This window comes from Phyllobates terribilis, unplaced genomic scaffold (assembly GCF_046119375.1).
Source record: "Phyllobates terribilis strain yellow unplaced genomic scaffold, ASM4611937v1 Scaffold_3__8_contigs__length_932513732, whole genome shotgun sequence".
Lineage (NCBI taxonomy): Eukaryota > Metazoa > Chordata > Amphibia > Anura > Dendrobatidae > Phyllobates > Phyllobates terribilis.
The window spans coordinates 641,105,074-641,177,162 of NW_027362763.1; positions in this window are offsets into that span (position 1 = coordinate 641,105,074).

The window sequence follows — 72,089 nt, forward strand, 5'->3', positions numbered from 1 at the left end:
GGTTTTTCTGGGCCCCGGGCGAAAGAGTCTCAGTGGCCCCTTTAACACATACCACGATTCATGATGCAGAGATACGGCGGAGAAATATATATATATATAATTACAATGCAAATATTTCACTTCTTACATTACATGAGTGATATCTATTGTAAATTCTACAATAGCTCAGAAACCGGTGAATCGCTCCACACAGAATACTGGCCCCCATATAAGGCTCCATTCGGAATACTGGCCCCCATATAACACCCCATACGGAATACTGGCCCCCATATAAGGCTCCATATGGAATACTGGCCCCCATATAAGGCCCCATACGGAATACTGGCCCCCATATAAGGCTCCATACGGAATACTGGCCCCCATACGGAATACTGGCCCCCATATAAGGCTCCATACGGAATACTGGCCCCCATATAAGGCTCCATGCGGAATACTGGCCCCCATACGGAATACTGGCCCCCATATAAGGCCCCATACGGAATACTGGCCCCCATATAAGGCCCCATACGGAATACTGGCCCCCATATAAGGCCCCATACGGAATACTGGCCCCCATATAAGGCTCCATACGGAATACTGGCCCCCATATAAGGCTCCATACGGAATACTGGCCCCCATATAAGGCTCCATACGGAATACTGGCCCCCATATAAGGCTCCATACGGAATACTGGCCCCCATATAAGGCTCCATACGGAATACTGGCCCCCATATAAGGCTCCATACGGAATACTGGCCCCCATATAAGGTTCCATACGGAATACTGGCCCCCATATAAGGCTCCATACGGAATACTGGCCTCCATATAAGGCTCCATACGGAATACTGGCCCCCATATAACGCTCCATACAGGATACTGGTCCCCTTATAAAGCTCCATACAGGATACTGGCCCCCATATAACGCTCCATACAGGATACTGGTCCCCTTATAAAACTCCATACAGGATACTGGCCCCCATATAACGCTCCATACAGGATACTGGTCCCCTTATAAAACTCCATACAGGATACTGGCCCCCATATAACGCTCCATACAGGATACCGGTCCCCTATATAACGCTCCATACAGGATACCGGTCCCCTTATAATGCTCCATACAGGATACTGGCCCCCATATAATGCTGCATGCAGGCTGTTACCCCCCACATAATGCCCCATACAGGCTGTCCCCCCCCTTATAATGCTCCATGCAGGCTGTTACCCCCCACATAATGCCCCATACAGCCCCCCCCCCTTTTAATGCTCCATGCAGGCTGTTCCCCCCCACATAATGCACTATGCAGGCTGCCCCCCCTCTTTATAATGCCCCATGCAGGCTGTTCCCCACCTTATAATGCCCCATGCAGGATGTCACCCCCCCTCTTTATAATGCCCCATGCAGGATGCCCCCCCTCTTTATAATGCCCCATGCAGGATGTCCCCCCCTCTCTTTATAATGCCCCATGCAGAATGTCCCCCCCTCTCTTTATAATGCCCCATGCAGGATGTCCCCCCTCTCTTTATAATGCCCCATGCAGGATGTCACCATCCCCCTCTTTATAATGCCCCATGCAGGATGCCCCCCCCTCTTTATAATGCCCCATGCAGGATGCCCCCCCCCTCTCTTTATAATGCCCCATGCAGGATGCCCCCCCCCTCTCTTTATAATGCCCCATGCAGGATGTCCCCACCTCTCTTTATAATGCTCCATGCAGGATGTCACCATCCCCCTCTTTATAATGCCCCATGCAGAATGTCCCCCCCTCTCTTTATAATGCCCCATGCAGGATGCCCCCCCCTCTCTTTATAATGCCCCATGCAGGATGTCCCCCCCTCTCTTTATAATGCCCCATGCAGGATACCCCCCCCTCTCTTTATAATGCCCCATGCAGGATGTCCCCCCCTCTCTTTATAATGCCCCATGCAGGATGCCCCCCCCCCTCTCTTTATAATGCCCCATGCAGGATGTCCCCCCTCTCTTTATAATGCCCCATGCAGGATGCCCCCCCCCTCTTTATAATGCCCCATGCAGGATGCCTCCCCCTCTCTTTATAATGCCCCATGCAGGATGCCTCCCCCTCTCTTTATAATGCCCCATGCAGGATGCCCCCCCCCTCTCTTTATAATGCCCCATGCAGGATGTCCCCCCCTCTCTTTATAATGCCCCATGCAGGATGCCCCCCCCTCTCTTTATAATGCCCCATGCAGGATGCCCCCCCTCTCTTTATAATGCCCCATGCAGGATGTCCCCCCCTCTCTTTATAATGCCCCATGCAGGATGCCCCCCCCTCTTTATAATGCCCCATGCAGGATGTCCCCCCCTCTCTTTATAATGCCCCATGCAGGATGCCCCCCCCTCTTTATAATGCCCCATGCAGGATGTCCCCCCCTCTCTTTATACTGCCCCATGCAGGATGTCCCCCCCTCTCTTTATAATGCCCCATGCAGGATGTCACCCCCCCTCTTTATAATGCCCCATGCAGGATGTCACCCCCCCTCTCTTTATAATGCCCCATGCATGATGCCCCCCCTCTTTATAATGCCCCATGCAGGATGTCCCCCCCTCTCTTTATAATGCCCCATGCAGGATGTCCCCCCCTCTCTTTATAATGCCCCATGCAGGATGTCACCCCCCCTCTTTATAATGCCCCATGCAGGATGTCACCCCCCCTCTCTTTATAATGCCCCATGCAGGATGCCCCCCCCTCTCTTTATAATGCCCCATGCAGGATGCCCCCCCCTCTTTATAATACCCCATGCAGGATGTCCCCCCCCTCTCTTTATAATGCCCCATGCAGGATGTCACCCCCCCTCTTTATAATACCCCATGCAGGATGTCACCCCCCCTCTTTATAATGCCCCATGCAGGATGTCCCCCCCTTTTTATAATGCCCCATGCAGGATGTCCCCCCCTCTCTTTATAATACCCCATGCAGGATGTCACCCCCCCTCTTTATAATGCCCCATGCAGGATGTCCCCCCCTCTTTATAATGCCCCATGCAGGATGTCACCCCCTCTCTCTATAATGCCCCTGCAGGATGTCACCCCCCCTCTCTTTATAATGCCCCATGCAGGATGTCACCCCCCCTCTTTATAATGCCCCATGCAGGATGTCACCCCCCCTCTTTATAATGCCCCATGCAGGATGTCACCCCCCCTCTTTATAATACCCCATGCAGGATGTCACCCCCCCTCTTTATAATGCCCCATGCAGGATGTCCCCCCCTTTTTATAATGCCCCATGCAGGATGTCCCCCCCTCTCTTTATAATACCCCATGCAGGATGTCACCCCCCCTCTTTATAATGCCCCATGCAGGATGTCCCCCCCTCTTTATAATGCCCCATGCAGGATGTCACCCCCTCTCTCTATAATGCCCCTGCAGGATGTCACCCCCCCTCTCTTTATAATGCCCCATGCAGGATGTCACCCCCTCTCTCTATAATGCCCCTGCAGGATGTCACCCCCCCTCTCTTTATACTGCCCCTGCAGGATGTCCCCCCCTCTCTTTATACTGCCCCATGCAGGATGTCACCCCCTCTCTCTATAATGCCCCTGCAGGATGTCCCCCCCCTCTCTTTATAATGCCCCTGCAGGATGTCACCCCCCCTCTCTTTATAATGCCCCATGCAGGATGTCACCCCCTCTCTCTATAATGCCCCTGCAGGATGTCACCCCCCCTCTCTTTATACTGCCCCTGCAGGATGTCACCCCCCCTCTCTTTATAATGCCCCATGCAGGATGTCACCCCCTCTCTCTATAATGCCCCTGCAGGATGTCACCCCCCCTCTCTTTATACTGCCCCTGCAGGATGTCCCCCCCTCTCTTTATACTGCCCCATGCAGGATGTCACCCCCTCTCTCTATAATGCCCCTGCAGGATGTCCCCCCCCTCTCTTTATACTGCCCCATGCCTCCATACATTAAAAAAAAAAAAAATCAAATACTCACCTCCCTTCTCCTCACCTGCTGCCCGCTACCCGCTGCTCGGGTCCGAACTCCAGCGTTGTCGGCGTTGTCCCGCTCAGCGCTCCCTGTGACGGCTCAGGGGAGGGCGCGGTGTAAAGACGTCACCGCACCCTCTGACCTAAGACGTCACAGGGAGCGCAGAGCAGGAAGACAGCGGATCTGCGGAGGCACGGGGAGAGGTAAGTATCCAGCTGCCGGGGCCCTGAGCAAGCGGCGGAGAAGGGCGGGCGCTGACACCGCTCTCCTCCGCCCATAGCCCAGCGGGGTGCGCGACCGCTAGTGGGCCCCTCTGCCTGCTCAGGGCCTCGGCATTTGCCCGGGTGCGCCGGGTGCTGACGCCGGCCCTGCATACTGCACTGTTGGTTTGGTATGAGTCGGACATATTTCTGTGTATAATACATGAACCATGAGACTGTTGTCTTTGTGGCAGCTCTAGCGTGATCTATATATACTAGTGTCTATCAATTATTTTTACAGATGGTTGTTGTGGAGGTCCTGCTATGTGGGATGTGCTCTTCTTTCTCTGACTGTTTTACATCTGCCACTATTGGTCATTTCTCTCACCTTAGCCACTTAGTGGACCGTATATATCTTTCTATTTTGTGGATAATAAATATATATTTTTATTAATAGCTCTATCTCTGGCAGTTGTTTTTTAGATCAGTGCCATTTACAAATATTGTTTATATATTGGCTACAATTCTCTCTCCTTCGGTATTATATTCTGATAAGAGATAACTGTAATAGGTGTAAATGAGCCGGGAGAAGAGCCGAGTCGAGACGGGACGCAGGACAGTCCCGCCGAATACGGGACGGTTGGGAGCTATGGCTCCTGTCAGTCAGCTTTCCCACACTCTGTAATATGAAATCTACCCAACTAAGCAGGTAATGTGAGGGGACGTGTCATTACACCATGTACTATTCAGGATGTATGAGAGCTTAGTGATGCCCCCTGTAAGAGCAGTAATGGCAGCCATATTGGTTGTCATCCTGCATTCCCAGATAGAGATACCTAGGGAATGAAACAATAACTGCTGCTATCATGTACCTCGCTGTGGACGCCTCTCTACAGGGGATTCTCCTTCTTCATGAATGTTCTCTGGAGGATCTGATCATGTGGCGTCCATGATATGTGGGGTCCTGACTGCAGGGGGCAACATTGTTGCAGATCCACCATCTCCCACTGAGCCACATCCAGCGTATCCAGTCCAGGCAATGCTCTGTGAGTTTCATAGTTCCCAGCTGCACTGACACATTGTAACAAACCCTCTCCCCTATTATATGAGCAGTGCAATTACTGTCTGGTTTAGAAAACCCATTCTTTCCAATGTCCTTTGAGGAACATCTGGGTAATTAATGGAGGAACCCAGCTCAGTGTTCTCATTTATTAGCCAAAATGGAGAAAGGTAACAGCATCTCCTGCTCCGGACCCAACACTCCCAGGAATCACAGCAATTAGCTGATTTATCACCATAGGATAGTAACGATATCAGGGGCGTTCGAGCAAATTTATTCTAATGTGTATTGGGCCTTAAGACATAAGGGGCAGCATAATAATGACTACATGGACGTCCAATGAAATAAAGACAAGCACAAAGATATAAGGGAGGTAAAAAGAAGATTTTATTTATAGATTGAATTATTTTATATTTTAGTATTATGTATATGTGAAAATTATTCATCTATCAGACTTAACCTATTTATGGGCCGTGTTGATCCAGAGGAAGGCGAAAACCCCCTGTGAGGAATAAGCCAATTGTCCTCATATCAGGGGGGAAAATTCCTTCCTGACCCCAAATAAAGTATGGCGGTCAGAATATATCCCAGGATCAAAGGCTGATACCTAATGTAATGTAAATACAAATGAAAAAAATATATAAATTATTTTTGGAGGTTTGGATTTGATTATTTCAATGTCTGAAATTACATATCTTTTCAACAAAAATTATTGTAATTTTATACCTTTTTTGTTCTGCTACTATAGTGTGAGTCTCCTTACTAACCTACCATACTAAATGTATTATTATTTATTGTATTTATTTATTATTATTTATTACTTTTTGTATTTATTTATCAGACTTAACCTATTTATGGGCCGTGTTGATCCAGAGGAAGGCGAAAACCCCCTGTGAGGAATAAGCCAATTGTCCTCGTATCAGGGGGGAAAATTCCTTCCTGACCCCAAATATGGCGATCAGAATGAATCCCAAGATCAAAGGCTGATACCTAACCTGTGTAATGTACCTAACCTGTGTAATGTACCTAACCTGTGTAATGTACCCAACCTGTGTAATGTACCTAACCTGTGTAATGTACCCAACCTGTGTAATGTACCTAACCTGTGTAATGTACCTAACCTGTGTAATGTACCTAACCTGTGTAATGTACCCAACCTGTGTAATGTACCTAACCTGTGTAATGTACCTAACCTGTGTAATGTAAGTGTGATATATAAAAATCATTTTAGTTACTTAGACTAATTATCCTTTTTATTTTTGAGAACTAATTTTAATGGTCAACAAAGAAAATTTAAATTTTTCTAAAATTTCTCTTTTGCTACTAGTGTGTCAATCTACTTATTAATTTATGATACCAAACCTATTTAAGGCCGTGTAGATCCAGAGGAAGGCGAAAAACCCCTATGAGGAATGGGCCAATTGTCCTCATATTAAGGGGAAAAATTCCTTCCTGACCCCAAATATGGCGATCAGATTAAATCCCAGGATCAAAAGCCGATCTATGTCCTATATCTATGTGCGGAAATGTACGGTGTGCTATATGTATGCCTATAGTAGTGTGGGTGATGTGATGGGTGATGGGTGCGGTACTTACCAGGCCTGTGCTAAGGTGATAATGGCCGCTCTATACATTCTTCTGCTCAGCTGCCCAGGACTATTGTTTTTGAACACATCAGATGGAAACTTAGCACAGGCCATTCCTGGGGTAGAAGATCTTCTGGATGGAGGGATGTCAGTTGCCAGCCCAGTATTAGAGGAGGCCAAGTCAAGGGTCTGGGGCAGCAAAACAACGGCAGTGGTCCGGCATGAAGATGTTTTGGAGAGGTATGATGTTGAAGGGCAGCCGAGGTGAAGTACACCAGCAGAGACGAGGTACGGGTCAGGAGGCATGAAGTTCTGGGCAGTTGGCACGAGCTCATCCTGCAAGACATAAAAGAAAGACATTGATTATTCTCTCTGCCAGATCTTCTGTTATATTAGGGGAATGGTCTTTATAATGAACCATTCCCCTATGTAACATCAGATACAATGTACTGATATCATAGGTGTCCTGTGTGAACAGAGGTCACTCACCAGATGGTCGTGGATTCTTTTACAGTCCAGATCTTTTCATCCACCTAAGAGAAACAGAGACATAAAGTCATTGTTAGAAAATGTGAAAAAAGACAAGATGAATGATGATGATTACCACAATGTGAGAACACCTGATGGGAGTTATCCCCAGATGAAGAGATCCTTACCGGGCCCAGCTTGGTGACATGTACGTAAATCTGTCCACGGGGTGAAGGACTGTATGCTCCGGCCACTGCAGATGATGGTTCTCCAGAACTTGCCTGAATGGTGAAAATGGTGGCTCTGCTCTCCTTTCCTCCAATTCCTCCCAGCCGATGGTGGTAAAGAATGGATGCTCCCGGATGTTCCCGCTCACACCCAGGCGTGTCTGAGGGTCTTTGCGCAGCAGCTTCTTAATGAGATGTTTCACATGAGCATCAAGCCAAGATGGAAATTTTGGCTTTTCATTGATGATAGCTTTGAAAGCCATTTGCTTGATGGGGCCGTTGTAAAATGGGAATCGTCCTGCTGCCATCCTGGAAACGACAATCCCCAGGCTCCACCAGTCCACTGCTGCGCCGTATCGTTTTCTACGAAACACCTCAGGGGCCATGTAGTGGAAAGTGCCCGTCACTCCAGAGATGTTTTTGGAGGAGGTAACGCCATCTTGGGCGAGCCCAAGGTCGATTATACGGATGTGGCCATCTGCATCCAACATGATGTTATCTGGCTTTATGTCTCTGTAATGAAAAAAAAAAAAAGAGAAATCTGTCCAGTGATAAAAGAGATGGAAATTGAGTCATTGCAAGATCAGATAGAATAAGTGGCAGGACACAAGGAAAGCTGGGGGTCATATCTCTAGAATGTAAAGGGGACAGAGAGAAGGAGGAACGTCCTGCTTACCGGTGGACGATGTTGTGTCCATGGAGGAACTGGAGGCCACATACGATCTCTGCTGTGTAGAATCTGATGGAGAGAACAGAGTGTAGTATCAATGTCATCAAATCCTTCTCTAGCAATCCCCAAATACCATGGCACCCCACCTGCTGCATCCAGCACACTAAATACTGTATATGACCTGCCATTGCTACCTTAGCTACACCCTGACCCCAGATTTTTTTTCCATCTCCTTAGTTCTCTTTTACATACATTCTCCACTTTCTCACCTCACATTGCCGATGTTCAGGCAGCCGCACATCCTGATCAAATTCTCTAGGCTGCCACCGGACAGATACTCCGTGATGAAATATGCCCTCTGCAGAGACTGGTGTGCGGCATAGAGGTGGCATAAGAATGGGCAGTCTCTGGCAGCCAGGAGTATCTGCCGCTCTCTCATGATGGTGTCCTCATTGTCCTCTTTTTTGGTTATCATTTTGACAGCCATTTGGATGTTTCGGCCGGGGACTGACGCCAGGACCACCTAAGAGAGACAAATGGAGAATACTTAGAAGGCATCTGCAGGGAGTGGAAGTAATCTGGATTTTATAGCACACAAGGCACATGAGTAAACTGAATGGTCGCTCAGTCTGCTGGTAACCAGGTCTAGGTAGAGGAGCAAATCCATCTATCAGCATAATGCACTGCCTGCTCCATGGATGGGCTATGGAAAGGTCTTAAAGGGAACCTGTCATTCCCTGTGTAGAATCTAAACTGCTCCTATTGCGTTAGTGATACAATGTGTATCACTAACACGCTTTTTTCATTAAAATTGGCGCTAATATAATATGTAAAATCCACTTTATATGTTTGTATCATACCTGCTCTTTTAGTCATAGAGGTGTGACTCCTCGCATTCAGTCAGAGTTTGTGCCGCCCACGTATTTAAATTCTGCTCCCGGCTTGCGCTGATGTAAGTATGGGGCGCTTGGGCAGTATGTCATGCCAGCAAAGCTTGTAGCGCTGGGAGCCGCACATGTGCTGTGACGAGCGTCTCCGGCCGCACACAGTGAAGCTGGGAACTACACAGCAGTGTCACTGTGCAAGCGCAGGGAGCCGCTAGTCACAGCGCATGTGCGGCTCCCAGCGCTACAAGCTTTGCTGGCATGACATACTGCGCAAGCGCCCCATACTTACATCAGCGCAAGCCGGGAGCAGAATTCAAATGCGTGGGTGGCACAAACCCTGAATAAATGCCAGGAATCGCACCTCTATGACTAAACGAACAGGCTCCTAGCCTTTCATCAATGAGAAGCAAAGGAGAGCCAGGCTGAAGTTTGCCAAGACCATAAGGATTGGATCATAGAGGACTGGAGTAAGGTAATCTTCTCTGATGAGTCTAATTTTCAGCTTTGCCCAACACCTGGTCGTCTAATGGTTAGATGGAGACCTGGAGAGGCATACAAGCCACAGTGTCTTGCACCCACTGTGAAATTTGGTGGAGGATCAGTGATGATCTGAGGATGGTTCAGCAAGGCTGGAATTGTGCAAGTTAATCTTTGCGAGGGACGTATGAATCAAGCTGCATACAAGGTTATCCTTGACAAACACTTGCTTCCTTCTGTTCAGGCAATGTTCCCCAACTCTGAGGACTGTTTTTTCCAGCAGGACAATGCCCCATGCCACACAGCTAGGTCAATCAATGTGTGGATGAAGGAGCACCACATCAAGACCCTGTCATGGCCAGCCCAGTCTCCAGACCTGAACCCCATTGAAAACCTCTGGAATGTAATCAAGAGGAAGATGGATAGTCACAAGCCATCAAACAAAGAAGAACTGCTTACATTTTTGTGCCAGGAGTGGCATAAGGTCACCCAAAAGCCGTGTGAAAGCCTGGTGGAAAGCAGCCAAGACGCATGAAAGCTGGGATTAAAAATCATGGTTATTCCACCAAATATTGATTTCTGAACTCTCCCTGAGATAAAACATGAGTGTTGTTGTTTCTAAATGAATAAGAACTGGTTTTCTTTGCATTATTTCAGGTCTGAAAGCACGGCTTCTTTTTTATTTTGACGATCTCTCATTTGCTACAAATAAATACAACATTTTTAGCTTTGAATTTTGGAGACATGTTGTCAGTAGTTTATAGAATAAAACAACAATGTACATTTTACTCAAAAATATACCTAGAAAGAGAAAAATCAGAGAAAATGAACATTTTGCAGTGGTCTCTTCATTTTTGCCAGAGCTGTATTATATTAGCGCCAATTTAAATGAAAAAAGCGTGTTAGTGATACACATTGCATCAATATCAACGCAATGGGGGCAGTTTACATAGTACACAGGACAAGATGAATAATTATCATTTTAATTTGTATTTCATAAATCAATAGCACACATGAAAATAAGCAACTTTGCAATAAATCTTTTCAGAGAAATCTGTTTTTTCTCCGCCAGGACTGATTTTTAGCTTTCAAAATTCTCTATTTCATGGTAAAATCTATATTCAGTGAAGACAGATTGTTACATTACTGAGATAGGAGATGACAGTTGGTGCTGAAAATATTCTATGTAAGAGGGATGGGGGAGGAGGGGGAAAGTGGAGGGAGGAGTTCTGCATTTAGCTCCTCGATCTCCCTCCCTCCCCTTTACATGGAATACTATCAGCACCAACTGTCATGCTTTGAGTTGGCATTAGTGTGGTCAATATCAATGTCTATCTATATTTAATAAAAACACAGAGATCAATGTCATTCACAATATGGCAGCCTGATTGTAGCCTATATTGACAATGACGTGAAAAAAAACAATGTCCCATACCCCCTACAGCTGTGACCCCTGAGAAAAAACATCCAGCATAAAAAATACCATGTTACAGCAGCACTAGACCTAACTATGGTGATATCATAAATGTAATTGACGCGCCCCCTGGGCCAGTGTTGTTTGGGGGATACCCGGAGCCGGATCAGATGGGGGGTTGTAGTCTCCGAGTGGCGGTGACCCGGTCCGTGCCCAGGGTGTCAAGCTCAGTGTGTGGCAGTCCTACAGATGTTACTGGAAGTTCTTTAGTGTCGACTACGCCACCCGTTGATTTGCGGTCAATACGGCCGCCGCTGCAGCAGGGTCCGCTGAGGCTGGTGGTGTGTGTGCAGCTCAGGTAGTATAACCCCCAACGGGAGGGGTATAGCCTCAGGGGGTCAGTTGCAGAGGATGGTGGTTGTGGTGGTGCAGTGAGGATGGTAATGAGACTCAGAGCCGGGTTGTGCAGTTCAGGGTCTTTACTTACTGCTGTTCTTGTGTTGGTCACTCCGGCCTTGAGTGACCACCCGAGCCGTGCTGCGTCCACCAGGTCCTGGACTCGGCCAACCCCCAGGTGATTCTGGAGCGTGGTCCTGAGCTCCCTTTCTGATTTGTCCTTCCCTCTGGCCTTCCCCACCAGGGATCCACCTATGTCCGGCTCCCTCGGGCCTCTTGTTGGTAAAACCCTTGTCTCTGGGTTCCCTGACCCTATTCTTGGTTTGCCTTCCGGGTGGATATAGTGGGTGGTCGTGGCAGATCCTGCCCACGACCTCCGGTCTCTGGCTAAGGATTAGTGCCCTCCACCAGCTTGGGATCCGGTACCCTTGTGCCAACCCTTCACCCTTCTGGTTGTATTTGGGCTCTTGGGGTTCCCTCTTCTCCCCCTCTGGGTCCTTCTTTCTCCTCTCTCTCTTGGCCTTGGAGCTGCTCTGCTTGTCTGACTGACTGACTGACCCTGATCTAAGATGGTTCCCACCATATATACTCCCTCTATGTATGAGCTCAGGTGACCAGCACCCAATGAGCTCCTAGCATTACCCAGACTGCTCCCCCTATCTGCCCCTACACTACTGGGATGTTCCACCCCCCCTCCCACTCCAGCCAGGGACAGACACTGTCGTACCTGCACATTTCTCTAGTGGGAGTACCATTGATCTGTCCCCCGGAAATGGGATGTGTGTAGTGCATGCAGCCTACTGAGCTCAGTTCCACACTCCATCCTTACCCGGGAGTGGAATATCACACCTCTGGGTCGAGGTGCAATACCCCTGTAGCAGCCGAGCCCTCAGGGTGCTACATAATCTCACAGAAGAACGCTACAATGACAAACAACAAAGCATGACATGGCTGACAGCAGAGAAGAATACATGGGGATATAATAAATACTTCAGATTTCAAATAAATAAAAAAAGATGTAGGACTTACTTTGCCAAAGGCGCCCCTACCCAAGACTTGGTGGATGTTGAAGCGGCTGATGTTAAGCCTGGCATAGGGGCTGGATGATCCACGGTCTCCGCTGCATCCAGGTGTTGGCTCGTCCAATCGCCTCTTCTTGAATCCGGTCACGCTGGGCTCTTCTCTCGCTCTCTTCCCTTCGTTCTCTTGTCCATGTCCAGTAGACGCCATTCTCATAATTATCTTCCCGCCTGCAGACCTCGGTCAGATCGCTTCAGTCGACAGTTGAAAGTAAATGGCAGTTGGTCGTGTGCAGGTGATGCTAGAGGTGACGGAACCCTCCTGTGCTACCTACCAGGCAGCGGCTCATGGCCTGCTCTGCCCTATACACTGATGTGGGCATCATGGGTGACAGTTTAGAGTCCAGAGGAACGGCAGAGAACTTCATGGCGACTGTTAGTGATTTTTTTTTATATTTATTCCCATATACATCAGAAATAAAAAAAATCATATAAAAAATAATACTATTAATTTACTAGCTCTTCCCCTTACCAATATAATTATTCCATATTCCAGAATTTTTTTCTTCTTTTCATCTCATTATAAGATGCCACTTTTTATATGTCGTAGTTAGAGATTATTTTTCTATACACTATGTGGACAATTATTAGGCAATTTATATTTTTGATGATTACTTTTAATATTAAACAACTACAGTGCTGTCGGCCAATGCAAAAGGTTAATAAAAGTAAAACCTGAATATTTAAGAAAGTAAAAGTGCGGTTTTGTCTTTCTTTGGAGAACAATGTGTGCAGAATTATTGGGCAACTAAATAAGAAAATATATATTTTCCATCTCAATTACAGTGTACTTATTTTCATCTGTTAAAATAGAATAAGAACCAAACAGCTCAAAATGTACAAAATATATATCAGATGTTCAAAAATAATATCAGTGACCAATATATTAATATAGTCACCTTACATCCTTGGAGTCTGTCAGTTTTTTAATCTGTTGATGATTAACTTCATAGGCGACACCAACCAGAGTTTTCTAGACACTAGTGATGAGCGAGCATGCTCGCTACTGCTCGGTGCTTGCCCGAACATCTCACTGCTCGAGATGCTCAGCGCTCGCCGAGTATTTCCGGGGTTGCTTGGCGGGAGCTCGGGTCCCCTTCCTGCATGTTTGGCGCCCTTTAGAGCGCCAATCAACATACAGTGATTGCCTGCCACTCTTTATAATGCCGCAGCCATGATGGTTGTGGCATTACAGTGATTGGCTGGCCGCACAGCGTGATCAGGTCTATATCAGACCTGGCGCCGCTGTGCTCGTCACAGTCACTCTGTAATCAGACAGTGTAGGGAGAGCTGCTGCTGCGTCACGGAGAGATTTGCTTGTGTATTAGGTAGTGTAGGGAGAAAAACCCGTACATTACACATATCCATCTTATCAAACAGTCATTTTGAGGACTAACTAATCCATCTGCAGAGATATCAGGCAGGCAGTGTATATAGGCAGGCAGGCAGGGTATATAGCAGACTGCAGTGCATATAGCACAAGAGGCTCCATTCCAATTCTGCCTCCTGCTGCTGTTAGATATTTCTATACAAAGGCCCAGGTCTCAGAGGCCAGGAATGCTTTTTTTGGATCTTAATCCTCATTATTTGCTTAAAAAGCAATCCAGAGAACACCATTTTTCTGTGCCATTTCCTTGTTGAGCCTGCAGAATACAGCCAGGTCCTTTCCATATTACAGCGCTAAAAATCCAGCTATTTAAAACTGTGTTTTCTCCGTCACACGGATCACATATACGTTGTCAGAAAATACTGCCATTTCTGGCCTCCATTAAAAATTTCTTTCAGTGTGTCATTGAAGCAATTCACACCAGTTTGCTGTTCAAACTACTTACCTACAGGCCAGGTATTTAAAACTGTGTTTTTTCTGTCACACGGATCACATATAAGTTCGTTCCAAACTCAGTCATTTGTAGTGAGCGTGGAAGATACTGTCCTCCATTTAAAATGGGCAAGGCACGTGCAAGGGACGGGGTACTAGACGTGATGGTGATGGTGCATGCAGAGGCCGAGGACAAGGCCGTGGGCAAGCTGAAATTGTGCCACAACAAACACCCACATCTTCTCGCCTGACCTTCCTGTCCCAATTTCTAGGGGACCACAGCACACCACTATTGAACCCAGAGTAGTGTCAAAAGGTTGTTGGTTGGATAGCGGATAATGCTTCCAGTCACTTAGCCACCACCACCACCCTGTCTTCCACATGGTCAAGTCTCAGTAGCCGTGAGTCTGGACCGCATATTCCTCAACCTGATCCTCCTTCCTCCCACCTTGTCCAGTGCCCGGAGACAACTGATCCCACACTTGGACACTCTGAAGAGCTGTTTACTTTTACATTTATAGATTTGGGCCTCTCGCCCGGTCCACTTGAAGCGGGGCAAAAGGAGATCGTGTGTAGCGATGCCCAAATATTTGAGCAGCCACGGTCACACAAAGGCGACGGTGGGAAAGTGTCACAAGAGGTGGACGATGATGAGACACAATTGCCAGAAACTCAGGAGGAGGACCAGGGTGCGGAAGTGGAAGACGAGGTGGTGGATGATATAGTAACTGACCCAACCTGGCAGGAGGACATGCAGAGCGAGGACAGCAGCACACAGGGGGAGCGAGGCAGAGCACCCCAAAAGGCAGGAAGAAGCAGTGTGTTGGCCGCAGACAGAAGGCAGGCAACCGTTCCCCGTAACACCAATACGAAGGAAGTTGCCAGTACAACTGTTAGGTCTTCCCGAGTCTGGTTGTTTTTTAAAGACTCTGCCGATAACCCCAAAAGGCCATTTGCACCACCTGCCAGGCCAGCATCAGCAAGGGTGGCAAAACGACCAGCCTGACCACCACCAGCATGATCAGGCACATGGCAGCAAAGCACCTGACTTTGTGGGCCGAACCCCAGAGTCCAGGAACAGTGTCTGCAGGTGACACCATTGCTTCTTCCACTCTTGTGCATTCAAGCCAATCCCCTGTCCATGGTGCATGATAAGATGCCTCCAGCCCTGCACCATTCGTTGAGCACTCTCAAGTAGCAGCCTCAGTAAGCACGTCCATGTCCTTGTCCCAGCAGCGTGCGTTCAGTCGTCCATACCCCTGTCCTTGGAACGCAAGCGTAAATATGCAGCCAACGCCCCACAGGCCACACTACTAAATTCTCACATTTCATGACTGCTTGCGCTCGAAATGTTGCCTTTTACGCTCGTGGAGACGGAAGCGTTCCCCAACCTGATAGCGGCTGTCCCTCGGTACTCGGTCCCCAGCTGCCACTATTTCTCCTGGTGTGCCGTCCCCGCATTACACAAGCATGTGTCCCAAAACATTAGCTGTGCCCTCAAATACGCAGTTACTGGGAAAGTCCACCTAACCACGGACACGTGGACAAGTGCTTGAGGGCAGGGACGGTACATCTCGCTGACGGCACACCGGGTTAACATAGTGGAAGCCGGGACCCAGTTGGACCTTGGGATTAGAGATGAGCGGTGTTCGAATTGAACTGTTCGCCAATCTCAAATTCGAGCTGTTTTGGGCGGTGTTCGAGCCGTTCGACGAACCCGAAAGATTTGAAAAAAATCCGTCTGTTCGAGGTTATGTTCGATAACTGTTCGTGCACCAAAATCGTAACTGGATTTTTTCACAGTAATGCTGATAATCAATGTTAATACACAGTTTGAGTGTACAGCAGGGCGGGGATAGGGGCATGGGATGGATCTCTGCAGAAATAATGAAGATCTCCATTTTTTTTTCTCTTTCCCACATTTACAGTGGGGAGGTGCAGTCTGTCAGCCTATCAGCAGCGCACACACGGAGCAAAGTGCTTTTTTTCACACAAGCAAGGGCATGTGTCATTGGCTGTGTATGTCACATGTCCTTGCCCTATAAGACACAGCCATTTTCCCCGTCGCCACCATTTTCTCACTGCTGCAGCTGAGTGTTAGGCCGCACCGCTGCTGCTGTGTGCGCGCTATACAATATAACTGTGAGAATTGCAAGCGAATTTTATCTGAAATAGACAGATAGCTTGGAAGTAGGGACTAGTTCTAATTGCAGCCCAATTGAGGGCTAGGTTACAGCATATCCTACGACTTTTAGCAGGCAGGTCTGTGCTCTTAAATAGACAGATAGGTTGGGAGTAGTGACTAGTTCTAATTGCAGCCCTATTGAGGGCTAGGTTACAGCATTTCCTACGACTTTTAGCAGGCAGGTCTGTGCTCTTAAATAGACAGATAGGTTGGGAGTAGTGACTAGTTGTAATTGCAGCCCTTTTGAGGGCTAGGTTACATCAGTTCCTATCACTTTTTCCTAGGCAGGTCAGTTTTAGTGCTGTGCAAGTGTTTTTCACAGCATTTGGCTAAAACTAGCTAAGCAAATCCTTTAGGGCCTCTTGCAGTGTGTGTTAGTCAGTGGAGTAGCCTATCTGTGTTGTAAGCTACACCACCTGTGTATGTAATACACATTTTTTACTGCACGTAGCCAAGTAAAACCTTTTGGGCATATTAGCAGTGTGTGGTACTCATTCTATTAGGCCATCTATACTAAGCTCCACCAGCTTTCAAATTACTATTAATTTTTAGCTGCATCTTGCCTGTAAAATAATTTTGGGCATAGTAGCAGTGTGTGGTACTCATTCTATCAGGCCATCTATACTAAGCTCCACCAGCTTTCAAATTACTAATAATTTTTAGCTGCATCTTGCCTGGAAAATAATTTTGGACCTGTAGCAGTGTGTGGTACTCATTCTATTAGGCCATCTATACTAAGCTCCACCAGCTTTCAAATTACTAATAATTTTTAGCTGCATCTTGCCTGTAAAATAATTTTGGGCATAGTAGTAGTGTGTGGTACTCATTGTATTAGGCCATCTATACTAAGCTCCACCAGCTTTCAAATTACTATTAATTTTTAGCTGCTTCTTGCCTGTAAAATAATTTTGGGCATAGTAGCAGTGTGTGGTACTCATTCTATCAGGCCATCTATACTAAGCTCCACCAGCTTTCAAATTACTAATAATTTTTAGCTGCATCTTGCCTGTAAAATAATTTTGGGCATAGTAGTAGTGTGTGGTACTCATTGTATTAGGCCATCTATACCAAGTTCCACCAGCTTTGAAATTAATAGTAATTTTTAGCTGCATCTTGCCTGTAAAATAATTTTGGGCATATTAGCAGTGTGTGGTACTCATTCTATTAGGCCAGTGATTTTCAACCAGTGTTCCGCGGCACACTAGTGTGCCGCGACACATGGTCGGGTGTGCCGCGGGGAAAGTTCCCCAAACTATGGTGCCCCCTGTGTTTTGTTTCCCGGCAATGCGCTCGATGCGCAGTCACGCCTTCTTACAATGTAGGAGACGTGTACAATAACACATGCGCAAGCTTTGAACCTTGCGCGACTTAATGACGTCACCGAGGCCGACGCGTCATCCTGAGAGCGGAGAGACTCTCGCATTTGCCCGCCGCCAAGGTAATGCCCGCCAGTAATGCTGACTATATGAGCTTTTGCCTGAGTATATGAACTGTTGGCAGAATACTCAGCATATGAGCTGGTACTTTTAGTACTCCAGCAGTATACTGCATATAACAATGAGAAATGTAAAATGAGAAATACTATAGTCATGAGGCTGGAGTACTACAAGTACCAGCTCATATGCTGAGTATATGAGCTGGCACTTGTACTCTGGCCTCATGGCCATAGTACTTCTCATTGTACCCCTTTATATTGCAGTATATGAGCCACATAATAATCAGCACCATATACTGTGGCGCTGTACAGTGCACATCACCACAGTATATGATGCTGATAATCATGTGCTCATATACGTGGGACTGTATTTATGAGGTTACATGGGATTGAATATATGAGGGGTTATCCTTTTTTATTTCACTTTTTTAAAATAAATAATTTATTGAAAGGACCTCTGCCAGGCATATTTCACTCTTGAGGGCTAAAAAAGTAGCTCTTGTGGTGGTAAGAAGCTGATTTAAAACTCCCAAGAGTGAACTCCGTGAGAGTTGTATGTATGGAATAATAAATGATATTAGTACCGTTCTTCAGCAGTCATGTCCTGCTTGAATTGACTCTAGTGGCGTAGCACTTGGCAGCCGGCTCTATTCTACTTATAGAGAAAGCTGAGTGCTACGTCACTAGTGTCAATTCAAGCAGGAAATGCAGACCGTAGTAATAGAAGTTATTATCACACACATACAGCTCTCGCGAAGTTCACTCTTGGAGGGTTTAAATCAGCTTCTTGTCACCACGAGAGCTGCTTTTTAAGCCCTCAGGAATGAAATATGCCTGGCAGAGGTCCTTTAAGTGTGGCAGATAATGTAATACTCTTCTATTTTAGTGTGTGGCTGCGCACACTATCTCAGCAGTGATGGAGAAGTATTTGAGAATGGAAAAGGCAAATGCCGAACAGGACCCTGGACACAATTCTAACCCAAATGAAGGCCCTAGTATGAGAGTTCGACAAAAGAAAAAAGACAAGACGGTGAGCTCAAGGCAATACAGTGAAAGCTATCTTTCATTTGGATTTACTTCCACTGGGGAACGCGACAGCACCAACACCACTGTGCTTGGTGTGTGGTGAGAAGCTTTCCAATAGCGCTATGGTGCCAAGCAAACTTAAACGCCATCTCCAAACGAAACACCCTTCTGTTCAAAATAAACCGATGGAGTATTTTGTACACTTACGTACAAACAATGAGAAAGGGGCAACTTTTTTGAGAAAAAGCACAAAGGTAAATGAGAGAGCCCTCAAAGCTAGCTACCTTGTTGCTGAACTCATAGCTAAATCAAAAAAGTCCCACACTGTGGCAGAAACATTAATACTACCAGCTTGTAAAGCTATTGTAAATGAGATGCTTGGCCCTGAAGCAGCTAAAGAGATAGCTAAAGTGCCTCTCTCTGATAACACAATTGCCAGACGGATTGATGACTTGTCTGCGGACATTGAAACAGTTGTTTTGGAAAAGGTGCGCATCAGTAAGAAATTTGCCTTGCAACTTGATGAGTCGACGGATATCAGTGGACACTGTCAGGTGTTGGCCAATGTGCGTTTTGTGGATGGTGAAGCCATTAGAGAAAACTTCCTATTTTGCAAGGCACTGACAGAAAAATCAACAGGAGAGGCAATATTCCAAGTCACATCGGAATATCTTGATAAAAGTGGACTTACATGGGAAAACTGCACAGGTGTCTGCACTGATGGAGCCGCAGCCATGGTCGGGCGCATCAAAGGCTTTGTAAGTAGGGTTAAAGAAAGAAACCCAGATGTTCTTGCTACCCACTGTTTCTTGCACCGCGAGGCCCTCGTTGCAAAGACCTTACCAGCAGATCTAGCTCCTGTGTTGGATGATGTTGTGCGCATAGTGAACTTTGTGAAGACGCGACCTTTGAGATGTCGCTTATTTGCGTCTTTGTGTACAGAAATGGGAGCGGAACATAAAATCTTATTGCTTCACACGGAGGTCAGGTGGCTGTCACGCGGCAAAGTGCTGGCCCGTGTGTATGAGTAGCGAGAGGAACTTAAAATATTTCTTACAAACGAGAGGTCCGATTATTCAAAGCTGCTTGTAAGTGATGAGTGGTGTGCAAAGCTGGCATACCTGGCTGATAGATTTCAATATCTGAATGAACTAAACACACGGATGCAAGGTCGAAATGAAAACCTGCTTACAAGCACTGATAAAATGAACGGATTCCGTTTAAAGGTGCAGCTCTGGCAACAACATGTGCAGGGTGGCAACCTTCAGATGTTCCCACTCACCGAGAAACTGCATGATGACAATACTGCTGCAATGTGCGAAGCGACTGGCAGACATTTGAAAACTCTTGAGGAGAAGTTATCGTTCTATTTCTCTTCAGCCTTCACAGAATGCCTTGACTGGGTTAGGGACCCATACAGCTCATTATCCATTGCTGGAAAGGACATGACTTTAAAGGAGCAAGAGGAACTCGTTGAACTGAAGCAAGATCGCGGTTTAAAGCTAAAGTTTGCTGATCTTCTTTTGGACAGTTTTTGGTTATCTGTTGCCAAGGAGTTCCCCATTCTGGCCAACAAAGCTATTTTGACATTGCTCCCATTTTCAACCACATATCTATGTGAGCTGGGCTTCTCAAGCTTGACTGCGATAAAAGCTAAAAACAGGGAGAAACTGAGAACTGTTGAGGAAGAGCTTCGTGTGTGTCTTTCCACCATTCCTGCCAGGATATCCCTTTTGTGTTTATCGAAACAGGCCCAGGTTTCACACTGAGTGAGTAAAATAAATTTAGAATCTATATTATTAACTATATGTATAATATGACTGTTTTAGTGTCATTTTGTGCTATTTTGTTTGGTGGTGTGCCCCAGGATTTTCTAAGTATAAAAAGTGTGCCGCGGCTCAAAAAAGGTTGAAAATCACTGTATTAGGCCATCTATACTAAGCTCCACCAACTTTCAAATTACTAATAATTTTTAGCTGCATCTTGCCTGTAAAATAATTTTGGGCATATTAGCAGTGTGTGGTACTCATTGTATTAGGCCATCTATACCAAGCTCCACCACCTTTGAAATTAATAATAATTTTTAGCTGCATCTAGCCCGGAAAATAATTTTGGGCATAGTAGCAGTGTGTGGTACTCATTGTATTAGGCCATCTATACCAAGCTCCACCAGCTTTGAAATTAATAATAATATTTAGCTGCATCCAGCTCGGAAAATAATTTTGGGCATAGTAGCAGTGTGTGGTACTCATTGTATTAGACCATCTATACCAAGCTCCACCAGCTTTGAAATTAATAATAATTTTTAGCTGCATCTAGCCCGGAAAATAATTTTGGGCATAGTAGCAGTGTATGGTACTCATTGTATTAGACCATCTATACCAAGCTCCACCAGCTTTGAAATTAATAATAATTTTTAGCTGCATCCAGCTCGGAAAATAATTTTGGGCATAGTAGCAGTGTGTGGTACACATTGTATTAGGCCATCTATACCAAGCTCCACCAGCTTCGAAATTAATAATAATTTTTAGCTGCATCTAGCCCGGAAAATAATTTTTCTTCCCAATAGTGGTAGCAATAGAAATATGGGGTGCGCGCCTGGCTAACAAAAATATACGCTTCATAACAAAAAACACCAGCCTAGCGCACTGCATTAATAAGATGGCATCATCGTCTCTCCTCGTGCTAGGCCTACTACGCCGGCTAGCATTCCTGTGCCTAAAACACAATGTATGGGTCCGCGCTAGCCACGATGCTGAGGAGTCTAACCCTGCTGCTAACGCTTTATCACAGTTCAATTGGCAGATTTTCACAGAGCTCCTCCCCAACGCCCACCCATCGGGCAATAGTTACCCACCCTCCCTATGGGATCTAGTGGCGAATAGTTGATGCCATTAATCAGAGCGTCAGTTGCCCCGTTGACGTGGCAAGCATACGGTAAGGCATGGGAAGAGTGGACACGACTACTAGCAGGCAGACGGGTTGACCAATGTGAACAAGCCAGATTACAAGTCACCATAGAATTTCTCCACCAGCTAATGATGATGGGCATATCAGGGGCGTGAGCGCAGCGGTGTCTGACCGGAGTAGCATTTCACTTCCAACTACTGAATTGGGGAGATGTGACAAAGAGATTCATCATCAGACAATCCATAAAAGGGTGGAAAAGGGGTCAGCCAAGTCAGGAGTGTAGACGTCCCGTCCCGTGTCACTAAAACTGATTTCACGCATCATATCCCTAACACCATTAACATGACACTCACAATTTGAAGCAACACTACTGTCTACTGCATTTGTGATCGCCTTCTTTGGGGCTCTATGCATAAGCGAATTAGTCCCTCAAACCAAAATTACCACCAGTGGAAGCTTATTACAGCAGGACGTAGTCATAGCCAATAATGCAATACGTCTACGCATACGCAAATCGAAAACGGTTCCAGCGGACAGGGGCACTTGGGTACTTCTACAACCCACAAATGGTACACTGAGTTGGGTAACAATAGTAAAAACATATATAACCATCAGATCACAAGTAATTTCTTCCTATCACACATTGATGGAACGCCATTATCAAGATACCAGCTCCAAGCTATATTTAATAAATGCCTAACATCGGCAGGGAACCACCCGAAAGATTATGGGACACACTCATTCCGCATAGGCGCGGCCACGGAAGCAGCAAGAGCAGGACTGTCAGAAACGGAAGTTCAGAGGACAGGGACATGGCGATACACGTTTGGCGAGGTACATAAGACCGGACTTGTTATCCTAACGTGGTTTGTTTCTTTTACAGGTGACGCTAAGCCAACAGTGTGGGTGATAGGCCACTCGTATTTATATTGGGCAGAAAAAAGGGCGAAAGTCCGCCCAGGTGGGAGGAAATTAGAATTTCATAACACATATTCCAACTGGAGAGGTATTAGAGGCCTGCAATGGCCACAGGTACTAATGGAGGTAATCAAGGTAGGGAGAGAGGCAAGAGGTCCGGTCATCTTAGTCATACAGGCCGGGGGAAACGACCTAGGTCATCACAAGAGCGCATAATTAATGGCAATAATGAAACTAGACACTGAGCGCTTCAGAGAATTTTTCACAAAACTAACTATAGTATGGTCAGAGATTGTGCCGATAGTGGTATGGCAAGGTGCGCAAAACATCACGGCCATCGAATGGACAAGGCGGGTAATAAATATTTGGATGGCAAAATTTAGAAGAGACAGAGGCGGTGTAGTGATACGACATCGACAACTGGAAGGAGATAAAGCAGTCCTCATAAGGCCCGATGGTGTTCACTTAATGGATATTGTACTGGACATATTCCTGTCAGGACTCCAGGACGGAGTGGAACAAGCGTTAAGAGTGATGGATGGGGGTCAGAGTCCTGCATACGAGTACGCAGGATCCTTCGTGGCCTGGAAATAGAAAGGACATGTTGGAGAGTTACACTTATTGACCAACTTGCCCATGTGGAGACACAGGGCATGCTGCAACAAGCTTAATTATTTTAGAAATAAAATGCCTTTCTAATGGAATGAGTAAAAAGAGTTAATAAAGCTGTGACCGATCCTCACCCATCCAGTTGTAAGAGTTACATTATTGTATTGTCAAGGAAAGGGGGGCGGTAGGGGGGCTGAGCATCTGGGTTTGGTCGGGGGTCGCCACAGTCTGCCTAGGCTAGATGCAGTTAAAAATTCTTATTAGATACACAGGCGGTGTAGCTTGCTTCAGAGCTGGGCTACTACGCTGACTAGCAGACACTGAAGCTTTGGAGCAGACATCTGAGTAAACAGCTCTTCAGACTCAACCATCTATGTTACCCCAAGCCATAGTGTATGTAGTTTCTTACGGTTAAAAGAGGGGGGGGGCGACCCAACCCACCTGGAATTGACGATGCCAACGTCACGTAAAACACAGCAAGGGGACTCCAAAAAGAGTCTCCATTTTTTCCAAAAATTGTGGCACAGACACCACTTAAGTGGCATCAATTGCCCCAGAGTTGCTTAAAACGGTTGGTGAGGTGATTTTACCAAATCCTCAAGCTTTTAGTCTCCCCAGGATGACACAGGGGTAGAAAAGTCCTTGCGGATCCATGATTTGTTCATCTTTATGAACGTGAGTCTGTCTACATTCTCAGTGGACGCTTATCTGTCAGCACACCACCAGCAGCGCTGAACACACGTTCAGAGAGAACGCTGGCTGCAGTGAATGACTAGATCTCCAAAGCGTGAGTGGCGAGCTCCGGACATGTTTCCAGATTAGAAGCCCAAAATGAGCAAGGGTCCAGTGACACAGTCATGGCTTTGATGTTCACTTGGAGATACTCCTGTACCATCCTCTCTAGGCGTTGACTATATGTCAGACTTCTTGTCTCCTGTGGCCTTGCAAAGGATGGTCTAAAAAAGTGGTGAAACGATTCCACAAAATTGCTGTTACCAGCAGATACTGTGTTACTGTTACGGTTTGAGTGATGAAGACTTGACAGTCCCACGGTTTGCAAGTTAGAACTGTGAGATTCACTACGTGCACCACTGATGTTTTGTGGAAAAGCACATGTAAGATACTGCAACAGCCTCTGCTGATACTCCTGCATGCGTGAATCCCTTTCTATGGCAGGAATTATTTCGGCAAATTTACTTTTGTACCGGGGATCTAAGAGTGTGACAACCCAGTAGTCGGGATTACTTCGAATTCTGACAATCCGAGTGTCATGTTGCAGGTAGTGCAGCAAGAAGGCACTCATGTGTCTTGCGCATCCAGGAGGACCAAGTCCTTGTTGTGTTGATAGTGAGGTAAGAATCATGCTTCCTTCCTCTGCCCTCTCCCCCCAACCTCGCACAACAGAGATGTGATCAAGGTCTCCCTCATCTGATGAGTCTTCCATGCCCATCGCCAGTTCGTCCTCCACTTCTTCCTCGGCTCCTGCACCTTCCTCAACAGTTTGGCTGCTACCTTGCACCCTGGTTAATCCCTCTCCCCCACCCTCCCATGCCTGCCGCCTTGGTGCTGCCGACCGTCTGGACCTTGGAGATGTTATCCCTTCCGCATACGACTCCTCCTCTACTTCCTCCACCTCCTCTTGTCCCACCACCTGACTCCGAATTCTGTTTAACGTGTGCTCCAGCATGTAAATCACCAGAATAGTCATGCTGATAATGGCATCGTCAGCACTAAACATCTTCGTCGCATTTCAAAACTGTGCAGAAGGGTGCATAGGTCCCTCATCTGAGACCACTCCTGCAGCGTGATTTGCCCCACCTCTGGATCTCGTTGGCCCAGGCTATACGTCAGAACGTATTGCACCAGGGCTTGTCGGTGCTGCCACAGTCGCTGAAACATGTGCATTTCAGCCGGTGAACTGGCAGGCCCAACGACTTCTTTAGAGATGTAAGTCGTTGAGCTGCGAACGGCGGAAGTGAGCACACAGCGACCGTGCCCTCTGCAGAAAGCCATGTAGTCCGGGATAGTGGGCTAAAAATTGCTGGACAACCAGGTTCAACACGTGAGCCATACAAGGCACGTGTGTGACATTGCCCCGGCGAAGGGCCGCACCCAGGTTTGCAGCATTGTCGCACACAGCCTTTCCTGGTTTGCAGGTCCAGTGGAGACAACCATTCATGAAACTGGGTCTACAGAGCTGACCACAACTCCTCAGCTGTGTGACTCACATTTCCCAGACATTTCAAAGTAAACACCGCCTGATACCGTTGAGTCCTGCTGCCAGCATAGTAAGGAGGTGTGCAAGATTCCTTCTGCGCAGTTAGAAAGCGGGTGGCATTACCAGACAGGCTTTGGGTGCAGGTGGAGGACCGAGAGGAGGCTGAGGAGGCAGAAGCAGTGGAGGAACTTCTAGATAAAGAGGATTGACGCACAACTCGTGGGAACGGCAAGACATGCTGGTGTAGCGCAGGCACACCTTTCTTTGAGAAGTAGTGCCGACTGGGCATCTGGTACTGGGGCACTGCGACGGACATAAGGTCTCGAAAATCCTCTGTGTCCACCAGGCGGAAAGGCAGCATTTCTGTAGCCAACAGCTTGCAGATGGTGAAATTCAACCTCTTAGCTTTGTCATGGCTGGGAGGAAATGGTCTTTTACTTGTCCACATCTGAGGGACCGAGGGCTGGCTGTTGTGCTTAGACGGGGTTGAGTAGGGTGTCCCCAGCAAACTGCCGGTCTGTGAGGAAGATGCAGGCAGAAAAGTTAGGTTGCCTTGATCCAAAGGTGGTGCTCTTGATGTCTGAGAGCGCTCAACACCAGCTGGTGTTTCCACTTCCAAATGAAATGATGACCTGCCAATCACACTGGCTGTTGCGGGTAAAGAGTTGGCAGGTCTGCGTCCAAAAACATGTGACTGCTGACCCCCCAGTCACAGATGATGAAGAGGCTGCGGATGCACAAGATGGGGCAGACGGTGGTTGGCCCGGCCCGCTAGGCCGGATTGTAGCACAGTGAGCTTCCCACTGCAACTTATGCTTCATATCCATTTGACTTTTCATGCATGAAGCACTCAAACTATGGATTTTTTGGCCTCTACTTAGCTTTTGGTGACAAATATTACAGATAACACGAGTTGGGTCATCCTTATCGATCTGAAAAAAATGCCCAGGCTATGCAAGGCTTAGAGCCCATGCGACCTGAACAGCCACCACGACTTGTGGTCAGAGGCAGAGTTGTGGTTGAGGATGCAGTTGTTGACGTGCTTCCAGTACTCCGTCTCTGTCCAGTAAGGCGCAAGCTAACCTCGTCGTCAATAGCATCTGTGACGCCCAGCTGCGCTTGGTATCACAGATCCTAAAAGAGTGCATTGATGGAATCCTCCACAAGAGGCCCCCATAAACATTCACACATCTCCACCTTCCACATCAGCCCAGCAGAGGGAGCCCGTTAGGGATATAAATAGGGAAGGTGGAGCTAGGCAGTTCAGTTCGTCTGAAGAGTTCCTGCAGTAGAGAAGCCTAAGAGAGGTCAGTGTGCAGTGGAGCTCAGTCCAGTCTAGAGAACTCAGTTAATAATTCAGCAGTGGAGCACGAGGCTCCTGCTAGCTAGATTCAGGGAGCCCAGTTAGAGCTTAAGGTGTGCAGGTGCCATAAGATCGGTGAGGCGCGGCAAGCTGCCATTAGTGTGTATAGCCTAGTGAGGGCCCGAGTAGGCCGAAGGCGAGTGGAGAGTTAGTACATAGGGGGCAGAGGAGCTTAACCAGCTCACCCCGAAGCTTTACCGGACACCGGATCCGAGTTTACCGGGATCTCTATGACCCAGTAAGGCATAACCGGAATCCCTGGAGAACTACAAGTCCCAGGATTGCTAAGGTGCTGATACGTAACAGAGCCAGGAGACGCTTAGGCCCCGCATACTGAGAGCGTGAACTCCAAGACAAGGCAATACCACAAGGTCAGCCATCGCAGGACAGAGACAAAGTTAGGCCTAGCTCCAGGCAGGTCAGAAACTTACTACGCAGAGGCAAGAAACAGGAGGCCCTACACCCGCTCATTGGGTAGGATCCTGATATGCACCCTTCACCCTACAGTGCTCCCGGATGTGCCTGAATTTCCACCAGTAAAAGGTACTGAAGTGACTACCGTGTCCGTTCCCATTCTTGCTCTGACCCAGCTGGGTCTCGCCTGTCCGGCATTCCCCCTGCATAAGCTGCCCTGAGGCCTAGCTTCACCTGTGGGGAGCTATACCATCGAGCTGCCTTATCACCGGCCTCAGTGGACTGCTGCAGCGCTGGGGCTTCTCACCAGATACCACAGGTGGCGTCACGAACTCTTATAAAAGTAACAATTATCCACCCTTTTAAAGAGTGACCCCAGGGTACAGGCCCGGGAGCCGACCACCGCGACATCCCCAAGGCCAGGCAAAGGCCCGGCTACTGAGTCATCCCCATCCCTTGGGCTAGTCACATTCTCCTACACCTCCTCTGCTGACCTCATCGACTGGCTGACTGTGGGTTGACAGTAAGTGGGATCTCCAACCTCGTCATCATCACCCTGTGTGTTGTCACACCCATCGTCCTCAGAGCCAACCTCTTCCTGCCCTGACCGAAAAGTCAAGTTGTCGCTCCAAACAGGTATTTGAGTCTCATCATCGTCTTCATCGCTGTCTCCACCAACAGGAGTTACAGTTTGGGAACGAGGGTCTACATTATGCTCAGAACCTTCTTCATCTGGTCCTGGATCCGACTCATAAAGATTCTGGGCATCAGTGCAGATCATTTCCTCGTCTGGATTAATAGAAGCTCTGGAGCAGACCTCCGTTTCCCAGGCTATAGTATGAGTAAACAGCTGTGCAGACTCAACCATCTGTGTTACCCCATACTCAGACGGGCAGCTGGAAACTTGGGAGCTGTGAGGAAGCCAGTGCGATTGGGGTGACACCTCTGAGGACTGGAGTATTTGTGATGTTGAAGTTGAGGTGGAGGAGAGCCCACTTGAAGGAGCACTTGACATCCGTTGAAGCACCTGCTGTTTTTGTGCCTCATCTGGAATTTGTAGCGATGGGCGTGTCCGTAAGAAAGGGATCGTACCACATTGTCCACGAAAAGAAGTAGACATCTTAGTTTGGCTGGAAGATGGTCTTTCTTCTGCAGATGTTACCCCCCCCCCCCTCCACCGTGGTTGGGCTCGACCCACCAGCGGACAGGCACCAGTATTGGGAGAGGGGGCTGGCTGTCAGGGTCCACCGCGGCTCTGGCACAAACCTGGGGACACGGAGGTCGCATGGGCAGGAACGGACTGGCTGTGTCGGCTTCGGACTCCAGCGTAGTCCCTCTGCCCGCTCGCTCCCGTAACCTCAAAGGGATGCGCAAGCGGCTTTTCTTCCCAGGGCTGTTCCCCGTCCAGCAGGAACGTGGGGGAGCTCAGGTCGGCCTTCCACTGTACTCCCTTACCTCCCTCGCCCTCTTTCCTTCTTCCATTCTCCATCTAACCCCTCGGCTCTGTGGTGTCCGCTCTCCCTCCAGCTCTCTCCTTCTCACAGGTGGACTACCGCGTGTATTCACACTGTGGCGAATCTTTTGGGCCCAGACATAAGAAGTTGTCGAGGTAATGGATAATATGTGCCCCCTTAGAAACGTCCATTACAACCCATTCGAGGAAGCAACTAAACGCCTCCAATAGTGACCAGGATCTGGAGCACCCCATGGGCAAACAGCGATCTATATAGTATGCTCCTTCCCAGAAGCAGCCCAATAGGTGGACACTATTCGGAGGCACAGGTAGTAAGTAATCGGAATTCCGCATCTATGTATGTTTTGGCCATTATGGTGACCCTTCCCAACTTCTTGATCTGCCTGATTGCCTTGTCAAAGGATGTACAGTATATACTACTGTACTTGGTTCCGCGTCGATGTTGTCGTTTACGGACCTGCCCCTTGGATATGACAAATGGTGGATTAGTCCGAATGTATTGGGTTCTGTTTTTGGCACAACTCACAACGGGAATACCACTACGTCTTGTAAGGAAAGTGTTCTGAATGGAACCGCCATTCTACCTAAAGATATTTCTTTTTTAAATTTTCTTGTCACGACGTCTGGGTGTTGGTAGGCTGATTTTAGATTTTTTCTCCAGCCTTTCTTGTTTTTAGAATGTCATGACATGCCTATATCTGTGTCTCCCCCTTCTTTTACTCCTCCACCTCTTTTCTTTTCGCATGACTATATGTACTTGTCACTTTTCCTTGTGTTAGTTGTGTCTTCTGAGCAGTTTGTCAGCTTTTGGACACCTTTTAAGTGTTTTCTATGTGTTTTCCATGTGTTTCTATGTGTTTTTGTTTGCCTGCCATTGGTTTTAACAGTGTTCGAAGGTGTTCGACGAACAGTTCGGCGAACATACAGGGTTGGCTCAACACTACTTTGGATGGAACACATCCTCCCGACGCCAAGGATTGCGGGCCGTAGATCAATCAGGGTTGCCCCCACGGTCTACAGCTCCTGCACCTCATCCTTCTTAGCCTCCTCCTCTTCAGCCTCCATCTCCGAAATGACCACATCAGTTGCAAGCTGGAAACACTGCAGCACTGCCTCGGCCAAGCGGCAATAGGCAATGCTGAAGCTAATATGCTTAGATGACAAACCGCACAATGCTGAAGAGTTGTGGACAGCTCTGAAAGACCAGGCAGATCTGTGGCTCACACTGCTGAACCTACAGCCAGGCATGGTCGTGTGTGACAATGGCCGGAACCTGGTGGCGGCTCTGAGACGAGATGAGCTCACACACGTACCATGCCTGGCCCATGTGCTTAACCTCATGGTTCAGCGGTTTCTCAAATCCTACCCGGAGCAGCTGGATCTGCTTGTTAAAGTACGCCGCCTTTGTGCCCATTTTAGAAAGTCAGCTACAGCTTCCGCCACCTTTGCCGTGTTTCTGCAGCGTTTGCAGCTTCCGGCTCACAGACTGGTGTGTGATGTCCCCACGCATTGGAACTCTACACTGCAGTTGTTGGGAAGGATTTTTGAGCAGAAGAGGGCAGTTGTTGAGTACCAGCATCAACAAGGCCGTCGGTATTCAGTTCAGACTCCACACATAAGATCTCTGGAGTGGACCTGGATGTCAGACATATGTACCATCCTCTAAAACTTTGAGGACTCCACCACGATGGTGAGCGGCGATGACGCCATAATTAGTGTCACCATCCCGCTTCTCTGTCTTCTGAAATGCTCTCTGCTCACAATCAAAGAGGATGCATTGCAGGTGGAGCACAATGAGATGGAGCAAGGAACCATACAGGTTGATTACACACAGCCAAGCCTTATCTCATCCCAACGTGGATTGGGTGAAAATGAGGAAGAGGAGGAGGAGGAAGGACAGGAGCTAGTTTCATGCACTATAGACTGTTCTACCTGCACAGCTGTCATACCATCTGTTCAGCGTGGATGGCCAGAGGACAGAGAGGAGGATGAGGAGGAGAGCATGGTCAGTCATCCTCTTTGTGAGGACACGGAAGTCTTGCCTGTTAGTAGTCTGGCACGCATGGCTGAGTTTATGTTACGCTGCCTTTCCCATGACCCTTGCGTTCTCAAAATTTTGGGTGACAGTCATTAATGGTTGGTGACACTTCTAGACCCACACTACAAGGAGAACTTTATATCTCTTATTCCTGAGGTGGACAGGCCTGCAAAAATGGGGCTGTACCAGAAGGCCTGTGTTGCGGCACTATTAAAAAAATTCCCATCTGAAAACGCTGGCAGCAGAGGGCACACTTCATTGGACAACCAAGGAGTACAAGCGAGAGAGACGCAACTTCAATCCAGCAGAGGCAGGGGAACACTGTCAAAGTTCTGGGAGAGTTTTCTCAGACCCTCCCATCGCAGAGGGCCTGAGGGGCGGGGTACTCTCACAAGGAGTTCAAAGTTTGGGAAGATGCTGAGGGAGTACCTTGCCGAACGTACCAACGTCCTCTGTGATTCCGCTGTGCCTTATAATTATTGGGTATCCAAGCTGGATATGTGGAATGAATTGGGTCTCTATGCCTTGGAGGTCCTGGCCGGCCCTGCTGCCAGCGTTTTATCAGAGCCGGTTTTTAGTGCCGCTGGTGGAATTATAACTGATAAGCGCATTCGCCTGTCAACTGAAAATGCTGACAGGCTGACTCTTATAAAAATGAACAAGTGCTAGATTGGGCCAGACTTCTCAACACCACCGAATGATAGCAGCGTAACATAAACTCAAATCCAGTGTCTTTTCTTGGGAGGTGTATTCCCATGCACCTCTTCACATCCACACATGGGTATACACTTCCTGATTTTGACTATTTGCTCTTGTCCTCCTCCTTCTCCTCATCTTCCACCACCATATCACCAGGGTGACCGTGGTCCGTGATGCAACACCCACAGAATTTTTTTGAAGGAGTGTTTATGATGCCCGTAAAAAAAATGTTTTATACAGTATGTACATGTATACCCCCCAGGGGAGAATGTTTGTCAGCCCATACACTTAGTGCATGGGCATTACAAGTATAGGAGGCCCGCTCCTTTCTCATGGGAACATTTTTTATGAGGTCCTCCTCCACGTCTCTTCCAAGGGGCATTGAAGTGCCTCCAAATTTTTGGCAGCCCTTGCATTCACTGCATAGGCCAACACTATGGGAGACTCTCTCCTTTCTAATGGGAATTTGTCATTACTGTGGCCCTGCTGTATGTGTCTTTAATTTCTTAGTGGGGTTTTTCCTAAATCTGGCCAGCCATTAGACTCACTGCTTAACCTATAACTGTATATGTGGCGCCCTGCTGCGCTTGGTGCCACAGAACCTAGAAGGGTGCATGATTGGATTTCTCCACAAGAGGCTCTCACTACATCCAAACACCTCCACCTTCCACCTCATACCAGCAGAGGGAGCCCTGATAGGGATATATAAAGGGAAGGTGGAGCCAGGCAGCTCAGTCAGTAGTTAGAATCTAGCTAGAGTTGAGAGTTAGTGCTCAGACAGTGTCACCAATCTGTACACAGTAAGCAATGGTTGTAAGCACGCCCCAGCCCTTTGACTGACAGCTAGTTCTACAGTGCATCAGTGCAGAGCCACCTGTCAGTGGCTCACGGGAGGAATAAAGTTCATTTACTTCCATGTGATGCACATTCAGTATAGTGGCCAAGCACTTCCTAATGGTATTACCCTGCAGATTAACCCTACATCAGCAGGTTAATAGCGTTATCCAATGTGACAGGTTCCCTTTAACTTAAAGGATCATGTTCACAACAGGAAAAGTCTTCAAACGCTTGTTTCTAATCTATTACTAGTTATTGGCCTTCTTGGTTGATGGCGTGTGGTGTGGAGTATTTTTACCGAATACAAGTTTCCATTTTGATAAAAAACAACACATTTTTACCGACATGGAGGCGAATTCCCTCCTCTTCACCAGCCTCCATTATTGGTTTTATCAGATCGCATACTCACTTTATCAAAGTTTAGTGGGTACGGTGCTGCAAACTCCAGTTGACGGACCACCACTTCATTAGGAGCCACGTTTCTGTTCCTCATGTCCCGCAGAATATTGGTCAAGTAGACGTCATCTAACCTCTTTATGGCCGCATTAATCAATGTGCTGAATACATTGATATTTAGATGGAATCCACAAATCTGTAAAACAAGTTACCGATCAGATATGCAAAAAGATCCTTGTCACTTGTTTTCTATAAAAAGGCAAATCAGTTTAAAAATGACATTATTTTCTAGACTTTATCAAGTAGGAGTAAAAAAAAAAAAAAGACACTAAATAAACTATGTAAACCAGCAATGTCATTACCGCCATGTCTTCCAGGAGCTGTAAACCATCTTTTTCTTTAAGGCATGCCCTAGCGAGATTGCAAAAGGTATGGATGTTTGGTGCAATGCCTCTCTGTGCCATCATAGGCAACAGCTGCTGTAAAGAAACCATTCAGACCATCAGTTTTTACACTGTACGTGTGGCATGAAGTGTGGAAGAATCGGCACTAAGTTTCAGAATGTGTCAGTGTTCTCCATGACAGCCAACCAGATGCCACGTTTCATTTTACCAGGGCAATAAAAGAAGAGCTCTGATTGGTTGTTATGGGTATCACTGTCCGTTTCGACAAAAAGTATGTGTCTGCATGAGGCCCGACGCATTTTCAGAAAAAGGGAAATGCTAAAATCTGTATTAAACAGTATTCACACATAAAATATTGCTGCGTCCAACTGAATGTTGCATTTTGGCGGCAGCGCACAAAACGCCTTCATATAGGCTCAGGGCACAATTCCCTGCCGAAGCGCAAATTCACACAAGCACAATGCTTTGTGTTCAGGGGAAAAAAAGGCCATTTTTGATCCGTCCAGCGTCCATTTGTCATCCATAACTAAAAAAAAAACTAATAGAAGGCCAGACACACTTTCCTATGTAATCTATGCAGTGCGTCCGGTAAAACATACCTGCCACACGGATTGTGTCTGATTGTTGTGCAGCCTTTGAAATCTACGGTTATATCTCATTAAAAAAACGGATGGATGAGATAAGCGCCTGTAGCCATTATTCCCCCACAGTCTGGTGGTCAATCCATTCATGTGGAATATTACACTGGGTGACATGGACATCACACAGACCAAAAACACAAATGGAGGAAATCTTTCTTGATGGTGCGGCCAGAAAAAGCAAAAGGCCTCATTCACACATCATGTTGCACGTGGAGGTTTATCCCTTTTTTTCATGGATACATCACATACCCAATATAATCTATGGTGCTATTCACATGTCCGTCTGTCTGTCTTTTTCCGATATCACAGATGAAAAGAGCCGATACAAGTCTATGGGTCTGTGCAAAAACATTCAGCACCCGGATGGCAAAGAATAGGAGAAGCTCTGTAATTCAAGGATTTATTTATCCATCCGTCAAACATTGATGGGAAAAACGGACACACAGACCGAACACTGATGACACACGGAACAAACACTGCTGACACCAGGGCCATTTTTTCCATGTACGTGGTTAAATATGGACATGTAAATGAGAAAATTTGTCATACTTTAGACTCTTTTGCTGGCTTGCCTTGCATCACTTTTTTTGCCCCCCAATTTTCAAGCAATTTAGTGCATGCTGTTGTATTTAAAGCCATGCCCCTTCTGTCAAAGCCATGCCCTATCTTTCAAAGCAATGCCCCTTCTTTCAAAACCATGCCCCTTCTTCAAATCCATGCCCTTCTTTCAAAGCCATGCCCCTTCTTCAAAGCCATGCCCCTTCTTTCAAAGCCATGCCCCTTCTTCAAAGCCATGCCCCTTCTTTCAAAGCAATGCCCCTTCTTTTAAAGCAATGCCCCTTCTTTCAAAGCCATGCCCCTTCTTCAAAGCCATGCCCCTTCTTTCAAAGCCATGCCCCTTCTTCAAAGCCATGCCCCTTCTTTCAAAGCAATGCCCCTTCTTTCAAAGCCATGCTCCTTCCTCAAAGCCATGCCCCTTCTTTCAAAGCAATGCCCGTTCTTTCAAAGCCATGCTTAGAAACAATTAGGCCGATATATAAAAGTGTAGTTTCTATATGAATCGGTTGGAACTGTGGCGTCCCTGAGGGTTCAGTCGCGACAGGGGTACTGCACCTCAGATCGAGGTGCGGTATCTCCTCTCCGAGGTAAGGATGGAGCACCACACGGGACCCAGCCTCAGCGCTCAACACTACACCACTCCTGTCCTGTGGGGGGCTTATATGCACCAGGGTGCTGCCCCAGCCGGGATAGAGGAGATGGGGGGGGACCAAAGATAGGGGGAACCATGTAGTGGGTGAGGGTGGAGGACACACTTTTAGGTTACACTTACTGATACATATTTAATACACGGCAATCTTAGGTTCAAGGTCTTTGATTGTGATCTTCATCGCTGATAGTGGCTTTCTGCTGGAACCTGCAGCTTGTTGAAGATACACGGTCCTCGTACTCTGGGCTTGAGGTGAGGAGTGGGTTAGAGTTAACCGCTGTCTCTACCCGGTCAAGGTCCCTACCTAAGAAGGCCTGGAGGGGAGCGGAGGAGTAAAGCTCCACAGGCAAAAGGATCCCAGGGGATACGGACGGAGCAGCTTATGACGCGCCCCTGGGCCTGCTGTGTTGTGCAGCGTCTCGCGCACGGGGGCTTACCCGGAACCGGATCAGATGAGGGTTGTAGTCTCCGAGTGGCGGGGACCCGGTCCGTGCCCAGGGAGTCAAACTCGTTGTGTGGCAGTCTTGATAGATGTTATTTGAGTGTCGACTACGCCACCCGTTGATTTGCAGCTATGGAGCTGCCGCTGCAGGGCAGACCGCTGAGGCCGGTGTAGAATTGTGCAGCGTGATAGTATAACCCCCAACGGGAGGGGTATGGCCTCAGGGCAGCCGACGTGGAAAATGGGGGTAGCAGGAACCACTCAGAGACGGTGCGGTGTAATTCAGGGTCTTTACTGGTAACAACGATAGACCCTCCCGGAGTACTTGCTAGCGAACGGGGCCTGGTCAGTCCTTGAGCAGATGGGATCTCCCCTGGCCAGGCGGAGTTGTAGGCCTCCCAAACTGACTGTACTCTTCTGGCTACCTTGCTAGAAGCGGATATAAGTAGCTCACGTCCCTGAGTGTACCGTGTGGTGCTCACCCGTATGGCCGGTGACTCGGGGCCTTCTAATGGCTTTCGCTCCACGATGGCGGTGCTGGTCCCACGCGTGTGACCGTGCCTTCGGGTTTCTGGGCCTGAGGACCTGAAATCCCCTGCCGGTCGGCTTCTGCTGCTGGGTAAGAGTTAGTCCCCACAGCCTCGGACGCCGGGTCCGGTAAGAAAGCTTCTCAGTCAGGGCGAGCTCTGCAGCTGCCAGCCCCTGACTTGTAGTAGTATTGCTCCCACTGAGCTTCTGCTGTTTCTTCCTGTGACTGTTTCTTGTCTCTACTCTCCTTGACTGACTAACCCTGCTTCAGCCCCGGGTTTATATAGGGGAAGTTCTTCCCCTCCCAAGACTGGGCAGGAGGTGTGGCATGCACAGGATCCCTGGCCAAGAGACCTCCCACCTGCTCTCAGACATAACATTGCTTGTTACTGTGGAAACCAGACCCCTGTGGTGCCACATTCCCCCCTAGTGAAATTTAGTACTCCGGGACTAAACATATTTTAGAAAAACATAACAAGATATAACAATAACAATACAATAAAGAAACACATAAAGGTGGTCACGGCATGTCCGTAACCGGGTGCAGTCTTTGAAGAAACAAAGGTGTCCATTTCACCAAAACAGGGAGACGTAACCAGGTAGGGGTCTGTCCTACCCCGAGTCCTTAACAGTCTCTAGTCCATCCTGGGTTACGCTCCAACTATTTGTACAAGGATTCCCGGTAGATCCACCAAGGATTCCTAAAAATAACTAGAAACACAAAATTATACACAAGCAACAATACACAGGTAAACATAAATAAAACAATTTATACACTTTAAACCCTCCAGCGTGCGGGTAACTGGCCTCTAGTGGCCCTAGTGGACCTACGGAGCTGACTGCCTAGCCCTGAACTACAGGGTGTAGGAGCTGTCAAGGGTAAACTGGGCAGCTGTCTACCGGCTCTTTGGCTCACTAGGGATATGGCAGGCTCACTGCAAGCAGAGGGTTGATCCTCCTGGTTTGCGGGTGTGGGGTCTTCTGCCTCCTGGACCAGCTGTTCTTCCAGTTCTACCTGTTGCTCCGTAGGTGCTTGGGATGCTGGTTGGAGGAAGGTGAGTACGGGTACCACAACTGCACCATTGACTTGAGTCCAAGACCGAGGGAAGTCCCTGAGCACAGTACTAACCATATCTTCCCTTTCCTCTACGGGTCGATGGTCTTCTTGTTCCTCCTCAGGGTTCCTCAGTTGTTCGGGACACTTCTTCAGGTGGTCCCGGGATACAATGGCTGTGGTTTCCCCTCCGTCTTTACTGATGGTACAAACCTTCGGGTTTTCGTGGCTTGAGGGCAGTACGGTGTACGGGTCCTTCTCCCACTGGTCGTCCAACTTGTGGAGCCGTCTCTTCCTCTTCAAGACCTGCTCTCCGGGTACCAGGGGAACAGCGGGAGCATACTGGTTGTAAGTTTTCTCTTGTCTTTCCCTAGCCTGACAGAGACTTCGCTCCACGCTCTCCTGTACTCTCCGGTACTGCTGCTGCCTCTCTGTGTCCAAGTCTGTTTCTGGTGAAGTGTCCTCGGGTGTCAGGACTCCCATTTCCAGGTCAACAGGTAACTTACCAGGTCTTGCCCTCATTAGGTAAGCCGGGGTACAGTTGGTGGAACCTACCGGGATGTGGTTGTATAGGTCCACCAGATCGGGCAACTTCTCAGGCCACAGACTGCGTTCTTCCAGGGGCAACGTTTTTAGAAGATCCATTACCACCTGGTTCATTTTCTCACAAAGTCCATTAGTTTGCGGATGGTAGGGTGTCGTCCTTATCTTCCGGCAGCCATACAGATTGCAGAATTCCTGGAAGACCTCCGCTTCAAAGGCAGGTCCCTGGTCCGTCAGCACTTGGTCCGGGTACCCGAGTGGACGGCAAAAGTGCTGCTGGAAGGCTCTAGCTGCTGTTTGAGCCATTAAGTCCTTGACGGGGACGACAACCAAAAACCGGGAGTAATGATCCACGATGGTTAACGCGTAGACGTAGCCACTTCTGCTTGGGGTCAGTTTTACATGATCCAAGGCTACCAGTTCCAACGGTTGCCGGGTGACGATGGACTGCAGGGGAGTCTTCTGGCTGGCACGGTCCTTCCTTCTCAGGTTGCACGGGCCACAGTCTCTGCACCACTTCTCAATGGTTCCCCTCATGCCTACCCAGTGGAATCGCTCGCGCAGCAGGAACTCCAGCTTCTTCCACCCGAAGTGTCCAGCTCCGTCGTGGTATGCCTCCATCACCATGGCTGCGTCTCTTCGTGGCACCACTACTTGCCAGAGTAGTTCATGCGTCCGGGAGTTAACCATTCTGCGGCACAACTTCCCCTTATAAAGGAACAGTCGACTCTTCTCTGCCCATAGTTGTTTGGCTTCCTCCGGAGCGTCTGGTTCAAGGCAAGCCTCCGGGCGAATCAGCATCTCCTTCACCAGTCGGACGGCAGGGTCGCTGTCTTGCGTTTCCGCCCAGTTGTAGTGAGGTAAGGGGTTCAACGTAGCAGCCTGCTTACTCCTTACCCGGTGGGAATACTGGATAGTCCCATGACGGTGGAACGCAGGGAGTTCAACTTCTTCCAGTCCCTCCGGATCTTCTCCTTCGTCCGGCAGGTTGGGCATCCTGGACAGGGCGTCCGCGTTGGTATTGGAGCGTCCGGCCCGGTATTTGATTGTGAACTCGTAGTTGGACAGACGGGCCATCCACCTCTGCTCCAGGGCACCGAGTCTTGCCGTGTCCAGGTGTGTCAACGGGTTGTTATCCGTGTACACGGTGAACCGGGAAGAAGCGAGGTAATGCTTAAAGCGCTCGGTGACTGCCCATACTACGGCCAGGAACTCTAGCTTAAATGAGCTGTAATTCTCGGGGTTCCTTTTGGTGGGTCGCAGTTTTCGGCTGGCGTAGGCGATTACTCGTTCCTTCCCCTGCTGGATCTGGGACAGTACGGCTCCCAGCCCGATGTTACTGGCGTCGGTGTAGAGGATAAAGGGCTGGCTATAATCCGGGTACGCCAGGATTTCGTCCCCCGTGAGGGCCATCTTCAGCTGGCGGAAGGACTCTTCTTCCAGCTCCTCCCATTTGAAGGGCGGCTTCTGGTTCTTGGCCTTCCGGGACTGGCCTATCAGGAGGTCCTGCATAGGTGCTGCCTTTTTGGTAAAACCGGGAATAAACCTTCGGTAGTAGCCTACCAACCCGAGGAACTGCCGCACTTCTTTTACGCTGGAGGGGCTTGGCCATTCCTTAATTGCGGTGATCTTATCAGGGTCGGGAGCCACTCCGTCAGCGCTCACCACGTGTCCCAGGTACTGCACCTTTGGTTTCAGGAGGTGACACTTGGAGGGTTTCACCTTTAGGCCGTAACTCGCCAGAGCTTCGAACACTTCCGCCAGGTGTTTCAGGTGGTCCTCATACGTCTTGGAATATACGATGACATCGTCCAGGTACAACAGGACCGTCTCGAAGTTTCTGTGGCCCAGGCAACACTCCATTAGTCGTTGGAAGGTTCCTGGTGCGTTGCAGAGTCCGAACGGCATGCAGGTGAACTCGCTAAGTCCCATCGGGGTGGTGAATGCGGTCTTCTCCCGGTCCGCCTCTGCTACAGGAACCTGCCAGTACCCGCTAGTGAGATCCAAGGTAGAGAAGAAGTTAGCAGATCTTAAAGCAGCCAATGACTCCTCTATCCTTGGTAAGGGGTACGCATCCTTGTGTGTGATACGGTTGATTTTCCGGTAATCTACACACATCCTCATGGTGTTGTCTTTTTTTCTGACTAAGACTAGTGGAGCTGCCCAGGGGCTACAGCTATCCCTGATCACCCCAGCCTCCTTCATGTCTCTAAGCATCCCCTTGGCGTGTTGGTAGTGGGCAGGGGGTACGGGTCGATACCTCTCTTTTATAGGAGGATGATCTCCCGTGGGGATGTGGTGTTCTACCCCCTTGACTCGCCCGAAGTCTAACGGGTGTTTACTGAACACTCTCTCGTACTCTTGAACCACCCGATAGACTCCTTGTTTCTGGTGTGCGGGGGTGGAGTCAGTACCCAGATGTAGTTGCTGACACCAGTCCTCCATGTTTTTCTTAGAGCCGTTACCTTCCTCCGGGTGAGATGGAGGCAAGGGTTCCACAGATTGTATAGAATTTTGGTTAATGGTATATAATTTGGCTAGCGTAGCATACCGGGGCAGGTACACTTCCCTCTCCCCGATATTTATTATGCGAACGGGCACCCTCCCATGGCGTACATCAACCACCCCCCGTGCTGTCAAAATGGTGGGCCTATTGTCCGAGTAAACTGGTTCTACCATTGCCTGGTAATCCCTACCTCTCAGACCAATAGCTGCCCGGCACCAAATCATCATTTCACTTTTTGGGGGCATGGCAATAGGAAAAGGGTCACACATTCTTACGCTACCAATCTCACCGCCGGAGAGTTCCACCTGTTGCCGTCGCATCAGTGCCCGGATCTCTTTCTGGAGCACCCGCTGCTCGCCGGAGCTGGCGTTCTTGGCAACCTGCTGTAAAAGGAAAATCACCTCTGCAAGACAATTTTCAATTACATTAGTTCCTAGAGTTATTTTTGGGTGACTCTTATGTTTGTCAATATCTACAATGATCAGTCCCTGTGCTGCCAGTTCGACTCTACCGATTTTGATGGTCACTTCTTTAAATCCGATCTGTGGCACGGGCTGGCCATTGCTGGCGATGATACTCAAGTCGTCGTCAGGGTAGCGGGTAATATCCGAGTCATTCCAGTACTGCTTAAAGAGCACGTACGGGATGGTGGTGACCTGTGACCCGGTGTCCAGTAGGGCACTCATGGGAATGCCATCCAGTACCACAGGCAAGACTGGACGTCCTCCCACATATCTGTCGCGCCAGTTCGATGGGCCTGGTGATCTTTTTCCTGGGGGTTGGCCCTCTACCCCAGGTTGTGCCCGTTTAAAGAACAGTACCTTGCCATATGTCCGGGTTGATTGCAGCAGCGGCAGATGGGTCGTCCGTCCTCGCTGTATCGGTCACTGGGTCTTCCTCTGGCCGGTGGGGTCCTCCTTGGTCGACGCCACGGGATGTCCTCCGGTCCGGATGCCAGCTGGATCTTCCCTGGGGTGGAAGCCTGTAAAGACTGCACAGTTCGGGTTAGCACAGCAACGCTCTTAGCTAGCTCTTGGACCTGATGGTGTAGGTCTGGAGCCGGGTCATTGTCCAAAGCCTGCGCATCAGCTCCCACAGGCCCTGCCGACAAAGGCGCCGCCTCCTGGGGGTAAGTGATAGCAGGGCGCCTGTGGGTCACAACGCCACCCGGTGCCGGTTCTCGGAGCACCCGGATGGCTCTGTCCTTGAACTGTGCAAAGCCCAGATGGGGATCCTGTAAGGCCATTGCCCGCAACTGGGTTCGGTGGGTATTACAATATAGTCCCTCTATAAACTGTTCGGTCAACAGCCTGTCCTCGTTTCCCACTCCATCAGGGTCGGTCTGCTTAATGGCCCTCAGGGCCTCTTGTAGGTTTAGTGCATAGTCCCTTATACTCTCATGCGCTCGCTGCTTGCACCCGTAGAATCTAAGCTTAATCTCGGCTGAGGTGCGGGTATCAAAGGTGTCCTTCAGCCGGGTTAGTATCCCTGCGACAGTCTTCCTCCCAGGTGGCCAGGATTTTACTTCCCTTTTGGCTGCCCCGGTTAGTTGGGCCACCAGGATGCTCACTTTTTGCTCTTCTGTGAGGGGGTACACCTGGAAGAGGCTATCCAGCTTTTCTCTAAAGTCATGCAGGGTATGTGACTCCCCTGAGTACTGGGGTAGCCAAGCTGCTCCCGGGATATAGGGCATGGTGAAGGGCATAACTGCAGCAGCGGTAGCGCTGGCGGGGGTTGAGGCAGTGGAGCTCTCCTCCGTATCCGACATCTTCCTCCCCCCTAGTGGACCGTGGCCTACCTTGCGATGATCCTCTTCCGTAGGCCGCGGCTCCGCAGTGGATGGTTGAGGACCTTCCGTCGCGCTCCTGTGACGTCGGCGTCTGCTGGGCTCCTTCCAGGACCTTACGCAACGTCCGGACGTGAGGCGGGGCTTCAGTTCTCGCGCGCTTTCGGAGTCCACGCCCCTCTTCTTCCCGCGCGGCGTCCTCAAGATGGCGTCCAATGGTGGGAAAACTCTACGGATGGCGGGAAGAAGGCAGAAGATGGCGCCGGATGGCGGGAAACTTCACCGATGGCGGGAAGAAGGCTGAAGATGGCGCCGGATGGCGGGAATCTTCACCACAGGTAAGTTTGAAAAGTCTCTTTTTCAGGCACGCAGTACCCGGTGGTTGCGGGCACGAAATCCTGCCGACTACGCCAAAGTTGACGCGCCCCTGGGCCTGCTGTGTTGTGCAGCGTCTCGCGCACGGGGGCTTACCCGGAACCGGATCAGATGAGGGTTGTAGTCTCCGAGTGGCGGGGACCCGGTCCGTGCCCAGGGAGTCAAACTCGTTGTGTGGCAGTCTTGATAGATGTTATTTGAGTGTCGACTACGCCACCCGTTGATTTGCAGCTATGGAGCTGCCGCTGCAGGGCAGACCGCTGAGGCCGGTGTAGAATTGTGCAGCGTGATAGTATAACCCCCAACGGGAGGGGTATGGCCTCAGGGCAGCCGACGTGGAAAATGGGGGTAGCAGGAACCACTCAGAGACGGTGCGGTGTAATTCAGGGTCTTTACTGGTAACAACGATAGACCCTCCCGGAGTACTTGCTAGCGAACGGGGCCTGGTCAGTCCTTGAGCAGATGGGATCTCCCCTGGCCAGGCGGAGTTGTAGGCCTCCCAAACTGACTGTACTCTTCTGGCTACCTTGCTAGAAGCGGATATAAGTAGCTCACGTCCCTGAGTGTACCGTGTGGTGCTCACCCGTATGGCCGGTGACTCGGGGCCTTCTAATGGCTTCCGCTCCACGATGGCGGTGCTGGTCCCACGCGTGTGACCGTGCCTTCGGGTTTCTGGGCCTGAGGACCTGAAATCCCCTGCCGGTCGGCTTCTGCTGCTGGGTAAGAGTTAGTCCCCACAGCCTCGGACGCCGGGTCCGGTAAGAAAGCTTCTCAGTCAGGGCGAGCTCTGCAGCTGCCAGCCCCTGACTTGTAGTAGTATTGCTCCCACTGAGCTTCTGCTGTTTCTTCCTGTGACTGTTTCTTGTCTCTACTCTCCTTGACTGACTAACCCTGCTTCAGCCCCGGGTTTATATAGGGGAAGTTCTTCCCCTCCCAAGACTGGGCAGGAGGTGTGGCATGCACAGGATCCCTGGCCAAGAGACCTCCCACCTGCTCTCAGACATAACATTGCTTGTTACTGTGGAAACCAGACCCCTGGGGTGCCACACTTACACCACCTGTATTTCTTACTCTGGCCTAGTCAGAGGGATTCCTGCTGCAAGAGGGGTACCGGCCCCCAATATCTGACTCTGTTACTTCACGTCTCAGTTGGAAAAGCCCAGAGGCCTTCTGGATCCCTAAGGGGGATATGGACGGAGCGGCGTACGCCACCCGTATCCCTTAAACTGCGCTGATGCAGCGGGAACCGGCCTTTCACCAAGTTCATACCACACACACAGTCAGGAGGAGACTTAATGGGAGAACTCACCAAGGAGAGGAACATTCTGGTCCAGGGGTCTCGTTAAGTGCACCTAAACTACCCGGAGTGTGCTGAACCCCTTCCTGGTGGTTGCAGCGCGCCGTGAGGAGCAAGGAAAAGCTTTGTGCTTACTACTGAAACAACGTGAGTAAAGCTTGGAAGACTTCACCCCTTGCCTCCGTTATCCTTTCCTGCGCGGCACCGCACACACACCACCAACCTCCAGACTTTCCTCTCTCTCTGCCCTGAGGCCCTGCTCCGCCTGTGGGGAGTAGTACCAGCTGAGCTGCCACGACACCCACCTCAAAGGACTGCCGCAGCGCTGGTGGTAATCACCGGGAACCACAGGTGGTGTAGTCGACAAATAACCACTCATCTGCTAGCCCATATTTTTAATGTGTGCGCCCTGGGCACAGACCGGGTCAAGGCCGCGACTGCATCCCCCTCTTCCACCGGCCCGCCGTCCAAGTACACCTTTCCCAGGGAGGGCTAACGCTACCTGAGTAGTAGTGGGTCACACAGAACCATTTGCTTTGGATCGATATTAAGCCATAGTAAAAAAAAAAAAAGGTATTCACTTTTAAGAAAAAAAGATATATAAAAAGTCAGGCAGATCTGTCACACGCTTTACAAATGATTTCATGCAGCAAATATAATCCCATAATGCGGTAACATCATTCACCTACTGTACCTCAGCCTCTTTACTGTCAGATAGCGTGGATCTTCTCACAAGCCGTGTTAATTATTTTATGATGGCTTTTTAACATTTAAATGATAAAATAAAAACCATTCCCTTACCAAAGCCGACTGCAGCTTCAGAGTTTTACTCCTCTTCAACACCAAAGTGTTAAAAAAGGTGAGATCTGGCTGTACTCCGTAGGCGTCCATAGTGGCCAGGACGGCAGATTCTGACCCCACTTCTGCTCTCATGACTGCCGCTAGGAGGGTGAAGGTCTTTATTGTAGGACAGACGTTGTCTTCTTTCATCTTCTGAAGAACGCCCCCTAAGTCGCCAATCAGTGCCAATCGGTCAGATGGGGTATTGACATTTGCAAGTGACACAATTTTTCCCGTATTTACAGACAGGTCCAGGAGGTTTGGCACATTACTGGCATCAAAAGAGGGCACGCTGGGAAAATGGTCAGCCGTACTCACCACGGCCAGTGCCTGTGAGCCTGCCAAGTCCTCAGCTGTGCCATAGTTGCCACTTGGAATTGAGGAATGGCCCAGGAGCATGGGCTGCCCACCTCTTCAGGACTATCCTTTCCTTTCTTCACTTGCTGGCTTTTCCTGTCTTGCTTCTCTTTGCCTGCACTTAAAGTCAGGGCTGCCAGTTCCTTAGAGTGCGTGAGTAAATGTAGAGCGTCAGCGGTGTCTCCAATCCCACAGTCTCGGGGGGCACAAAGAAGCAGGTTATAGGTGATTACATCCGGCTTTACCCCCATGTGCCACATCTGCCTCCAGACCTGAAGCACAAGATGGCGTCTACAGTCATTATCCACATTACATTCACGCAAATATGTACACCCCGTCACAGAGAAAGCAGTAACTGGACACGGACTAGCTGGCATATAATGGCAGTACCCTATTATAATGATGCTCCCATATGTCAGAGGGTCACATTGGTAAAGCCGGTGCCCTCCAGGATGAAAAGCTTTGTGGAGGGCTTGGGCCATCTACTTATGTCATTTCCAAACGTGTGTCTACATAATAAATAGGCAACTTCTACTAGTAAATTCTATGCTATTTTCTGTATCTGTGAAGCCTTGCCCACTGGTTTTCCCATTGTCTCCGAACAGCGCGCTTACCCGTGTAATAAGACCCCGATGCCAGTGCGCCTACCCGTGTAATAAGACCCCGATGCCAACGCGTCTACCAGTGTAATAAGACCCCGATGCCAGTGCGCCTACCCGTGTAATAAGACCCCGATGGCAGAGCGAATACCAGTGTAATAAGACCCCGATGCCAGCACACCTACCCGTGTAATAAGACCCCGATGGCAGAGCGAATACCAGTGTAATAAGACCCCGATGCCAGCACGCCTACCCGTGTAATAAGACCCCGATGGCAGAGCGAATACCAGTGTAATAAGACCCCGATGCCAGTGCGCCTACCCGTGTAATAAGACCCCGATGGCAGAGCGAATACCAGTGTAATAAGACCCCGATGCCAGCACGCCTACCCGTGTAATAAGACCCCGATGCCAGCAAGCCTACCCGTGTAATAAGACCCCGATGCCAGTGCGCCTACCAGTATAATAAGACCCCAATGCCAGTGCGCCTACCAGTATAATAAGACCCCGATGCCAGTGCGCCTACCAGTATAATAAGACCCCGATGCCAGTGCGCCTACCAGTATAATAAGACCCCGATGCCAGTGCGCCTACCCATGTAATAAGACCCCAATGCCACAGCGCCTACCCATGCAATAAGACCCCGATGCCAGCACGGGTATTCAGACTGGCCATTACAGGTTGCAGATGGAAGTGCCGTTGGGAAGGGGGGGGATATGCCAACCGAAGACAGCGAAAATCATGCAAAACGTCAAAAAATAACTTATCAGCATGCTGCCTACTGTAACAGTCCACCTAAAGTGGCCGACCGCTGTATTCCCTTTGTTACTAAAAATCTGGCACAAAATCCTTATCTACTAGCCAGTCTAATCACTAGCCAGTCTAATCACTAGCCAGTCTAATCACTAGCCAGTCTAATCACTGGACAGTCTAATCACTAGCCAGTCTAATCACTAGCCAGTCTAATCACTGGCCAGTCTAATCGCTAGCCAGTCTAATCACTAGCCAGTCTAATCACTAGCCAGTCTAATCACTAGCCAGTCTAATCACTAGCCAGTCTAATCATTAGCCAGTCTAATCACTAGCCAGTCTAATCACTGGACAGTCTAATCACTAGCCAGTCTAATCACTGGCCAGTCTAATCACTAGCCAGTCTAATCACTGGACAGTCTAATCACTAGCCAGTCTAATCACTGGACAGTCTAATCACTAGCCAGTCTAATCGCTAGCCAGTCTAATCACTGGACAGTCTAATCACTGGACAGTCTAATCACTAGCAGTCTAATCACTAGCCAGTCTAATCACTGGACAGTCTAATCACTAGCCAGTCTAATCACTGGCCAGTCTAATCACTAGCCAGTCTAATCACTGGACAGTCTAATCACTAGCCAGTCTAATCGCTAGCCAGTCTAATCACTGGACAGTCTAATCACTGGACAGTCTAATCACTAGCAGTCTAATCACTAGCCAGTCTAATCACTGGACAGTCTAATCACTGGACAGTCTAATCACTAGCCAGTCTAATCGCTAGCCAGTCTAATCACTAGCAGTCTAATCACTAGCCAGTCTAATCACTAGCAGTCTAATCACTAGCCAGTCTAATCACTAGCCAGTCTAATCACTGGACAGTCTAATCACTAGCCAGTCTAATCACTAGCCAGTCTAATCACTGGACAGTCTAATCACTAGCCAGTCTAATCACTAGCCAGTCTAATCACTGGACAGTCTAATCACTAGCCTTGCGCCAAACTTCTAACAGAAATCTCCTATCAGAATCGCAAGAAAGGAATCAGCAGGCGATCTTTTAGACCAGTCTGAACTAGGACTAAGTAAAGGAGCTAATACAATATAAAGAGGTGAAGCTGTTACCAAAGCCTTGTTATTCCGCTCACAGTAACGTCTGAGCCAGCGTCGCTGACACCTCTGCGGGCCGATTTATGCTTTTAGAAAAGTCACATGAGTATCACTACACATGAGACTTCTGCAGCCGGACAGGAGTCCTGCCCCGGCTTCTGCCCTCCGCCACGCGTCATCTACAAATATGACAGGCGGGTGGCAGACGCCACATCTCTACTTAGATAAATGTCCTGCTTTATCTCCTGTGCATTGGCACAAGGACGGGTATGTGCCTGCGGGCCGTCAGCATCTTCCCTGAGGAGAGCGGGCACCTTCCCGGCCGCCGCACACCGGAGATGCAGGTCCGGTGCAGGAATAACTGTGTTCCTTTGGCAGGATTGCCAGAACTTGTTCCCTCTACTTGTCGGCACCACCTGGACTAACTACACAGCAATAAATCTCCCCTCCTGGCAGTGATGTGGAGCAGGTTGCTCTGTAGCTGCACGCTCCGGCCCCCAGAGCCTGAGTAGTACAGACATACACTACATGGCCGCACTGACCACCAGAGGGAATAACGCACATAATAAAGGTGGACAGGATAGGGGGGAAATAACCACATGGATGCAATTAAAGGGTTATTGCCAAAATAGAAAATCATCTCTTATCCAAAGGTTAGGGGATAACTTACTGATCACTGAGGGTCTGACTGCTGGAACCCCTAGCAAACCCAAGAACAGGCAGCATGCTCAGCCTCCCCTCCATTCACTGTCTATAGGACTGCCCAAAATAGCCAAGAGCAGCGCTCCACTAGTTCTGGCAGTCTCACAGACGATGAGTATGACGCGGCCAGGGGATGGGGACGACTCGGTACCCGGGCCTTTGCCTGGTTTTGGGGATGTCGCGGTGGTCGGCTCCTGGGCCCGTACACTGGGGTCACTCTTGGAAAAGGGGATTGCAACTTGGATAAAATAAATAAACAGTTTGTGACGCCACCTGTGGTACTTGGTAATGATTACCAGCGCTGCTTCAGACCTCCGGGGGGGTGATGGGATGGCAGCTGAGGTGTTTCTGCTCCCCACAGGTGGAGTGGGCCCCCGGGGCAGTGTGGAGTTTGGTGGGTGGTGATGCTGGGACTTGTAGTGCAGGCGGGATGGCGCAGCAGGAGTAACTGACAGAGACAGGGGATTCGCTTCAATACCTTTACTGGTGCGGATGTCAGGTACGGTCCAGGGTACTCAGTAGGATGGGTGCACTTCAGGACTTCTCCCCAGTGAGCGGGTATAAGGTCTCCTGGTCCGTGTCTGCCTCTCTGTATGCTCCTGGCCAGTCTGCAACTAGGCCTAGCTTATGTGTCGTGCTGCTCCTTCACCTGTCCCTCAGTAGTAGGACCTTCTGCTGGCAACCACTATCCCTGGTCGTCGGGGCCATCGTGGTTCCTGGTCCTGTAATGGGTCTAGCTTCAGGTCTGCCAGGGACTTGTAGTCCTCCTGGAATGCCGGTGGTCCCTACTGGGTATAAAGGACCCTGTAGGCGCGGACCCGGTGTCCGGTTTGTATCTTCGGGGTGAGCCTTGTGATGCTCCTCTGCCCCCTCAACTCCTCTCTCCTCTCCTCTTTACCGTCGGCCACACTCGTGGCCCTCAGAACCCAGCAGCAGACGCGCTGCGTCTTCGCTGCTCTCAGCGTCAGCACGCTCTCAGACTCTCTCTGTCTGACTACTAACTCTGACTGAACTGCCTGGCTCCACCCTCCAGATATATATATCCCTAACGGGCTCCCTCTGGTGGTATGAGGTGGAAGGGTGGAGGTGTTTGTATGTAGTGAGGGCCTCTTGTGGAGAAGTCCATCCATGCACCCTGGGTCCTGTGGTACCTGTTGTAGCAGGGTGCCGCAAATGGAGTGGTGGTTGAGTATACGCACTGCTCCGTTCATTCTTAATGGGAGTGCTGAAGACCAGCCGAGCACAGAGCTTCAGTCGTCCCATAGAGAATGTATGGTGCAGCAATGATCGACCATCACATCAGTCACAAAGGACTCTTCAAATCCCCAGTTTTCAGGATTTGGTGAGGCTCCCAGAAGTCAGACCCCATCCATCGGGAAGTTATCCTATGGATAGGAGATATCTTTTAAACTTTGTACACCCCCTTTGAAGGATTATTCAATCTAATTCTAAAGTCGGGGGATACTGACAGCCGCCCTCCACTAATCACACCATGTTGGCATATTGTAGTGATATCCCACCGCATTGTGATGGAAAGAAGAATATAACTGTATACAGAATAACATGGAGATGTTTGATAGAATACAGCAGCCCGGAGGTTATGGGAGCGCCGCCAGCTTCTGTACCTCTGTACTAGATGGTATACAGCAGTGACCGTCCCTACACGGGAGCCTGATCATCAGGAATATTGCCTCTTACCCCCGAGCCCAGGGAATTCTGATTACTAGTGTACACTGTTATATCAGTTTATTATCACCTCCGGCCATGAAAGAATTGTCAAATTATTTATTTTATAGAATTTTGTCTAGCATGGAAGTTATGAAACCTTACAAGTACATGCTCAGTACTCTCTATATACATGTATAAATTAGATACATTGTAAATGAAAATATCATATATTTAGGTGTTTGTGAGCTACATATCCATATACTAGATGGTGGCCCGATTCTAATGCATCGGGTATTCTAGAATAGGTATGCGGCCGACAGGGCGCAGTCAGCAGAGCTGTGTTTAAATTTTGCGCCAAAATCGCTAATTGGTCGAGGCCGGCAACCGTGACCAATCAGCAAAGCGGTGTTTAAATTTTGCGCCAATACTGCTGATTGATCTCGGCCGGTGTCCTCGACCAATCAGCAGAGCGTTGCTTAAATTTGGCGCCAAAATCGTTGATTGGTCGAGGCCGCGGGTCGCGACCAATCAGCGATTCTGGCGCAAAATTTAAACAACGCTCTGCTGATTGGTCGCGTCCGTCAGCCGCGACTAATCAGCGATTTTGGGGCCAAATTTGAACCCCGCTCTGCATCGCTCTGCTCATTGGTCGCGGTCGCCGGCCTCGACCAATCAGCAGAGCGTTGTTTAAATTTGGCGCCAATCTCGCTGATTGGTCGCGGATGGCGGCCGCGACCAATCAGCAGAGCGGTGTTTGAATTTTGCGCCAAAATCGCTGATCAGTCGCAGGCGGCGCCCGCGACCAAACAGCAAGCCATGTTAGTGAGGACTGGAGAGCGTGTTTAAATTTGACACCAAAACCGTTGATTAGTCGCGACCGCGACCAATCAGCAAAGAGGTGTTTAAATTTGGCGAGAATACTGCTGATTGGTCGCGGAAGCCGGCCGCGACCAATCAGCAGAAAGATGCAGAGCGGGGTTTAAATTTGGCGCCAAAATCGCTGATTAATCGCGGCTGACGGCCGCGACCAATCAGCAGAGCGTTGTTTAAATTGGGCGCCAAAATCGATGATTGGTCGCGGTCGGCGGCCTCAACCATTCAGCAGAGCGTTGTTTAAATTTGCCGCCAATTTCGCTGATTGTTCGAGGCTGGCGGCCGCGACCAATCAGCAGAGCGGGGTTTAAATTTGGCACAAAAAACGCAGATTGGTCGCGGCCAGTGGTTGCGACCAATCAGCAGAGTGAGGTTTAAATTTGGCGCCAATACTGCTGATTGATCTCGGCCAGCGACCGCGATCGATCAGCAGAGCGGTGTTTAAATTTGGCGGCAAAATCGCTGATTGGTCGCAGCTGGAGTCCGCGACCAATCAGCAGAGCGTTGTTTAAATTTGGGGCCAATCTCGCTGATTGGACGCGTCTGGCGTCCGCAACCAATCAGCAGAGCGTTGTTTACATTTTGCGCCAATACTGCTGATTGATCTCGGCCAGCGACCGCAATCAATCAGCAGAGCGTTTTTTAAATTTGGCGCCAATCTCACTAATTGGTCGCGGATGGTGTCCGCAACCAATCAGCAGAGCGTTGTTTAAATTTTGCGCCAAGCTCGCTGATTGGTCGTGGCTGGTGTCCGCGACCAATTAGCACAGCAGTGTTTAAAAGTGGCGGTAAGATCGGTGATTGGTCGTGGCGGCTTTTTAAATGTAGCGCCCAAATCGGTGATTGGCCGCGGGCAGCGGCCGTGACCAATCAGCAGAGCGGTGTTTAACTTTAGCGCCAAGATCACTGATTGGTCGCGCTCTCCGCACGCGACCAATCCGCGAATCGTATTGGTGAGGAGCAGGGAGCGTAATCGTATTAGTGAGGACCGGTGGACATGAGCGGGCGCTCGGAGCAGAAGTATCCCGACCCGCAGCGCCGCTCCCCGGTCCTCTCTTCACACCCTAGCCGCTGATGTCCCCACAGTATCCGCATGGTGTTACAGAGGTCCGGTCATTTGTGTTAAAAATCGGTGATTGGTCGCTGGCGCTGCCCGCGACCAATCACCGATTTGGGCGCCAAGTTTAAATATCGGCCGCGACCAATCACCGATCTTGGCTCCAGATTTAAACCCTGCTGTGCTGGTTGTTCGCGGCCGATATTTAAATGTGGCGCCCAAATCGGTGATTGGTCGCGGGCAGCGTCGGCGACCAATCAGCACAGCGATGTTTAACTTTTGCGCTAAGATCAGTGATTGGTCGGGTCTGAAGACCGCGACCAATCATCGAATCGTCTTGGTGAGGACCGGGGAGCGGCGCTGCCTCTGCGGCTACTTCCGCTGCGAGAACCCAGGACATAGCGGGCGCTCGCAGGAGAAGTATCCCGACCCGCAGCGCAGCTCCCCGGTCCTCCCTTTCCTCATGGAGGTCAGCGGCGCCGGCGGTCCTTCCGCTGATACCGGCCGGGAGATGAGCACCTCGCGCCGGTCATCTCCCGGCTGCATCTCCGTCCCGCAGATGGGTCCGGCGGTCGGGGTCCTTCTGCTGGTACCGGCCGGGAGATGAGCACCTCGCGCCGGTCATCTCCCGGCTGCATCGCCGCTGAGCTCCGTCCCGCAGATGAGCCGCTAACGGCCGCCATCTTTTTTCAGAAATCCCGCGGCGCTGATTGGCCGCTGGCGGACCTATGAGCAACGCGGGATTTCCTGGACAGACAGACAGACGGGATAAGACGATTATATATATATAGATACTCCCTGCAACCACTTTGATGTTGCACTTTACTGCAATGCTGTGGCAGCTAAAAAAACGTCATTCAGGCATTTTGATTTTTTTCCCCATTACAATGTTTACTGATCAGATTAATTAGGAGACTTGAAGCGGCGATCGTCTGATCGCTTGTGCTGTACATACACTGCAATCTATAGCAGAAATCACCATCTTCTATGAACGCCGGCCCATAGGAGGGTCATAATGACATGTATGGGAGGTCATCAGCAGACCCCCAGCTGTCATGACAACCCATCGGTGCCCCACAATCACGTGGCAGGATGTATAACGCGCTTCCAGCCGACGTGCGTTAAATCCCGCTGTCAGCGATTGACAGCTGGATTTAACGGGTTAATAGCAGCAGGCGGAGCAACACTACATCAGCAGCTATTAAAGGCACATGATGGTTGATTAAATCAGTCATCATGTGCAGGGAAATATGTGGGCTCGGTGTGCGAGATCACATCAAAGGCAGGGACACGACCTTTGACGTAAATATACGTCAAAGATGGTGAAGCGGTAGAGCAAAGCACAGGTTGCAGCCTGTTCTCTAATATTCAAAGACTGGCTAAAAATACTCCTGAAAAATACTATGAGGAGGATTTTTACTCTTCTGTAAAAAATGTAGAGCGACCTCTGCAATGCGGTATACATTTCTTTACAATGGGTCCCAATAGTGGACGGATGCCTCATCATCCATCCTGACAGTGGCCACTAGGGGGCACACACCTTCTATGTGTATGCGCCCAACAATGGCCACAAACGTAATGTGCACCTAGCCCAACAGAGTCATCAGAGAATCCAAGAGTCCCACCCTCAGCCGGCATGCCCCATCGTCACTTCAGCAGAAATACTGTAGCAAGAAATATCTGTATTAGTAAAATGAACAGTTGCTCCATGATTCCTCAATGTTTTTGCGTCTCTCATCATGTTGGAAGTGTGAGACATAATTCCCAGGTAAGTGTGCACTGTACGGATATAGGATGTAGGATGTGTGCAGCAAGCCATACCTGCAGAGCTTGTAGGAAGCCCAGCTCTTCATCCTTTATGCATCCCATAAACAGGACGGTGAATGTTTCAGGGCCAACGACACGGAATTTTTGTGCAATTTCCTATAAACCCAAGAAGACCATATTAGCTTGTTATTATCCAGCTCGCGACATCACTGCTTGAGTATTGCAAGAGAAATCTAACCAAAATCAAAATCTCAGGAAAAGCGTCACTTTGCCGTTCCCAGAACAGCCGGGTGGCCAGTGAAAAAAACAGTGAAGGAGGCGCAGTGCTGCACCAGTGCCCAGGATCAGTGGGGTCCAGCGCCGGACTGGAGTACCTGGGGCCCACCAGGAAAAAATCAATCTTGGGGCCCACCAGCACCATGCAGTTACCGTATATAGGAATAACATAAGTCCACAAACTCTTTCAAAATGAATCAACTTTATTAACCAATAAATAACCAATATAACGAATAAATAACAAACTAAAGAAACACTCCTGGCGAAAGAGGAACACTGTTATCTTATTCACACCAGTGTGTGATAAAGTGCCAAAACAGAACAATAACAAGAAATACTTTCAAGGTACATTCTCTTAAAGTGTAAGTGCCACAAACTGAACCTGCATCCATCTGGCATCCCAGCAGCCGGCATCATTGTAGCAGCACCAAACTTGGCCCACTGGGAAAAGTAAAAGAATTCTGGAAGCATTTTGGAAGTTTGTATTGCACGTTTTCCTCTCCTCTATAATACAATACCATTCAATTGTTAGTGAAAGGCCCAAAGCAACAAATAAACTCACACTAACAGTCAATCAGCAGCAAAATTACAAACGTTTTTTTTTCAGAACAGAAGATGACATTGCATACGTATTAATAATGTCATCATAGTCTAAGTTCCTTGAAATGTCACACTCAATGTTCAACAGAAGGAGGGACTCTAAAAGCTCCTGTCCAATCGAAGCCCTCAGACGATTTTTTACAATTTTCAGCTTTGAGAACACTCTTTCACATGAAACCTGGGTGCAAGCAAGTGTAAGAAGGGTCTTGTAAACTGCAAAAATGTTTCCATAAGCAGCAGAATGTAAATTGTAGTCATATAAAAGTCTGTAGCAGCAGGAAAGACAGTTTTTTTGCGGGACGAGTTGTACTTTCAGATGCAATCATTTTACAATATAGTGTACAGGGAAATGGCAACAAAAATTCCAAGTGCAGTAAAATTGCAAAAAAAGTGCAATTGCACGTTTGTTTATTGGGTTTTTTAGTCACCATGTTCACTATATGGAAAAACCGACGTGACAGGGTGATGCCTCGGGTCAGTACGAGTTTGTAGATATCAAACATGTATACCTTTACTGGTATCTAAGTGGTGAAAACAAATTCATAAGTTTGAAAAATCACACTTTTCACGCCATGTTCTGCGCACCGTAGTGTTCTCATTTTTTTGGATCTGGGGCTTTGTGACGGCTTATTTTTTGCGTCTTGAGCTGACGTGAATCTCTGCTGCTGTGTAGTAGTCACAACACAGGGAGAGGTTAACCATCCAAGTATTTAATATGTATTGCAAATAAAGAATGTTCCCATTCTTAATATCCGAAAAAAGAAATGACTGACAACTATCCCTAGACTAATAATACCATATAGAAGAGAGAAATACCGCCACACCATGACCAGAACACATACCGCCACATAGTGATCAAATACTACCAAGTACAAGGTATATATACTGCCACACCATGAGAAGACCACATATTACCACCACATAGTGACTGTCCGAATAATACCACATACAAGGGACAAATTCCGCCACGCCATGACCATGGCACATAATGGCACCAGATAGTGACTGATAATGAAAATGTAAAAAAGCTCTGTATATAGAGTCAGTGTACAGATAATGTAGAGATTATCAGTGACATTATGCACAGGAGTCCTGTGTATAGGGTCAGTGTAGAGGTAATACAGTGATCACCAGTGACATTACACACAGGAGCTCTGTATATAGTGTCAGTGTGTGTGTATAGGTAATACAGTGATCACCAGTGACATTACACACAGGAGCTCTGTATAAAGTGTCAGTGTGTGTGTATAGGTAATACAGTGATCACCAGTGACATTACACACAGGAGCTCTGTATATAGTGTCAGTGTGTGTGTATAGGTAATACAGTGATCACCAGTGACATTACACACAGGAGCTCTGTATATAGTGTCAGTGTGTGTGTATAGGTAATACAGAGATCACCAGTGACATTACACACAGGGCCTCTGTATATAGTGTCAGTGTGTGTGTATAGGTAATACAGTGATCACCAGTGACATTACACACAGGAGCTCTGTATATAGTGTCAGTGTGTGTGTATAGGTAATACAGAGATCACCAGTGACATTACACACAGGGCCTCTGTATATAGTGTCAGTGTGTGTGTATAGGTAACACACATACTCACCAGTGACATTACACACAGGAGCTCTGTATATAGTGTCAGTGTGTGTGTATAGGTAATACAGAGATCACCAGTGACATTACACACAGGAGCTCTGTATATAGTGTCAGTGTGTGTGTATAGGTAACACACATACTCACCAGTGATGTCTCTAGGTGAAGTTCTTTATCTGCCGCAGAGCGATATATCACATCTTCTATGCAGGACTTATCTCTGCAGAAAATAACATAGTTCGCTATAACTGATCACTTCCAGAGCACAATCTACACTTTTCTCAAGATTTCTACACTGCATGAAATGACAAAAAAAGAAATCTAATGAAGCACTACACAGTAACATTGCCCCAGTGTCATTCTGTGCCGGCTCATCTCTGTCAGCAGACATATTGTCAGATGGCAAAGATGTAGCAGAGCTGAAGACAGAAGACCTATGGATTACGTTGGAGTGAGGATTTTTCTTTATTAAAGATGGAGTCTCTAAATGTGTTTTATTTTTAATAAAAAAAAAAATTTCTGTCTTTTTTTTCGGTTTACTAGAAATTCATGGTGGCTATGTCTAATTTGGCGTGACACCATGAATTTCGGGCTTAGTATCAGCTGATAATACAAAGCTGGCCTGGTACTAACCCTATTATTACCCAGGGTGCCACTCACCACCAGGGCCGGTGGAAGAGCCGGGTAAAGCACCTGGAAATGGTGCTATGAGGAATGCGCCACTTTCAGGGGTGGCTGCGGGCTGCGATTTTCAGCGTGGGGGGCCAAGAACGCTTGGACCTTACCATGCTGCGAATCCCAACCCCCAGCTGCCTTGTTTTATCAGGCTGGCGATCAACATAAGGCGGGAGCTGGGCAATGGGCATAATTATCAAATAATATATACCAGACAGGGGCCCATAGATTCTGCTGCCTCCAATAATATATACCTGACAGGAGCCCATAGATTCTCATGCCTCCAATAATATATACCTGAGAGGAGCCCATACATTCTCCTGCCTCCAATAATATATACCTGAGAGGAGCCCATAGATTCTGCTGCCTCCAATAATATATACCTGACAGGAGCCCATACATTCTCCTGCCTCCAATAATATATACCTGACAGGAGCCCATACATTCTGCTGCCTCCAATAATATATACCTGACAGGAGCCCATACATTCTGCTACCTCCAATAATATATACCTGACAGGAGCCCATACATTCTGCTGCCTCCAATAATATATACCTGACAGGAGCCCATACATTCTGCTGCCTCCAATAATATATACCTGACAGGAGCCCATACATTCTGCTGCCTCCAATAATATATACCTGACAGGGGCCCATAGATTCTGCTGCCTCCAATAATATATACCTGACAGGGGCCCATAGATTCTGCTGCCTCCAATAATATATACCTGACAGGAGCCCATACATTCTCCTGCCTCCAATAATATATACCTGACAGGAGCCCATACATTCTGCTGCCTCCAATAATATATACCTGACAGGAGCCCATACATTCTGCTACCTCCAATAATATATACCTGACAGGAGCCCATACATTCTCCTGCCTCCAATAATATATACCTGAGAGGAGCCCATACATTCTGCTGCCTCCAATAATATATACCTGAGAGGAGCCCATACATTCTGCTGCCTCCAATAATATATACCTGACAGGATCCCATAGATTCTGCTGCCTCCAATAATATATACCTGACAGGAGCCCATACATTCTGCTACCTCCAATAATATATACCTGACAGGAGCCCATACATTCTCCTGCCTCCAATAATATATACCTGAGAGGAGCCCATACATTCTGCTGCCTCCAATAATATATACCTGACAGGAGCCCATACATTCTGCTGCCTCCAATAATATATACCTGACAGGATCCCATAGATTCTGCTGCCTCCAATAATATATACCTGACAGGAGCCCATACATTCTGCTGCCTCCAATAATATATAACTGACAGGAGGCCATACATTCTCCTGCGTCCAATAATATATACCTGACAGGAGCCCATAGATTCTGCTGCCTCCAATAATATATACCTGACAGGAGCCCATACATTCTCCTGCCTCCAATAATATATACCTGACAGGAGCCCATACATTCTCCTGCCTCCAATAATATATACCTGACAGGAGCCCATACATTCTGCTGCCTCCAATAATATATACCTGACAGGAGCCCATACATTCTCCTGCCTCCAATAATATATACCTGAGAGGAGCCCATACATTCTGCTGCCTCCAATAATATATACCTGACAGGAGCCCATACATTCTGCTGCCTCCAATAATATATACCTGACAGGATCCCATAGATTCTGCTGCCTCCAATAATATATACCTGACAGGAGCCCATACATTCTGCTGCCTCCAATAATATATACCTGACAGGAGCCCATAGATTCTGCTACCTCCAATAATATATACCTGACAGGAGCCCATACATTCTGCTGCCTCCAATAATATATACCTGACAGGAGCCCATACATTCTGCTGCCTCCAATAATATATACCTGACAGGAGCCCATACATTCTGCTGCCTCCAATAATATATACCTGACAGGAGCCCATACATTCTCCTGCGTCCAATAATATATACCTGAGAGGAGCCCATACATTCTCCTGCCTCCAATAATATATACCTGACAGGAGCCCATACATTCTGCTGCCTCCAATAATATATACCTGACAGGATCCCATAGATTCTGCTGCCTCCAATAATATATACCTGACAGGAGCCCATACATTCTGCTGCCTCCAATAATATATACCTGACAGGAGCCCATAGATTCTGCTACCTCCAATAATATATACCTGACAGGAGCCCATACATTCTGCTGCCTCCAATAATATATACCTGACAGGAGCCCATACATTCTGCTGCCTCCAATAATATATACCTGACAGGAGCCCATACATTCTGCTGCCTCCAATAATATATACCTGACAGGAGCCCATAGATTCTGCTACCTCCAATAATATATACCTGACAGGAGCCCATACATTCTGTTGCCTCCAATAATATATACCTGACAGGAGCCCATACATTCTCCTGCCTCCAATAATATATACCTGACAGGAGCCCATACATTCTCCTGCGTCCAATAATATATACCTGACAGGAGCCCATACATTCTCCTGCGTCCAATAATATATACCTGACAGGAGCCCATACATTCTGCTGCCTCCAATAATATATACCTGACAGGAGCCCATACATTCTCCTGCCTCCAATAATATATACCTGACAGGAGCCCATAGATTCTGCTACCTCCAATAATATATACCTGACAGGAGCCCATACATTCTGCTGCCTCCAATAATATATACCTGACAGGAGCCCATACATTCTGCTGCCTCCAATAATATATACCTGACAGGAGCCCATACATTCTGCTGCCTCCAATAATATATACCTGACAGGAGCCCATAGATTCTGCTACCTCCAATAATATATACCTGACAGGAGCCCATACATTCTGTTGCCTCCAATAATATATACCTGACAGGAGCCCATACATTCTCCTGCCTCCAATAATATATATCTGACAGGAGCCCATACATTCTCCTGCCTCCAATAATATATACCTGACAGGAGCCCATACATTCTCCTGCGTCCAATAATATATACCTGACAGGAGCCCATACATTCTCCTGCGTCCAATAATATATACCTGACAGGAGCCCATACATTCTCCTGCCTCCAATAATATATACCTGACAGGAGCCCATACATTCTCCTGCCTCCAATAATATATACCTGACAGGAGCCCATACATTCTCCTGCCTCCAATAATATATACCTGACAGGAGCCCATACATTCTGCTGCCTCCAATAATATATACCTGACAGGAGCCCATAGATTCTCCTGCCTCCAATAATATATACCTGACAGGAGCCCATAGATTCTGCTGCCTCCAATAATATATACCTGACAGGAGCCCATACATTCTCCTGCCTCCAATAATATATACCTGACAGGAGCCCATACATTCTGCTGCCTCCAATAATATATACCTGACAGGAGCCCATAGATTCTCCTGCCTCCAATAATATATACCTGACAGGAGCCCATACATTCTCCTGCCTCCAATAATATATACCTGACAGGAGCCCATACATTCTCCTGCCTCCAATAATATATACCTGACAGGAGCCCATACATTCTCCTGCCTCCAATAATATATACCTGACAGGAGCCCATACATTCTCCTGCCTCCAATAATATATACCTGACAGGAGCGCATACATTCTCCTGCCTCCAATAATATATACCTGACAGCAGTCCATACATTCTCCTGCCTCCAATAATATATACCTGACAGCAGTCCATACATTCTCTGGCCTCCAATAATATATACCTGACAGGAGCCCATACATTCTCCGGCCTCCAATAATATATACCTGACAGGAGCCCATACATTCTCCTGCCTCTAATAATATATACCTGACAGGAGCCCATACATTCTCCTGCCTCCAATAATATATACCTGACAGGAGCCCATACATTCTGCTGCCTCCAATAATATATACCTGTCAGGAGCCCATAGATTCTCCGGCCTCCAATAATATAAACCTGACAGGAGCCCATACATTCTCCGGCCTCCAATAATATATACCTGACAGGAGCCCATACATTCTGTTGCCTCCAATAATATATACCTGACAGGAGCCCATACATTCTGCTGCCTCCAATAATATATACCTGACAGGAGCCCATACATTCTCCGGCCTCCAATAATATATACCTGACAGGAGCCCATACATTCTGCTGCCTCCAATAATATATACCTGACAGGAGCCCATACATTCTCCGGCCTCCAATAATATATACCTGACAGGAGTCCATACATTCTCCTGCCTCCAATAATATATACCTGACAGGAGCCCATACATTCTGCTGCCTCCAATAATATATACCTGACAGGAGCCCATACATTCTCCTGCCTCCAATAATATATACCTGACAGGAGCCCATACATTCTGCTGCCTCCAATAATATATACCTGACAGGAGCGCATACATTCTCCTGCCTCCAATAATATATACCTGACAGCAGTCCATACATTCTCCTGCCTCCAATAATATATACCTGACAGCAGTCCATACATTCTCTGGCCTCCAATAATATATACCTGACAGGAGCCCATACATTCTCCGGCCTCCAATAATATATACCTGACAGGAGCCCATACATTCTCCTGCCTCTAATAATATATACCTGACAGGAGCCCATACATTCTCCTGCCTCCAATAATATATACCTGACAGGAGCCCATACATTCTGCTGCCTCCAATAATATATACCTGTCAGGAGCCCATAGATTCTCCGGGTTCCAATAATATAAACCTGACAGGAGCCCATACATTCTCCGGCCTCCAATAATATATACCTGACAGGAGCCCATACATTCTGTTGCCTCCAATAATATATACCTGACAGGAGCCCATACATTCTGCTGCCTCCAATAATATATACCTGACAGGAGCCCATACATTCTCCGGCCTCCAATAATATATACCTGACAGGAGCCCATACATTCTGCTGCCTCCAATAATATATACCTGACAGGAGCCCATACATTCTCCGGCCTCCAATAATATATACCTGACAGGAGTCCATACATTCTCCTGCCTCCAATAATATAAACCTGACAGGAGCCCATACATTCTCCGGCCTCCAATAATATATACCTGACAGGAGCCCATACATTCTCCTGCCTCCAATAATATATACCTGAGAGGAGCCCATACATTCTGCTGCCTCCAATAATATATACCTGACAGGAGCCCATACATTCTCCTACCTCCAATAATATATACCTGACAGGAGCCCATACATTCTCCTGCCTCCAATAATATATACCTGACAGGAGCCCATACATTCTCCTGCCTCCAATAATATATACCTGACAGGAGCCCATACATTCTCCTGCCTCCAATAATATATACCTGACAGGAGCCCATACATACTCCTGCCTCCAATAATATATACCTGACAGGAGACCATAGATTCTGCTGCCTCCAATAATATATACCTGACAGGAGACCATAGATTCTGCTGCCTCCAATAATATATACCTGACAGGAGCCCATACATTCTCCTGCCTCCAATAATATATACCTGACAGGAGCCCATACATTCTCCTGCCTCCAATAATATATACCTGACAGGAGCCCATACATTCTCCTGCCTCCAATAATATATACCTGACAGGAGACCATAGATTCTGCTGCCTCCAATAATATATACCTGACAGGAGACCATAGATTCTGCTGCCTCCAATAATATATACCTGACAGGAGCCCATACATTCTGCTGCCTCCAATAATATATACCTGACAGGAGCGCATACGTTCTCCTGCCTCCAATAATATATACCTGACAGGAGCCCATAGATTCTGCTGCCTTCAATAATATATACCTGAAAGGGCCCATACAGTGCTGTCAATATGATTAGCGAACCAGGGGGGCCCTCTGTTCTCTGTACAGGGCCCAGGGGGGATAGGGGGCGGGGCTTGGGGGCGTGGCCAATGGGACCCAGGGCCCACCGGGGGATTTCCTGATCCTCCGGTGGGCCAGAACGCCCCTGGTGGGGTCCCTGTGCCCCCCTAATAGGTGACATACTAACTAGCTTAAAATTTACACCCCAGCACCATCTTTCTATCTCTTAAGCTGACAGTGGATGTGTTGGTAGTGTGGCGCCCCTGAGGGTTCAGTCGCCACAGGGGTACTGCACCTCAGAAAGAGGTGTGGTATCTCCTCTCTCAGGTAAGGATGGAGCATCACACAAGACCCTACTTCACACTCAACGCTACACCACTCCTGTCCTGTAGGGGGCCTAAATGCACCAGGGTGCTTCCCCGGCCCGGGATAGAGGAAATGGGGGGGAACCAAAGATAGTGGGAACCATGCAGTCGGTGAGGGTGGAGGAAGCACTTTACTTTAGCATCATATATATACAGTGGCCATCTTTATAACCTAGTCTTTTGTCGTGGTTCCTTGGGAAGGTCAGTCAGCACAAAGCTGCGGCCGGCTCAGGGGTCACGGTTCCCGGTCTCAGGCCTCGAGACGGGGGGTTGGGGCAGAGTTGAGTTATAGCTAGCTCTGTCCCCGGTCAGAGTCCAATCAAGAAGGCCCAGGAGGGGAGCAGAGGAGATAGGCTCCACAGGCGAAAGGATCCCAGGAGGGTACGGACGGAGCGGAGTCGCCACCTGTATTCTTCACTCTGGCCTAGCCTGAGGGACTCCTGCCGCAAGAGGGGACCGGCCTCCGATATCTGACAGTGTACTTCACGTCACCGTTAGAAAAGCCCGGAGGCTTAGTGGATCCCAGGGGGACACGGACGCAGCGGAGTCGCCACCTGTATCTCTCAACCTGTGTATATCCAGTGGGACCCAGCCTTACTCCACGTTCACATCACATACCGTCAGGAGAGGACTCAGTGGGAGAATCTAGGAAAGAGAGGAACACCCCAGCGGGGTCTTGACAGGTGCTCCTGATCTACCTAGGAAGAGCTGAACCCCCTTCCTGGTGGCCGCAGCGCGCCGCGAGAAGCAGAGAGAAGCTTTGCAGCTGCTGTTACAACTCTCATGTTAGTTTTTTTTTTGTTTGCTGGTCACATGACCATTTTGGCCTATTTAATCCGGCTCCGCCCTCCTGGCTTTGCTGGACTTCATTTGTATTTACTACTGTTGAGCTAGCTTGTTGCTCTGTTGCCGTTCTCTGTTAGTTTTGCTAGGTCTTCTGACCTCTATGCTTTTTGTTGTGTGTTTATCTTTGACTGCTACTATTTCTGCTAGGAGGTGTCCAACGTATCCCAGTCCCTAGATCTTGTAGGGATCCCTCCCCCACATCTATAGGTCTGCGTTCAGACTAGCCGAGGACTTTAGCGGGTCTGATCGCAGGATCAGGTTCCCCGTTACATCGTAGGGATCTAGTTTAGTTCTATTGTAGGGACAAATCTCCTTCCTTTCCTTAGTTTCTGTAGCAGATCATAACAGCTGCTACTTCATCAAAGTGAGTAAATCTTGGATGACTTCACATACTGCCTCCGTTTGCTCATTCCTGCGCGGCACTGCACCCACCACAACTCCCCAGATCCTCCATACTGCCCTGAGGCTTACTCCGCCTGTGGGGAGTAGTACCAAACAAGCTGCCAGAACATCAGCCTCAGAGGACTGCTGCAGCGCTGGTGGCCATCACCAGAAACCACAGGTGGCGTAGTCGAACATCCACTCATCCAATAGCCCATTCTTTTTATGTGACAGCCCTGGGCACGGACTGGGTCGCGGCCACGACGACACCCACATACCCCCACCATATACTGACCCAGCACCGAGTAACCCCACCTCTCAAGGAGGGTGTCGCAAAGTGGCGTAGTCGGCAGGATCGCGTGCCCGCAGCAACGGAAGAAGATAATCCCATTGCCGCCGGGTACTGTGCGCCTTTCACAAAAGACTGTCGTTACACACTCAATGTGGCGCCCGCCCAAGAAGAACGGACACCATTAGGTGCCAAAACAACAGCAACTTAAGACCTCCTATCGTGGGCCAGGTTTCCCAATGGTGCGAAGAGCTAAGACCGCTCCTTGCATTAGAGACTGTCCGCATAGTTGTGTCCGTCAAAACGGATGGGACTTCCCAAGGAGTGCCCGTCAGCCAGCCGCCCAGGAGCCTCCCAAAAAGGAGGAGGCGAAAAAGGCCGCACCTTGCAGCAGAGATGGACGCAGCCAAGGAGATGTCCTCCGAGTCCTCCGACGCTGGCCCACCAGCTGCCACCTCCCTCGGTATGGAGGGAATGTACCTGACCCAGGAGGAGGCCGAGTTCCTCCGCGGTGAAATCCAGGACCTGACCCGGAGGGTCGAAGAGGCCAAGCGACTGGCCGCTGCGGAGTGGAGAGAGGAGGTGCTGCAAAAGATCCAGGCCTGCCGCCAGAGCTTATCATGCCTGTCTACAAAGGCCTCGGCCCAGGGGGAGGAAGCCCCGGAGGCCTTGTGCAGCCCAAGAACGGGAAAGGCGGAAACCCCTAACCCGGGCGCGGGGCGCACCAAAGCCCTCCTCGATCTCCTGCCGGCACCCCTTTCCCCGGGTGCCATCGTTTGGGAGCAACTCTTGGCTCTGAAGGCTGAGACCCAAGCCACCGCCATCACTGGAGGCCTGATATGCCACACGACTCCCGGTCCAGAGATCCCTGCACTTTCTGGGGTGTCCACCTGCCCCAACCCGGACTGGTCCGCACCAGCAGAGGGCCCGCAGCAACCCCTCCTGTCGCCGCTGCCCGCGCCTCCGGTCGCCTGCCCGGCGGCAGAAGAGTTTGCCTGGGACAACCAGGAGGGTGACCTGATGGGCTTCCCTCGGGAGACCCAGTCTGAAACGCGGAGGCGGGAGGAGTTCTGCCGCAGGGAGCTTCTCCAGCTCGAGAAGGAGCATCGACAGAGGGAGATCCGCTGCGAGCACCTGGAGGTGCGCGCCAAGGCCGCAAAGTCGCAGGCCCGCCAGGCAGAGGCCGCCCGTTCAAGTCCCCGGGAAGAAGGCCTTATTGTGCGCTTCCACCAGAAGGCCGGATGGGGCTTCATTCGCAGCCCACAGTTCCACCGGGACGTCTTTGTCAACCGGCGGGACGTCGAGCCGCGGCTGAAGCAGGGCCACTAATAATTTTTTTATGTACAATCAGGAATTTTATCTCCAATGTAGAGGAGTATCCATGGGATCTAGCTATTCTCCATCGCTAGCAAATATGGTAATGTCCCATTCGGAATAAGTTCAACTGCACACTTTCGCTAATCCATGGGCCCGTGATGTTTTCTGGTATGGCAGATACATAGATGATTTGATCTTTATCTGGCGTGGGGATGTGTCTGCCATACCGGAATTCATCAAGTATTTAAATAACAATGAATTTAATCTTTCTTTCACTTACACCTCTGATTCTAAGTGTATATCATTTCTTGATCTAAAATTGGAGATTCTTGACGGTTCCATCACTACTTCCACATTTTCCAAACCCATATCTGGGAATACCATTCTACATGCCAAAAGCGGACATCCGCGCCATACTATAAAAGCTATACCTGTGGGGGAACTGACAAGAATCAAACGTAATTGTAACAATGCCAACAAATTGGATGAAGAATTCATCAGGTGTAAAAATAAATTGAAATCTAGGGGTTATCCGGGTTGGTCTCTAAAGAGAGCAGAAAAAATTGTGGACAGTAAAAATAGACTGGATCTGATTGATCTGTCTAGGACAAGGATTAATCGCAATGATATTACAGCACATAAAAATCGAAATGTTATTTCCTTTAGATATAGTTCACAATTTCAACTGATCAAAAATATAATACTGAAACCTCTTCCTATTTTATATGAGGATACTGTATTATCTAAAATTCTTGATTCTGGAGTTTTGGTGGTGGCAAAAAAAGCGCAAACAATAGGGGGGCTATTGGCATCTAGTCGCCCAAATAATCTACAAAAACGGCATACCTGGCTTAATTGTAAAGGGTTTTACAAGTGTGGTTACACCAGATGCGGCATTTGTCGCTATGTAAAAATCACTAAAAACTTCCTAATGCTGATTCTAGTGAAACACAATATAAAAAGCTATCTGAATTGCAACAGTAATTCTGTGGTTTACATCATAAGATGTGCCAGTTGTGAGCTGTTATATGTGGGATGCACCATAAGAAAACTAAAACAGCGAGTGGCAGAACATCTCTCTGATATTTTTAATGTCACTAATCAGAACATTTCTTGCGCCTCCAGACATTTTATTGAGCAGCATAATAGAGAGACATCCTCATTTCAGGTCTTTGGCATTGAAAAACTTACCTTTGATCCTCGAGGCAGGGATAATAGGAGACGCCTACTTGATCGAGAAGCATTTTGGATGTATCATCTGAACACTTGCCAACCAAATGGACTAAATTTACGGAGGGAACTGCTGTTCCATTACAGCGAGTAACTTTTCTATGCATATGTGATTTCTTCTTTGTCATGTGATTGTTTTTACTATGCATATACTTTGGAAATTGGTTTTATATTTCTGTATGCTAATTTATGCATCATGTGACTTCCATTTTGTATGTGATTGGTGAACAATGGTTTATATACCATGGGTATGCCATTTGCAAGCCAGTCTTGACAAAGAACGCATCTTTAGCGTTCGAAACGCGTTGCCCTGGCTACACTATGTGACTATGGAATCTGTTTTTAAAGAGCTTTTCTCACAATAAAGTAACCTAATTTTTGAACTATTCATGAAGCTGGTAATCCTTTCTCTTTATGCTTTGTTTGCACCCGGTTTATTTAGGATGACATTGTGCCTGCGGATGATGAGCAGTCTACAGACTGGATTGTGGATGGTTTGCACCTGTTTAGGTGATCACTATTGATTTTATACAAAGCCATTTCTACCTCTGACCTCAGAAGTAAAACCTGTCTGGAGTGGCTCTCCTGGAGGTCCAACTCAGGATCTCCATGCCCTGCAGCCACCCCAGGGCCTACGTTGAGGGTTTTGGGCAGGTCCCTCATGCTGCTGAACTGACACTTTTGTACAAGTATTCTATATCTATAATGTCTTCCTAATGTTTTATATGTTTATACTATATCTATATAACCTGCAACGTTAAAAGTATTTGAGCCTCCCATAAAGGGAAGATAGTTATTTGTTTAAAAAGCATTTAAAAAGTTTGAATGTCTGTACCAATCTTTTGCTCTATTGCAGCCCGCGGACGTGCTGTGTTTCACCAGGGGAGAATGTGGCGCCCCTGAGGGTTCAGTCGCCACAGGGGTACTGCACCTCAGAAAGAGATGTGGTATCTCCTCTCTCAGGTAAGGATGGAGCATCACACAAGACCCTACTTTACACTCAACACTACACCACTTCTGTCCTGTAGGGGGCCTAAATGCACCAGGGTGCTTCCCCAGCCCGGGATAGAGGAGATGGGGGGAACCAAAGATAGGGTGAACCATGTAGTGGGTGAGGGTGGAAGAAGCACTTTACTTTAGCACCTTAAGCATCATATATATATACAGTGACCATCTTTATAACCTGGTCTTTAGTCGTGGTTCCTTGGGAAGGTCAGTCAGCACAAAGCTGCGGCCGGCTCAGAGGTCACGGTTCCGGGTCTCAGGCCTCGAGACGGGGGGTTGGGGCAGAGTTGAGTTATAGCTAGCTCTGTCCCCGGTCAGAGTCAAATCAAGAAGGCCCAGGAGGGGAGCAGAGGAGATAGGCTCCACAGACGAAAGGATCCCAGGAGGGTACGGACGGAGCGGAGTCGCCACCTGTATTCTTCACTCTGGCCTAGCAAGAGGGACTCCTGCCGCAAGAGGGGACCGGCCCCCGATATCTGACAGTGTACTTCACGTCATCGTTAGAAAAGCCCGGAGGCTTAGTGGATCCCAGGGGGATACGGACGGAGCGGAGTCGCCACCTGTATCTCTCAACCTGTGTATATCTAGTGGGACCCGGCCTTACTCCACGTTCACATCACATACCGTCAGGAGAGGACTGAGTGGGAGAATCTAGGAAAGAGAGGAACACCCCAGCGGGGTCTTGACAGGTGCTCCTGGTCTACCTAGGAAGTGCTGAACCCCTTCCTGGTGGCCGCAGCGCGCCACGAGAAGCAGAGAGAAGCTTTGCAGCTGCTACTTCATCAAAGTGAGTAAATCTTGGATGACTTCACATACTGCCTCCGTTTGCTCATTCCTGCGCGGCACTGCACCCACCACAACTCCCCAGATCCTCCAAACTGCCCTGAGGCTTACTCCGCCTGTGGGGAGTAGTGCCAACCAAGCTGCCAGAACATCAGCCTCAGAGGACTGCTGCAGCGCTGGTGGCCATCACCAGAAACCACAGGTGGCGTAGTCGAACATCCACTCATCCAATAGCCCATTCTTTTTATGTGACAGCCCTGGGCACGGACTGGGTCGCGGCCACGACGACACTCCCATACCCCCACCATATATTGTCCGGCACCGAGTAACCCCACCGCTCAGGGAGGGCGTCGCAGTAGCAGATAGTTCAAAGCTGTCCACCTTTCTCGAATTTAGTAAGTGACCCCCTGGTCCCCACAGAAGAACTGAACTCTGGTGGTGCCTTCTGATGGCGGCTAAGTCCCCGGCCAGACATGGTGCACTGGTGATTCCCCGTGGAATGATTACAATGATGCTGTTCCCTCCCGGTTAATCTACGATAGAGGCATCTTATAAGGACTCCATTGTGGGTGACCAGGACTGTGACCTTGACTTACCTTAAATAGCTCACAGCTCCCCTGCAGTCCTGAGCTCAGCGTGCAGACCTTCAGCGAGCTCCGGTAAGTGATGGGATTAAGCGCAATGTTCTTGACCATCAATTCTTTCCGCAGCTTCAGTGCGTGCTGCAGACCCGAGTCTTTCCATGGCGACTCCGCGCAGGCGTTGAACAGGGCAGTATATGTGGCATCTGTGGGAACCAGACCTCGCTTTTTCATCTAAATGATGTAACAAGAAATGAGTCTGTACTGTAAAAACTGTATGCAATAATAGCAATAATAATGTAAGTACATAATATACAGGGCATTATCAGATAATGTACAGGTACTTTACTGCATTACGTTATTGGTCCTCCCAATTAACAGAACAAATGGTCCATGGTGCTCACTGGGGCGCTGACGCCCCTTCACAGCAAGATCCATATAAGTGTGTGTGCCTGGTACTGCCGGCCTCGGTCAGATCCCCACAGCTTGTACACTGATGGACAGCGTACACAATGAATGTTATATTGAGGGCATAACAGTCATGTCAGATGGCTACTGCTATGTGTATATTCTATTCTGGCCCTGTGTGTCCTGCAATTGTCACCAGTTCTCTCCTCTGCAGGCTCTAGTGCTAAGCTTCAGTTATCTCTCAGCTAGTGGGTAGAGAATGCTGCACTGACTGCTCACGTACACATCGCACACAGGCGGGATGGATTCCCGCTTTCCATTCAGCACATGTTCAGAAGCAGTGGCAGTGATATGGTTGTGTAGAAGTGCTCAGCACTGAAGTGAGATAAACTCCTTACTAGAATAAGCTGCAGCACGATCTGCCCGTGTCTCCCTCTGATTGTCCTATCACTGTGCTCCTGCTCCAGCCTAACCTGATTTCATTAATCAATAGTGCAAGTAAAGATAAGACACTTTGTAATATACATTATCAGATAAACCTTCTTCTTTTGTCGCTTTAAAGACATTTTTTGGTCTCCTGCACTAATCATTCACTCTCAATATCTGCTAAATCTGTGGGAGAAGGGAAGGGAACCGGTCACGTGAAAAAACGCTATCAACCTGTAGATATGGGGTTACTCTGCAGGTTAATAGCATTCTGAACCTGCCCGGTGCCGGCATTTAGACTCCCTCTGCCAGGAGGAAATGAACTTTATTGTACCTGGTAGCGTTTGGGTATCAGTCATGGGGGCGGCACTGGTTCAGTCACCGCTCTGTGTATAGAGAGTGACGGCTGTCACCGTGCCCCCAGCCCTGATTGACAGCCGGCCCTAATGCTGAGCTGCCATCAGTCACTACAGGGGTCGCAGTTACAGGCGCCACTTTCTATACACAGAGCAGTGCCACCCCGGTGACTGGAAGTGGAACGCTACCGGGAGGAACGTGACAGGTTCATTTCAACAAAAATGTCTGCGATGCCCCTATAAACCTATGGAAGGGGGAGATGGAGGGAGAAAAAGCAGAGCACAGAAAAGGTAAATGCTGAGGCTTATAATGCAGAGAAAAAATGCAGGATACCCATCATATAATGTACACTCCCCATACATTCATGTACACTCAGGAGCGTATAATGAGTGGCAATTATTCCTTATATAGTTCTCCTTATTCTAAAAAGTCATCTGAAAGTGCTGTTAAATCGTAAGGGAATCTGCCACCCGGTTTTAGATGCCCCATCTGAGAGCAGCATGATATAAGGGGTGAGACCCTGATTACAGTGATATCTCACGCTTTTTGCTGCTTACTGCTATTTTGATAAAATCAGTGTTTTATCTGCTGCAGCTCTAGTAGTTCTCTGAATGCTGAGCTTTGTATAACCCCACCCACACCACTGATCGGCAGCTTTCCTCCAGTCAGTGGTGGGGATGGGGTTATACAGAGCACATGAATACCGAGGACTACCTAGCAGAATTTCATACAATTTGCCCAACAGAAGAAAATTCATATGTAAAAGAATACAACGACTATAATACTGCCCCTATGTACAAGAATATAACCACTATAATACTGCCCTCTATGTACAAGAATACAACGACTATAATACTGCCCCCTATGTACAAGAATATAACTGCGATAATAATGCTCCCTATGTACAAGAATACAACTACTATAATACTGCCCTCTATGTACAAGAATACAACTACTATAATACAGCTCCTATGTACAAGAATATAACTACTATAATACTGCCCCTGTATAAGAATATAACTGCTATAATACTGCCCCTGTATAAGAATATAACTGCTATAATACTGCCCCTGTATAAGAATATAACTGCTATAATACTGCCCCTGTATAAGAATATAACTGCTATAATACTGCCCCTGTATAAGAATATAACTGCTATAATACTGCCCCTGTATAAGAATATAACTTCTATAATACTGCCCCTGTATAAGAATATAACTGCTATAATACTGCCCCTGTATAAGAATATAACTGCTATAATACTGCCCCTGAATAAGAATATAACTGCTATGATACTGCCCCTGTGTAAGAATATAACTGCTATGATACTGGTATGAGTGGCGGTATTGCCATCATTATTTGCGCTGTTTTTGTCCTCCATTAATCCCTCCTCGTCTTAAACCTGTTTTGGGCTTAGATGAGGGCTCAGCTCTGGGCGCTTGTATGCGGTGACTTCTCTGGATGCCACATTTCCGGGCACTTGCTCTACAATGGCCTCCCTTCTGTTCCTGTATGGCCTCCGCTGGGTGCGGCCTCACTCGCTGGGAGGAGGTCAGTTACCGGACTCTGGGCTTGGACCTGGTGCCCTGTAGGTAGGAGCTGTGACTTGGAGGACCCCTGCTATGACTGACTCCTGACAGTGTTCAGGGCCCATCCTGCCGCTATAGTGACTCGCAGACCCGGCCGTACAGGGTTACTGGGCGTTCACCTCTGAGTAATGGAATCAGCGCGCAGACGATTATTGTCTCAGCCCGGAGCGGTGAGAGCCGGGGCCCTATAATCCGGCACATTCCAGCCGTTCATCCTAATCCGCCTACAGCGGCCGCTAATGTGCGCCCTCCAGGCAGGAGAGGAGGCGAGTCCCCACACCGGCCTCACATGGAGGCTCGCACCATGGGGATCGAAGCTTCAGCATCCCGCCCGCCGGAATAAACTGCACTCGCTTTC